Source organism: Triticum aestivum, chromosome 1B (assembly GCF_018294505.1).
Source record: "Triticum aestivum cultivar Chinese Spring chromosome 1B, IWGSC CS RefSeq v2.1, whole genome shotgun sequence".
Classification (NCBI taxonomy): Eukaryota; Viridiplantae; Streptophyta; class Magnoliopsida; order Poales; family Poaceae; genus Triticum; species Triticum aestivum.
Genome location: NC_057795.1, coordinates 525583024 through 525655112, shown reverse-complemented (window position 1 = coordinate 525655112; position 72089 = coordinate 525583024).

Sequence of the window (72089 nt, the reverse complement as noted above, 5' to 3'; positions counted from 1 at the left end):
AATAGGTAACCTTTTGATTTTCTTAACTCCTTTGTCGTTATTTTATTGACATTTTATCCTTTCAGGAGGATACAGGGAACAGTCAAGCAATTGACGAAGAGGTAACTATAATCTCCTCCGACTCAGAGCCTTTTCCAACACAAAAAATCTGAAGGGTGACCCGGAAAATAAGATTTTCACATCCTCTAGCTTACCAAGATCCTCAATTTCTTTTGAAGCAACAACAGCTTGAGAATCGGTGCCAGACTCGGGCCAATCAAGACGTAGAACTCTCCTCTGGCTTACCCGATGCAACCAGGAAGCGTCGGACCGAGGTTATCTCCGATTTACGTTCTGCTTTACCTTTGGCGGGTTTGATTCGCCAACCTCTCAATTCATCTGACTCCAATTATTAGGATACCTCTCCTTCTTCTGACGAGTCGATGCAATCAAACATGCCGGCTTTTAAAACGGCTCCCAGGTAATGTAACCTTTCTTTCTTTAAGTTTTTCCATACTTATACTTTTATACTCATCCTTCCACTTCGATTGACAGCCTGCAAGTGAAGCCCAGCAAGAGGGCAAAGAAGAATAAGCCGTCCCGAGACCCGGTGGTCACTGAACCGGCACGTGACTCATCCGTTCTTGACAGCTCCACTCATCAGCCACCGCCTGAACCGGCTTCTGATATTCCGGTACCAACATCTGACCCGCCTGCTGAAGACGTTATCCGCAACTCTGATAACCTGCTGAAGACGTTATCCGCAAGACGGTTGACCCAGAAGTTGAAATTCTGAAAAGTCAATATGTTGAACCGGGCCGGCCTACTGTTCTTGCCCAATGCATTGCCAAGGAGGAGTTTGCCCAATGTCGGACAGCCAAATAGGACATCACTGATTATACTCACCTAAGCATTGGTGATATAGTCTCGGGCTATCTGAACCAAGTGCACAATAGTCGTGACCTAGAGATTGACATGGTGAAACAAATACAGCACAAATCTGAGGTATAACATTATGCTATTTTCCTGAATCTTACTTACTGTACTAGCCCCCAAGTCTATTGCTTATGAATGAATATGATGTAGACTTAGAAATCTACTTACTGTTAGGTTGTCCGGTTTAAAGTGAATACATTTAACCCGGTGATAGCATGAGACTTTGAATTTGTGTTACACATTAGCCCCCAAGTGTCAAGTATCTTTACTTGTAAAGTGCTTGAGACTTAATATGTATGACTTCAATAGGATAGGTTAAAAAAATTCTTTAAGCATACATTAGCCCCCAAGTGCCAAGTATCTTTACTTGTAAAGTGTTTGGGACTTGAATGTTAGCTTACCATGATTCTTACCATAACCTGATGTCAATACAGGCCACCATAAGTCAATTTGAGTCAGAGATTGCTGACCTGAAGAGCCAGCTAAAACCCAAGAGCTTGAAACTCAGAAAGCCAACTCCAAGTTTGAATTCAGTGTCTCTGAACAAGAGAAGCTAAGGAAAAATTTTGAGTCAGAAAAGAAAATTTGGGCTGATGAGAGGGCTTCACTGGTGACGCAGGCCGAGGCGGCAGAAGCATCTCTTGTAGAGGTAACAACCGAACTGTCCGACTTAAAACGGCAGATATCCCAAATGGTCTCAGCCATCTTCGGTAAGTCACTCTGGAAAACCTTAAATATTGTAATCTTCAAGGATTATTGCAATAGTTATCTCCGGCTTATTGTTATGCCTGTGAACATACAGGCCCCAGGAGTACCAACCTAAAGCAAAATATGTTGATCAAGCTTAAGGAGGTTTACACCTTAGTGGAGTAGCTGTACTCTGGGTCACAACGTGCTTTGGCCGTTGTGGCCTTATCAAATACCACTCCTCGCCTTGTACAAGATGTGTTGAGGCATTTCTCAGTGCTACCTCAACGAATTCAGGATTTAAGGCGGGCATCTGCGAGAGCCAGAGCCGTGGCCGCATTAAGCCGGGCAAGGGCATGGGTGCCAGAACTTTACTTGGCTGCTCTCTCTCTTGGGTATCCAAGCCTAAAGGAGGACGGCACTACATTTGACGACCAAGACTTCACTGCCTGTGTCAAAGTCGTACGTCCCTTGGCGACTCTCATTGGGAACGATACTGATCTTACTAAGTATTTGCCGGGCTATGATAGCGAGAACCGGAGAATCCCAAACGTCCCATACGACCAAGTCAGCCTGATCCCTCCAACGCATAAGCATACCTTTGCCCCTGAAGTGGACCCGGCCGGTTTAATACATGATGAAGCTGAATTTGAAGCCTTGAGCGGCATTGACTGGGCCTCGTCCACCTTCGAGGACAAAGAAACCGACGGAGAGGCAGAGAAGGATAACCCGGAGTCGTCAAGCCCGCCGAAGGAATGAGCCGCCAGGCGTTTTATAACTTTACCAAAACAATGCTTCGCTCATTCAGACTCGGGGAGTCTTGTAATAGGATAGAAAAACTTCTTATTGCAGGCCATGCCCTTGCGCATGTTTATGGTGCTTATTACTTCTGTAAGTCGTCATCACTATATTTTGCTGGCTTATGTTAACCATGTATTTCCTTGATGTTTAACTTGCTTTGCCTTATCATGCACATAAAACAAGCAAAATTTTCTGGGCGGTTTACTGCACTAGGGGGTTATAGAGTATTGATAACCCGGAACATGACCAAAAGACATCATATATAGGCCGGTTCATGATTATTTAAAATATAACCACAACAGCATACCTGTGACCCTTTTGATAGTCTTCCCGGCTCATTTGACGCTTTATCTGGCACTTACGATCCTGGGGTGATCAATATTAAACCGGAAGAATCAAGGACCATCTCCTTAAAAAGGTTTCAAGACATTTGAAGTAATTATAGGTATAAGCAATGTTCACAGGCTCCTGATTCGAATACGATCAGAAAACCGTCCCAAAGGGGTTAAGCTAAGATTCGGATATGATCATATAGCCCCCAGTGGCTTTGGCGATGCCGATCAAGTGGGTATCGACAGCTATGTTCTCTTTGGTTTGAATACGACCTATGTTTGAATAGGAAGCCCCCAAGTGAACATAAGAGTTGTTTAATGACGCTGATTCGAATACGATCCACATTAGACCCAAAGGGGTTAAGCTATGATTCAAATATGATCAAGAAGCCCCCAAGTAGGTTTGGCAGTATGCTGATCAAGTGGGTATCGACAGCTATGTTCTCTTTGGTTCGAATATGACCTATGTTTGAATAGGAAGCCCCCAAGTAATCACGGCTAGATTCAGATATGATCATAAGCCAGTCCAAAGGGAAAGCTGGATTCAGATGTGATCCGCTCCCTGTTGGTTGTCTCCACTACCTGATAAAGAAGACACATAGAGTTTTGAGGGTAAAAAGGACGGAGGTCCTGCTTTATTTCTTCATATAATATATACATCGTCAAAAAATATATACATCTTGAAAGCCGGTGGATTAAGTATAATAAGGACGGAGATGAGCTGTATTCCACGGCCGGAGGGTCTCCTCTTCCGACTTAAGTGAGTCTTTGTGCTCTCGAATATCGATGAGGTAATATGACCGATTGTGCAGATTCTTGCGGACCACAAAGGGCCCTTCCCAAGGCGGGGATAGCTTGTGCATATTAGACTGATCCTGGATGAGCCGAAGCACCAAGTCACCTTCCTGAAAGGTTCTGCTCCTAACCCGGCGGCTGTGATAGCGATGCAGGTCTTGCTGATAAATCGCCGAGCAGGCTATTGCCAAGTCTCGCTCCTCATCCAGCAAGTCAAGTGCATTCTGACGAGCTTCTTCGTTGTCAGCCTCAACGTAAGCCGCCACGCGGGGTGAATCGTGCCGGATGTCACTTGGTAGGACCACCTCTGCACCATACACCATAAAGAAAGGTGTGTAGCCTATAGATCTGTTAGGCGTAGTGTTGATGCTCCATAACACGGAAGGTAACTCCTCCACCCAACAACCCGGAGTCCGCTGTAAGGGGACTAAGAGCCGGGGTTTGATACCTTTCAGGATCTCTTGATTAGCTCTTTCCGCTTGACCGTTGGATTGAGGATGAGCAACAGCCGAAACATCAAGCCGGATATGTTCTCTTTGACAGAAGTCTTCCATGGCACCCTTGGAGAGATTAGTGCCATTATCAGTTATGATGTTATGTGGGAAACCAAAACGAAAGATCACCTTTTTCATGAATTGAACCGCCGTGGCTGCAACACACTTACTGACTGGCTCTGCCTCAACCAACTTTGTAAACTTGTCCACTACCACCAGTAGATGTGTCTTTTTATCTTTAGACCTTTTGAAAGGTCCAAATATGTCAAGCCCCCAGACTGCAAACGGCCAAGTGATTGGGATCATCCTCAATTCTTGAGCCGGCACATGAGCTCGTCATGAGAACTTTTGACAACCGTCACATTTGCTAACCAGATCCTCCGCATCAGCATGAGCCGTCAGCCAATAGAAACCATGACGAAAAGCTTTGGCTACGAGAGATTTTGACCCGGCATGATGGCCACAATCCCCGTCATGGATCTCACGAAGTATTTCTTGACCTTCTGTAGGGGACACACAGTGTTGAAACGCCCCCGTGACACTTAGGTGATGTAACTCGCCATTAACAATCGTCATAGATTTGGAACGCCTGATGATTTGTCTCGCCAAGGTCTCATCCTCAGGCAACTCCCCCTGGGTTATATAAGCCAAATAGGGCACTGTCCAATCCGGGATAACATGAAGAGCTGCCACCAGCTGTGCCTCTAGGTCTGGCACTGCTAGCTCTTCCTCGGTAGGCACCTTGACAGAAGGGTTATGTAAGACATCGAGAAAGGTGTTGGGCGGCACCGGCTTACATTGGGATCCCAACCGGCTTAAAGCATCAGCCGCCTCATTCTTCGTTTGATCGATGTGCTCCACTTGATAACCCGTGAAGTGACCAGCCATAGCATCTACTTCTCGACGATAAGCCGCCATAAGGGGATCCTTGGAATCCCACTTGCCTGACACTTGTTGAGCCACGAGATCTGAGTCACCCAGGCATCTTACCCGGCTTAAGTTCATCTCCTTAGCCATCCGGAGACCATGGAGTAAGGCCTCGTACTCAGCTGCATTGTTAGTACATGGAAACATAAGCCGGAGTACGTAACAAAATTTGTCACCTCAAGGGGAAGCTAACACCTCTCCAGCCCCCGAGCCTTCTAGCTGCCTGGACCCATCAAAGTGAATCGTCCAATATGTGTTATCCGGCTTCTCCTCAGGGGCCTGTAACTCTGTCCAATCGTTGATAAAGTCCACCAAGGCCCGAGACTTAATAGCAGTACGTGGCATATACTTCAAATCATGAGGCCCAAGTTCAATGGCCCACTTGGCGACTCGTCCTATGGCCTCCCTATTCTGAATGATGTCTCCCAAAGGGGCAGAACTTACCACAGTTATAGGGTGGCTTTGAAAGTACTGCTTGAACTTCCGTTTGGCCATAAACACTCCATAAACAAGTTTCTGCCAATGTGGATACCTTTGCTTAGACTCAATGAGCACCTCACTGATGTAGTAAACCGGTCGTTGAACCGGATGCTCCTTGCCAGCTTCCTTACGCTCCACCACGATGGCAACGCTGACGGCTCGTGAATTGGCAGCCACATATAACAGCAAAGGCTCTTTATCAATTGGAGCCACAAGAACCGGCGGGTCAGACAATTGTCTCTTCAAGTGTTCAAAAGCAGCATCAGCGGCCTCGCTCCAGACAAAAGTGTCAGTTTTCTTCATCATCTGATACAATGGAAGGGCCTTCTCACCTAACCAGCTTATGAACCAGCTTAAGGCGGCAACACGACCCGCCAGTTGCTGAACATCATTGATGCACACCGGCTTAGCCAGAGATGTAGTCGCCTTAATCTTCTCCGGGTTAGCTTCGATGCCTCTGTTTGACACCAGAAAACCCAAGAGCTTGCCCGCAGGTATGCCAAATACACACTTGGCCGGGTTAAGCATCATCTTGTAAACCCGGAGATTATCAAAGGTCTCTTTCAAGTCAGATATCAAGGTTTCCTCTTCTCTGGACTTCACCACAATGTCATCCATGTAAGCATGAACTTACGCCCAATTTGATCATGCAAACGATTCTGCACACACCGCTGATAAGTCACCTAGGCACTTTTGAGTCCGAATGGCATAGATACATAGCAGAAGGCTCCAAACGGAGTGATGAAAGCCGTCTTCTCCTGGTCCTTAACTACCATTTTGATCTGATGATAACCAGAGTAAGCATCCAAAAAACTCAAACGTTCACAACCCGCCGTAGCATCAATGATTTGATCAATACGGGGGAGAGCAAAGGGATCAGCCGGACAAGCCTTGTTTAAGTCCGTGTAGTCCACACACATTCGCCAGGTGTCGTTCTTCTTGAGGACAAGCACCGGGTTAGCCAACCGCTCCGGGTGAAAGACTTCAATGATAAACCCGGCCGCAAAGAGCCGGGCGACTTCCTCTCCGATAGCCTTTCGTCTTTCTTTGTTAAAGCGCCGAAGAAACTGCCTGATCGGCTTATACTTCAGATCAATATTGAGAGGGTGCTCAGCGAGTTCCCTCGGTACACCCGGCATGTCAGAAGGTTTCCATGCAAATATGTCCCGGTTCTCACGGATGAACTCGATGAGCGCGCTTTCCTATTTGGGATCCAAATTGCTACTGATGTTGAACTGCTTAGAAGGGTCGCCCGATGTAAAGTCAACAAGCTTTGTCTCGGCAGCCGATTTAAACTTCAACGCCGTGTCGTGCTCTGTAGTTGGCTTCTTCAGGGATGTCATATCCGCCGGGTCAACATTATCTTGATAAAATTTGAGCTCTTCCGCCGCACAGGCTGACTCAGCATAAGCCGCGTCGCCTTCTTCACACTCCAACGCCACCTTCCGACTTCCATGCACAGTGATGGTGCCCTTGTGACCCGGCATCTTGAGCTGCAAGTAAACATAACATGGCCGGGCCATGAACATAGCATAAGCCGGCCGCCCGAACAGAGCATGATATGGGCTCCTGATTTTGACCACCTCAAACGTCAACTTCTCAGCTCTGGAGTCATATTCATCTCCGAAGGCCACCTCCAGCTCAATCTTGCCAACTGGATAAGCCGACTTACCAGGGACCACCCCATGGAAAACAGTGTTGGACGTCCTCATATTTTTATCAGTTAACCCCATGCGTCGAAAGGTCTCATAATAAAGGATATTGATGCTACTACCCCCGTCCATGAGTACCTTAGTGAATTTATATCCACCAACCTGAGGTGCCACCACCAAGGCCAACTGACCCGGATTATCGACTCGCAAAGGGTGATCTTCTCTGCTCCATATGATGGGTTGTTCCGACCACCTCAAATAACGAGGGATTGCCGGCTCGACAGAATTGACGGCCCTCTTATGAACCTTTTGGTCATGTTTGCATAAGCTAGTGGTAAACACATGATACTGCCCACCATTCAACTGCTTCGGGTTGCTTTGATAGCCCGACTGCTGCTGCTCTCCTTGACCAGATTGCTGTTGATTATAGCCTCCTTGACGTCCCTGAAAACTGGAACATAAGCCGCCACCCGGGCCATGGAAACCACCAGCTCCTGAACCACCACCAGACCCATTATGGCCATCATAGGTGTTGGAATTTTTAAATGCCTTCATGATTGCGCAATCTTTCTATAGGTGTGTGGTGGGCCGCTCCCTGGTGCCGTGTCTTGGGCAGGGCTCATTGAGTAGCTGTTCAAGGGATGGGCCTGACCCACCGAATCGAGGCGGTTTACCCTTACGTCTCTGATTGTTACCCTGCACATTGGCATTGTCCACAAACTCCGGGTTACCGTCCGCCTTACGCTTATTGCCACCTTGATTCCCCGGGTTATGCTGCTGACCCTATCCATTACCGTTCTTCTTTCCCTTCCCGGTCTTCTCATCGTCAGACGCGGGATCCTTGGTACTATCAAAATCGGAATACTTAACTAAAGCCGCCATCAGCGTACCCATATCCTTGTAGTCACGCTTAAGGCGCCCCAGTTTCTACCTCAGCGGCTCAAAGCTGCAATTCTTCTCCAACATAAGGACTGCAGAGCCGGCATCCATCTTGTCAGATGAGTGAATTATCTCCTTGACCCGGCGTACCCAATGGGTGGTGGATTCGCCCTCTCCCTGCTTACAATTCATCAAGTACACAATCGACATAGATTGCTTACAGGTGTCCTTGAAGTTCTGGATGAATCGGGCCTTTAATTCTTCCCATGAACCAATGGAATTGGGTGGCAAACCCTTTAAACAAGACCGGGCTATTCCATCTAACATCATGGTGAAATATTTAGCCATCGCCGCGTCACTGACTTCCAACAGCTCCATGGCCATCTCATAACTCTCGATCCATGCTCCGGGCTGTAAGTCGGCCATGTAATTCGGCACCTTTCGAGGTCCCTTGAAGTCCTTGGGCAACCGCACATTACGCGAAGCCGGAACCAGGCAAGGAACACCACTGGTTCTAGTGGCTACTCCCGCCTCAATCGAAGTTGTTGGATACTCTAGAAAATCTTGATGTGACGTCTGTTGAGCCGCTAGCTGAGCCGCCCGCTCGTTCTCCTGACGTATTCGATCTTGCACCGGATTATAGCCACCGGGTTGATTACGGTGTAGGGCATTGCTTGACAAAGCTTCCGACTCCATGTGCCTGCTGTAACTCGGGCTCCGGTTCTGGCGAGGTGGTGCTAACCAAGGCGGGGGAGTTGAGTGAATTTTGTTCCAGCTATAAGAATAGGTCTCCTGTTGAGCTAAGGCCGTCTGGAGGAGTTCTCTGACTCTCTGGGTCTCCACTGCTGCCGGGTCATCACCGTCCATAGGAAGAGCTGCCAAACATGTTGAAGCCGCAATTAAGTTCTCCATGGGGTTGGAAAAGTGACCCGGTGGGATCGGCACATAACGCGGCGGTGGCATGCTCACGTGAGGTGGTGCCATCTCCCGAGGCTGAGTCAGCCCTCCTGTTCCAGCTGTCATAAGCTGATTGGCCTCTGGCGGGTTACTTGGGTCGGCTTCGGGTGTAGCAAAAAGAACCCGAGGATCGTAATTCGGAGGTAAACAGGACTGAGTTTTCTGATGTCTCCTCCTCATTACCTCATTGGATGCGTTTAGGCTCATCGTGAGCTGGTAAGCTTCTGACTGCAAGTGCTATGCCCAGGCGTCGAGAGCCGCCCACTCTGTAGCTAGTCTGGTATCCTCAGCTGCCAAGGCCTCCTTGGCCTGAGCTATCTCCTCACGCACCTGTGCTACCGTTGCGTCATGCTCATCTTTGTGTGCAGGAATAACCGTGGCGGTTAACAGGGCCGTAAGCTTGTCCATAAGATCTATCAGCACCTGAGTTGGTGGGCGTACGGGGCCGCCTGCCCCGGCTGCTCCTAACCCGGACGTTACCGCTGCAGCAGCTGTAGAGTTTGAGCCGGGCTGAGTCCCAGCCATGAAGACTCCGGCCCATCTTGGCGGCTCACAGGGGTCCGGAATACTGATGCCATCGGAACAGCCCCCGAGCACGTCGTCTTGCACTTGCTACAATGAATCTGTTGAACCAGCGGACGAATCACCGTCTGAGAGGACGGTCGTCTCACCCCTATCTTCAGATCCTTCAGAAAGTTCCTCTCCGTGGATGCAGCCCACGAAGGCACGCCTCATGACCGCTTGAGTCCGGGTCTTCCTCGCACGCTGAGCCGTCTCGACGAGGTCGGTGCAGTTGTCCGGCTCAGGGCCCGGCTCACCGATCCGGCCGATGAAGACGTGGATTCCGCCGAAGGGGACCCGGTATCCGTACTAAATTGAGCCGGCGTCGGGACCCCAACCTTCGTTGTCGATGTAGATCTTGCCGCGACGACTCTTGGTCATCCGGCCCACTACGTATCCCTTGAGCCCTTCGAAGTTGCCCTTCAAGAACTCAAATCCACTGTGTGCTGGCCCCACAGTGGGCGCCAACTGCCGTGGAATAGTCACGTCAGATGTCCTCGTGAAAGGACTTAGTTGTGGCGCCATCGCAACTAGGAAGATTGAAGGGTTAAATCGGGACAAAGGACACGAGAGAGTTTATACTAGTTCGGCCCCTTACGGTGAAGGTAAGGCCTACGTCTAGTTGGGTTTGGTATTGATGTTCGATGACCAGGGAGCTAGATACGCTATGCCCGGCTCTCGATGAGTTGTTTCTTGCCCTAAGCCGCCAGTAGGTCGTCCCCTTATATACACGGGTTGACGCCCTATGGCCTACAGAGTCCCGGTCGGCTTATAAACAGTGTCCGGCTCGGTGACTAGTTAAGTCTACCTTTTGTTACAAGTCATGCTATCATGGCGGTTTACTACAACGGGCCTTAAGTCTCCTTTGGGCCTTAAGCCCTTTGTTGAATTGCCATCTTCATGCTTGGTCTTGGGCTTCTCTCTGATGAGTCTTCTTTGTGTAACCCGGCCCCTCCTGGGCGGCTTACACAAATAGTTATATCCCCAACAGGTAGTGTCGCCGGATGGCTTAGTACCGCATGTGTTTCGCTTGCTGGGCTTGTCAAGTGCAAAGGGGGATTCAAGTTTCTTGGGAATGGTCCATTGGCGCTTCCCGGATATAACATTGTCTTCTTTTGTAGTTGCTACAGACTTTTTCCCCTTGCTCTTACCCACCATCATGTCTATAGAACTTGCAGAAGTCAATGTCAGACGATTCTGCTCGAGGAGAATTACCTATGATCCAAGAGTTCTCCGGTGTTGTGCCGCACTCATTAGTAGGCTTCGTTGGCTTGCCGACATTTAACTTGGCAGGTGTTTTCTGGTTAACAAAGAAATAATGTGATAGGTTCAGTTTACGAAAATGAAGATGCATAATTGAGATAAATGAAGACAAATAAATGAAAACATACTCCCTCATCATCGTTATTCTAGTTTCCAACAACCTCGTCAGGCTGTGTCAAATCAATCACCGGCTCTAGACCGTCAGAGTCATCCTTGTACATGAATTCTTTTTTTTCTGATAGCCCATTCTGAAAGGAATCCACTTCTTTGTCTGCATCGTTGTTGCTGGAAGCCACAACAACCGTTGGCTTGTACATCACACCATTTTGGTTCAACTTCTCTAACAATCTCTGCATTACATAAAAAAGATTAATTAATGTGGGCATGGTTTTGCAACTTCATAGATGTTGTAAACATAAAATTAAGGGTGTGTCACCTCAGCTACTTGATCCGGTATTTCCTTCATTTGGTTGTGTATGTAATCCATACACCGCTTCATGATGAGCCTCATCATCTCGTCCGCATTTGAGGCTAACTTGGACTTCTTTGCCGCGGCAACAGCGGGCTTCGTTTTTGGCTTTTCTGGTTCGGGTACTTTGCGCTCCTGTGCCTTATACTCCTTGGTTATGTTGTCTTCAATCTGCATGTGAAATACAAGTACATGTGATCAATAAAAAATAATACAATTAATTATGTTATATAAAAGATTTCATAAGTACCCAACCTAATGAATTACCTAGACGTTACCACGGCCATAATCAAACTTGTCTCTCCTAGAGGTTGCAGCTTCAGTCCAATTCCTCATGAGAGGTTGCATGGACAAGCTAGGATTGAACGCGCATTCACCTTCCAAAGGCTGAACCTTCTCCCAGTACAAGTACTGCATGAATATGAAAAATTACAGTTAGTACTATACAATAGGTAAATTCGTAAGAATTTTTTTGCAATGGTACAAGTCTGAAAGGTGTACCTGCAGGAGAGCTAAGTTGCCTCTCGGCCATTGGCGGAGGTGTTTGCCTTTCCTCATGTTGCGAAGGCAGTCCAGTAGAACCCGGAGGGTGAACACATTCCAATTAATCTTGGATATACGTTTCACATCGTCCACCAATGCGTAATATTGCTTTGGGACAATCTTGCTCGACATGCGAGTAAGAACTGTTCCAAGCAACACAAGGACAACTTTATTTTTTGTGATGTCCACAATCAGATCATCGATGACTATATTACCTGTGGTCTTGCTCAGGAAATGAGGCGGCACTCGTTCTATAACATCCTCACCTTCCTCACTGAGAATATCTTCTGCCGACAGTCCGTGGTCCTCCAAGGACAAGATGCACCCAACATCCACGACACCGAGAGACACTTTGCCAACCAAGTCTTGTATAATGAATCTGCCCTTGCTAGGATAAAAAATCGCAACCATGTACCGGATCAACAGTGTACGCATCTTCAACGAAGGTATTTGAAGCATGCTATGAAGTGGTGTTTTGGTAAGTGCAGCTCGTTGACTGGAAGATAGACCGACAAGAAGTTTGCACCATTTTTCAATTACACAAACAATTTCTCCATTGAGTTCATCCATCCCGTTGAAAAAAATAGACTTGGTTACAGTAGCAAAAATTGTTTAATCAACTTTTTTCCTACCATACTATTGGAGAAAACATAATAATGGAATACACTATCCAACAGTAGATCAAAAAATATACAACATAATTCATTCATACTGAAACATTCAGTAGAGACACGTGTAACACATAAAATGGCAGTTTAAGAAGTACTTATTTCATCAATTAGTTTCAGAATCAAAAGTAACATAATTTATTTAATCATTTATTTTCATATGGTATTGTACAAATAGATATAAGAATCAGTGACACTGCCTAATTAATAGTGATTCGAAAAGAAATGTACAAAATTATGCATACTGGAACATGCATCAAAAAAACATGCAACACATACAATATTAGTGGGCGCCTGATAGTTGCAACATGCATGTCTTAGGGCATTGCTATAACTTAAAGTTTCTATGCTATAAGTAACACTGATTGAAAACTCTTGTTTACTCATCAGTCCAACCTAAAAGTGAAAGACATCAAACTACATGCAGGAACTAATTTCCAATCATAGGGCTATCTAATCTAATACACGCACAAACAAATCTACTATCATAGGCCTATCTAATCTAATACACGCACAAACAAAAAACATCTAATCCAACTGATGTAATGCGAACATTATGCGCTAATTACTCTTAGGCCTAACAAATCTAACACACGCACAAATAAAAGCATCATGAATGCGGTACGTGAAGGAAATATGCCCTAGAGGCAATAATAAAGTTGTTATTTATATTTTCTTATATCATGATAACTGTTTATTATTCGTGCTAGAATTGTATTAACCGGAAACTTAGTACATGTGTGAATACATAGACAAATAGAGTGTCCCTAGTATGCATCTACTTGACTAGCTCGTTAACAAAGATGGTTAAGTTTCCTAGCCATTGACATGTGTTGTCATTTGATGAACGGGATCACATCATTAGAGAATGATGTGATGGGCAAGAACCATCCGTTATCTTAACATTAATGATCATGTAATTTTATTGCTATTGCTTTCATCATGACTTATACATGTTCCTCTGACTATGAGATTATGCAACTCATGAATACCGGAAGAACACCTTGTGTGCTATCAAATGTCACAGCGTAACTGGGTGACTATAAAGATGCTCTACAGGTGTCTCCGATTGTGTTTCTTGAGTTGGCATAGACCGAGATTAGGATTTGTCACTTCGTGTATCGGAGAGGTATCTCTCGGCCCTCTCGGTAATGCACATCACTATGAGCCTTGCAAGCAATGTGACTAATGAGTTAGTTACGGGATGATGCATTACGGAACGAGTAAAGAGACTTGCCAGTAACGAGATTGAACTAGGTATGACGATACCGACGATCGAATCTCGGGCAAGTAACATATCGATGACAAAGGGAACAACATATGTTGTTATGTGGTTTGACTGATAAAGATCTTCATAGAATATGTAGGAGACCATATGAGCATCCAGGTTACGCTATTGGTTATTGACCAGAGATGTGTCTCGGTCATGTCTACATAGTTCTCGAACCCGTAGGGTCCGCACACTTAACGTTCGATGATGATTTGTATTATGAGTTATGTGATTTGATGACTGAAGTTTGTTCAGAGTCCTGGATGAGATCACACATAGGACGAGGAGTCTCGAAATGGTCGAGACATAAAGATTCATATATTGGATGGTTACATTTGGACACCGGAATGGTTCGGGTCATTGAGGGAGTCCTGGATTAGGGGGTCCTCGACCAGCCGGACTATGTACTGTTGCCGGACTGTTGGACTATGAAGACACAAGATAGAAGACTTCGTCCCGTGTCCAGATGGGACTCTCCTTTGCATGGAAGGCAAGCTTGGTGATTCGGATATGTAGATTCCTTTCTCTGTAACCGACTTTGTGTAACCCTGGCCCCCTCCTGTGTCTATATAAACCGGAGGGTTTAGTTCGTTGGACAATAATCATGTCCTCATAGGCTAGACTTCTAGGGTTTAGCCATTATGATCTCGTCGTAGATCAACTCTTGTAATACTCATATTCATCAAGATCAATCAAGCAGAAAGTAGGGTATTACCTCCATAGAGAGGGCCCAAACCTGGGTAAACATTGTGTCCCCCACCTCCTGTTACCATTAGCCTTAGACGCACAGTTCGGGACCCCCTACCCGAGATCCGCTGATTTTGACACCGACATTGATGCTTTCATTGAGAGGTCTGCTGTGACGTCGAAGATAGGCTTGATGGCTCCCCTTGTAATCAAGGACAACATCACCTCCATGGGAGCCCTGGCCTCAGGCCAAACCCTCCGGCTGGGCGGCTTTACCATGGTCGCCCGTTCGGCCATCGGGCCGATGATGACCTCTCTTGTCATCGAAAATCACCTCCACATCAGCTCAGAATACTCCGAACTGATGGATCCGACAGAGTTGTCGTCTTTAAATGAACTCCTGGATCGCATCGCCACCTTGGGAGTTTCTATGGACTATGATCGGATTGGGCTTAAACACAATCAAAGAGAAATTAAATCTCCACTGATCACCCATCAGATAGCGGTATTGGAGGAGCAATGCAACGACTCTTCCCCTATGTTGAGGATGAACTATGTTCAGATCTCTGAGCTCACAGAGCCGGATACTCACCCGCGGGAATATTTACAAGGAAACTCTCAACCAAATGGAAATAGACAGGAGCCGCATTGAGCAAAGCAGCACGACCTTCCGAGGAATTATTCCCAGTCGGGAAGCACGGTGTGCAGGAAAAATCACTATCGATGTGGTATTCGGCACGCCGGAGAACTATCGGTCCGAAGAGATAACCTTTCAAGTGGCCCCTTTTAACAGTGGATATCACGCCCTTTTAGGACGAGATGCATTTGCGAGCTTCCAAACTGTACCCCATTACGGGTACATGAAGCTCAATATGCCCGGGCCCAATGGAATCATCACTCTCATCAGTGATCCGGACATAGCACTCCGTGTCGAAAACAAAACCGCCGCCTTGGCCCTCGAGGCATTGTTTGAAGCCCTCACGGCCGAAGAATTAACCGCACTGCGCTCCACGGTGGATAGGGACAACGTTATACTTTATAAGTGATCCAAATCCACCTTCAAACCAGCAGACGAAATAGTCAAATTCCAGGTCCACCCAACGGACTCCACGAAGACAGCATCCATCGGGGCAGAGCTGGACCCCACGTTCGACGATGCACTACGGGCGTTCCTATGTGAAAACTGGGACATATTTGCCTGGCACCCTTCTGATATGCCAAGAATCCCACGCAGGCTGGCCGAACATAGCCTAAACATACTGAAGGGATACAAGCCGGTCAAGAAAACATTACAGTGCTTTTCTGAACCCAAATGACAAGCCATGGGAGAGGAGCTAGCCAAGTTACTCGAGGCCCGATTCATCAGAGAGATAAAACACCCGGACTGGCTAGCAAACCTAGTGATGGTACCAAAAAAAGGACAAATCCTGGTGCCTATGCGTCGATTTCAAAGACCTCAACAAGGCTTGCCCTAAGGATCCCTTACCCCTTCCCCGCATTGATCAGATCATCGATGCTACCGCAGGACACGACTCACTATGTTTCCTCGACACATACTCCGGATACCATCAAATCAAGATAAAGGAGTCCGATCAAGCTGCAATGGCATTTATCACCCCATACGGGCCTTTCTGCTTCAACACTATGCCTTTCGGGCTCAAAAACACCGGTGCACCTATCAACGCATGATTCAAACATGCCTGGAGAAATAAATCGGCAAGACATTTGAAGCATACGTGGATGGCGTAGTCATCAAAACCAGGCACGTCGAGTCCTTAATAGATGATCTGCGTCTCACATTTGACAACCTCCGAACATATGACATCAAGCTCAATCCAAAAAAGTGTGTTCTTGGTGTTCCCGTTTCCAATAGAGGAATTGAGGCAAACCCAACTAAAATCCGAGCTTTGTCACAGTTGGCCCCCTGTAAGGGAGTTTTGGTGATTGATGACAATGCCTTTGTGGGCTAATCGTGTGCATTGAGCTTTTCAGATATATCACGACTAAACACAAGACAATTTGATGCCCCTCGAAGATTATTGAAGACGGCGTTTCTCTACGGATTGGTTCGGTGGAGTTGAGTCGTAGGAAAGCCGTACTATTAAGAGGGGGTCCACTTTGGAAAGGTTTGGGTGGAATCTCACGTACACGTCACCTTTTGCATCGCCTTTCCTCTAGCTCTTTGGAGTGTTCCTCCGTCTCACCTTGTCTCTGCGAAATGAAGATATCCGTGTTGCTCTTCTCAGGCTAGCGGTAGTACTGCTCCTCAGAGCGGTACTACCGCAGGAGCCAGCGGTAGTACCAGGCTCCGGCACGGTAGTACCATGGGCTCCCACGGTAGTACCGCTCCTCATAAGCGGTAGTACCGTGAGTTCTGGACTGGCGCCGCTGCTCAAGCGGTAGTAGGTACGGATGTAATTTTTTACATCCGCGCTCTACGCGGTAGTACCGTGCTGCGGCACGGTAGTACCGTGGCGCCTGGCCAGGTACAGCAGCAGGAGCGGAGGTAGGGGCGGATGTAATTTTTTACATCCGCACCCTTCACGGTAGTACCGCACCCCTGGTCGCTGTAGTTCCGTGTCGGATTTTCGCTCGACAATTTCTTAACGGAGGTAGTCACGGATGTAATTTTTTACATCTGTGCCTATCGGGCCTGGCCTGTGGCTGACTTGCGGTAGTACCGCATGGGGCCGCGGTAGTACCGCGCCTGCGGATCTACCGCGCCCTGTCCATGCTTTTTTATTCAGGTACAGGCTCTGCCGCGCCACGGTAGTACCGCGGTCCGCCGCAGTAGTCCCGCAGGCCCGTGCGGTAGTACCGCTCCTGTGGTGCGGTAGTTCCACGGGTCACGGGCTGAGTGGTGGGTAACGGTTGGAATTGTCCCCCCACTATATAAGGGGGTCTTCTTCTCCAAGAAGACTCACCTCTTCCAACCCTAAGATCCATTGTTGCTCCAAGCTCCATTTTCGGCCGATCTCTCTCCCTAGCCAATCAAACTTGTTGATTTGCTCGGGATTGGGTGACAAGGCCCCGATCTACACTTCCACCAAGAGATATTCGATTCCCCCACTAATCCCTAGCGGATCTTGTTACTCTTGGGTGTTTGAGCACCCTAGACGTTTGAGGTCACCTCGGAGCCAAAGTCCATTGTGGTGAAGATTCGTGGTGTCGTTGGGAGCTTCCAATTAGGTTCTGGAGATTGCCCCAACCTTGTTTGTAAAGGTTCGGTCGCCGCCTTCAAGGGAACCAATAGTGGAATCACGGCATCTCGCATTGTGTGAGGGCGTGAGGAGATTATGGTGGCCCTAGTGGCTTCTTGGGGAGCATTGTGCTTCCACACCGCTCTAACGGAGACGTACTTCCCCTCAAAAGGAAGGAACTTCGGTAACACATCCTCGTCTCCACCGGCTCCACTCTTGGTTATCTCGTGCCTTTACTTGTGCAAGCTTATATGTGTTGTTTACCTTGCTTGCTTATGTGCTACTTGTTATTGCATCATATAGGTTGCTCACATAGTTGCATATCTAGGCAACCTACTTTGATGCAATGTTTAAATTGGTAAAGAAAAGATTAAAAAGTGTTAGTTGCCTATTCACCCCCTCTAGTCAACTATATCGATCCTTTCAATTGGTATCAGAGCCTCGTCTCTTTATTAAGGACTTTTCCGTCCGAAGAGTATGGTTGACACCACAGACGGTGTGGAGGAGCACTCCGGTGTGAATCCTATCTCGTCTACGGCTGATGGGGGAACCACGGTGTCTCGTGAGGAATTCAATGTGGCTTTGGACACATTGAAAACCTCCATGACGACCGAGGTTGAAAGCATGTTTACTAAATTCCTAGAAGGTCTTAAATTGTCTACCGCGTCGATGAAAGTGGGTGATCCCACTAACAATGTGAAGGATGCTACCTCCGACAAGGGGGAAGCTAATAGTGAAAAGGGTCCTTCTACTAGTGGTAGAAATGGCACCGGCATCTATGCCCATGTGGAACCTCCTACTTATGGAGGACCGATTCCCTCTACTCATTTAAATCATGCCGGTCCTCCTCCTAAGATTGTGAAAAATGAGGACTTTGATTCTTGGGTGTATCGCTTTAAGCGTCATTTAAATCATGTGAATACTAATCTTTGGAGAATCATTGAAGAAGGTTTCTATCCACATGACGGAAGCAACTTCACCCCTAGAGAAGCCGTGGATAATCAATTCAATGAGAATGCTCTCTTCATCATCCAAGATGCTATTCCTCCTGAAGATCTTCCTTATCTTCGACCCTATGCCATGGCCAAAGACGTGTGGCATTGCATTGTGTCTCTCTATCGTGGAAGCGCAAGCATTCAATGCTCCAACTATGAAGTGGTGCAAGATGAAGCCGATGAATTTGCAATGAAGGAAGATGAAGAACCTCGTGAGCTCTTTCGGAGATTAACCAAATTCGCGGTCTCACTCCGAGATCATGGGAGCAAGGACACGGATGACAATTGGATCAAACGCAAGTTCCTCAAGGCCATGATGCCCTACAACAAGGCCATGTCCTCCGTCATCTGTCAAAGACCGGACTTCCACTCCATGACCTCGAGTGAAGTGTTGGATGAGTTCATTGCTATGAGCATCTTGGACAAGACCGCTGACAACGCGATGCTCCGTTCTCAAAGAACAAAGAAGTCCAATCTTGCTTTGAAGACCAAGGTCATTGTGGAAGAAGAGGAAGAAGAGGAATATGAGGAGGGCAATCCCGAGGATACAAAATATGATTATCATGAACATGGCTCTTGCTTCGAGGAAATTTTGGAGCAAGAAGAACACAAGGCCTAATTTCAACAAGAACAATTCAAGTGGGTTCAAGGGCAAGCAACGAGTGAGAACTTGTTCCAATTGTGGCAATGTGAGTCACTTTGTTGTGGATTGTCCATACGAGAAGCGGTAAGACAATGGTGGCAAGCTCATTCGAAAAGACAAAGCCAAGTCCTTCCCCAACAAGAACAACTTCACCAAGAAGACTCCTACTCGAGGGTTAGTGGTTCAAGAAGAATACCATGAGGATGACGATGATGATGAAGATGGAGACGCAATGGTCATGGCCTCCGTTGCCATTGCTACTACTCCCCAGGTGTCTCTCTTTGATTCACCCAATGAGAACATCACCGCCAAGTGCCTCATGGCTAAAGCCACTAACAAGGTAACCCCCAACATCAAAACCACCATCATTACTAATCCTTCCATGACGGATTCCATTGATGAAAATGAGGGGTCTAATGAAGAGTTGAATGAGTTTGAGTCTTTTATGAGTAAACTCAAGGGTAAATCCAAGAAGCACTTTGTTTCTCTCTTGGAACAACTTGGTGAAGCCAATGACATGATCGAGGCTCATGAAGAAACCATCTCTAAGATGGAAGGTCATAGTCGTGACTATGCCATTGAGATATCGGATCTCTCTAATGCCCTTGAGGAAGAGCGTGGGCATCGTTCGACTCTTGAGGAGTCACACAACGATGACCATGCTAAATTAAAGAAAGATCTTGATCATGCTATTGTTGTCTCTCGTGTGGCAAACTCCGAGAAGAATAAACTTGGGGTTGATCTTGCTAGACTCAAAGAGGAGTTTGATGTACTTGACAAGGCTCACAAGGCCTTGAAGGGTGCTCATGCTAGTCTCAAGGAGTCTCATGCTCAACTCCAAGTGAAGTTAACCAAGGAGAAAGCCACTTTTCCTCATATGGTCTTAATTGATAACGCAAATGCTACTAACCCGTGTTGTGAGCATGTGCATCTTGTGGAGGAGAATGGCTAGTTAAAAGAGCAATTGAAGAAAGGTCTTGTGACATGCATTCAAGGTGAGAAAAACCTCAATGACCTTTTGAGCAATCAAAAGGAAGTTGTGGCCAAGGAGGGAGTTGGGTTTACCCCCAAGTCCAAGAACAAGAAGAAGAATGACAAGACCAAACGACCTCCCCCTCTCAAGCAAACATTTGTGGAGGGAGAAGGTGCTCCTATGGGGAAGAAGAACAATGTGAAGGGTGGTGATGTCAAGAAGGGCAATGCCACCCCTTCCAACAAAGCCGGCGACTTTAACCCCTCTTATGTGTTATGCCGTGCTAGTGATGGACATGTTTATGCAAAATTTGTTGGTTCTCCTTATGAGTATATTGAATGGTCTATTTGGGTTCCCAAGACCCTTGTTGCTAACATCAAAGGACCCGTTACTCAATGGGTACCTAAAACCAAGCATTGATTCCATGTAGGGGTTTGCTTCCGGTGGAGGATCATGGTTGCTCGATAATGGAGCAACAAATCATATGACCGGAAGCAAGGAGTTGGTGGTGGACATACACAAGATCCCATCTATGCCCACCAACGTCGAGTGGGGTCATGCCTTGTCACGCCCAATATGTGATACTATCCTAAAGAGACTCGAAGATCCCGCCAAGGATAGAACCGCATATTGATACGCTTTTGCCAGGTGGATATCATTACATCAACATTACATAATAGATGGGGATACATACAAAAGACATACAATGCCACATGAATACAACATCATCTTACATAAGAGCACCATCCGGCTACGGATGAAACACAAACAAAAACTCAAACGACATCCACCCTGCTAGCCCAGGTTGCCGACCTGGAACCTATCCCCTGATCAGAGAAGAAGCAGAAGAAGAACTCCAAAACAAGCAAACATCGCTCTCGCATCACGATCATCGCATAACCTGTACCTGCAACTATTGTTGTAGTAATCTGTGAGCCAAGATGACTCAGCAATCCCATTACCATGGGTATCAAGACTAGCAAAGCTTAAAGGGTAAAGGAATGGATAAGTGGTGAGGTTGCAGCAGCGACTAAGCAAATATGGTGGCTAACTTACGCAAACAAGAGCGAGAAGAGAAGCAACAGAACGGTCGTGAAGCTAGCAATGATCAAGAAGTGATCCTGAAACTACTTACGTCAATCATAACCCAAAACTGTGTTCACTTCCCGGACTTCGCCGAAAAGAGACCATCACGGCTACACACACGGTTGATGCGTTATAATTAAGTCAAGTGTCAAGTTATCTACATCTGGACATTAACAAATTCCCATCTGCCACATAACCGCAGGCACGGCTCTCAAAAGTTTATACCCTGTAGGGGTGTCCCAACTTAGACCATCACAAGATCTCACGTTCAATGAAGGATATTCCTTCTCCCAGGAAGACCCGATTAGTATTGGAATCCCAGTTTACAAGACATTTCGACAATGGTAAAACAAGACCAGCAAAGCCGCCCGATGTGCCGACAAATCCCGATAGGTGCTGCACATATCTCGTTCTCAGGGCACACCGGATAAGTGAAGCGTATAGGTACAAACGTAACCCAAGTTGCCAAGGGACGGTCCCGCGCGATGCTCTAGTTTGGACCAACACTCGGAGGAGCACTGGCCCGAGGGGGGGGGGTAAATAAAGATGACCCTCGGGCTCCAGAAACCCAAGGGAAAAAGGCTTAGGTGAGGCAAATGGTAAAACCAAGGTTGGGCCTTGCTGGAGGAGTTTTATTCAAAGCGAACTGTCAAGGGGGTCCCATAAATCACCCAACCGCGTAAGGAACGCAAAATCAAGGAACATAACACCGGTATGACGGAAACTAGGGCAGCAAGAGTGGAACAAAACACCAGGCATAAGGCTGAGCCTTCCACCCTTTACCAAGTATATAGATGTATTAATTAAATAAGAGATATTGTGATATCCCAACATAATCCTGTCCATCATGGAGCAAACTTCAACTTCACGTGCAACTAACAACGCTATAAGAGGGGCTGAGCAAAGCGGTAACATAGCCAAGCAATGGTTTGCTAGGAAGGGTGAAAAGGTTAGAGGCTGACATGGCATTTTGGGAGGCTTGGAGAACAAGTGATAGGTAGCCCAGCATAGCGATAGAATGAAGCAACTAGCATAGCAATGATAGTAGTGAGATCCAGGGTTGTCGTCATCTTGCCTGAAATCCCGCTAGGAAGAAGAACGAGTCCATGAAGAAGACAAGCGGACGTGGTCGAACGAATCCTCACAACTCTGGAATGAATCCGAAGCTAACGAGAGAAGCAACCCAGAAATAAGCAAACAACATGGTAAAAAACCATCACATAAATATGGCATGATGCACAATCAAGTATGATGCATGTCCGGTTTAATGAGGCATGGCATGGCAAAGTGCACAAACAACACTACAAGTTAAGTGGAGCTCAATATGTAACAAGTTGCATATTGACGAAACACCACAACAATTATTTAGTTCTCTCTCGGTTTTTTACCCAACAATATCAAATGTTTTTAATCATGGCAAGAGGTGAAGAATAAGTAAACTAACTATTTAGGCAAGTTTAAATGAGGCCGGAACAACAAACAACAATTCCAGAAAATCCCCATATGCATATTTCGAATTTGGTACTGTTCTGCCCTAAAACATATTTTATTGTTGTTAAACAATAAAACAAAGTGCACCATGTTAATCTATGCATTTTTCCACCCCATTTAGATATAAAGTTTATTAAATTTGGAGCTACGGTTATTTAGATATGAAATAAATCATTTTAGCATGGCATTTGAGCAAATTTAAACAAACAACATTTTAAACATGGATGAAAGTGGCATATTATTAATCTACACAAATTTCTAAGCATTTTACATGTTTAAATAATTTTAATATGATGCATGGTTTGTGAGTTATTAAATGCATGAAGAACAGGGGTTTTTCTGTAAAACAGTAATCCTGGGATAATGCTAAAATCGCAGACAGGGAAAAAAACTACATCGGGCAGAATCTAGCTTGGCTAACAGGAGCAGAGGCGCTGGAGGCTCACCATGGGCCTTGGCCCGTTCGGTGGATAGGGGAGGTAGGGCGTGAAGTGGGGGGCTGGAGACGCGCTGGGCCTTGGCGCCCTTGCAACCCACGCACGCGACGAGGAGGCACGAGGTAGCAGGCGTCGCCCTTCTCTGCTTGATGCAGAGACTGGAACTGGGCGCTGGAGCTTCAGGTGAGACAGGAGACGACGACTACGTGGGGAATGCAAGGAGGCGGCGGAGACGAGCGGATCCAGGCGCGTGACGGCGTTCTCCGGCGAGGTAGCACGCGGGCGGAGCTGAAGGAGGTGGCGCATGTTCTCTGTTCAAAACACAGAGAAAGACAGAGTTTCGACAGGAGAGACAGCGAGAAGAAACAGAAGGAAAAGTCAAGGGCCAGGGGACGGCCTGATGGTTCGGTCGCCGGCGACGGCAGGCGCAGGTCTGCTCCGGGGGTGCGGGGTCCTGGAGGCAGGGACGAGACCGGCGACGCAGGGCCTCATCGGATCGGTCGAAGGCAACGACGAACAGAACAGGACGACAACGGGAGCTGGGGCTTCGTGGCCACGACGGGGCTCCTGCAGCTGCTATACCAGTAGAGAAAAATAGGTCAGAGAGGGAGAGAAAGAAGGGGGTGAATCAAGGAGGCAGAGGAGGGCCGGCGGGGCTCATCTGTTGGGGACTTGGGGTCCGGTCGTCGGAGCTGCGGCCGTGAGATGGTCTTGTAGGTTCGGGCGGCGGATGGAGCAGCTCCGGCGGTGGCGCTCGAGATGAGCAGGGATCGACCCCTGGCTCTTTCTTGCGGGTGTTCCTGGTAGGAGGGGATGGATCAATGGAATTGGTAGGTTGTGGTTGGCCCGATTTGGAAAACGAGGAGGAAGGTGGCGGCTTCGGTTGGTGGTTTGGATTGGGAGGGTATCCCAGGAAGGAGGAGACAGTGGGCTGGCAGCGGCGGAGGATAGGACAAGCCCCTAGAAGTTAGGGTTAGGCAGTTTATATAGGTAGGTGATTAGGGTTGGGATTAAGTCGGTCCGTCCGATCTTAATCGGGCGGTCAAGAATAAATAGGTAGGGAGAGTCCAATAAAGAGCCTAAGATACTTTCGGGATGCTTGGGGATGATCCGAATCCAACAGTCATGATAGCCCAGTCCGGGTCCGGGAGAAGTTTTCGGACTAGGTTGCGGAGGTGGTCGGTGGCTGTGCAGAGAGGCTCAAATGATCAGACAACAAATGAACGGTTGCTCTCGAAAGGGACAACAAAGGCAAGGGGGGAACGCGGCAACTATGAACGGATGCAAGCTTTATGAAAACATGTAATTGCAATGCGCATGATGCTATGAGATGAAATGCATGACATGAACAAAATGCAAAACAAAAGACAAAAACCCAACCACGGAGGAAAAACATAACACATAGCCGGAAAAGGCAAGAGTTAGAAATTACGAATATGGAAAGTTGTATCCGGGGCGTTACATGCCTCGTCTTCTAAGGTATTGAGTCTTGGCAAGGTTGTCATTTCTCATGATCTAACAATCAAGAAAGTCATGCTTGTCGAGTCCCTTGCATTCAATCATATTTCCGTTCGTCAACTTGCACTCATGGGTTTTGCCACCTTCTTTGATATTGATATCGTGGCCCTCTTGTGGAGCAAGACTCTTAAAGTAGCCTTTGTTGGGCATGTCGAGAACGGTCTCTATGTGATTAACTTTTCGGAGCGACCCACTAAGACCGCGACATGCCTAATGGCTAAAGTTGATGTGGGATGGCTTTGGCATCGCCGTTTAGCCCACGTCAATATGAGATCTTTGCAAGGTCTTCTCAAGGGGGACCATGTCTGTGGACTAACAAATGTTAGTTTTGCCAAAGATCGTGCTTGCAGTGCTTGTATCGAAGGGAAGCTTCATGAGAAGGCTCACCCTCCCACGACTATCATCTACTCGAAGAGACCCTTGTAGCTCCTTCACATGGACCTCTTTGGGCCTCCATCCTTTGATAGTCTTGGGGGTAGAAAGTATTTCTTGGTGATTGTGTATGATTACTCAAGATATACTTGGGTATATTTCTTCAAGAGGAAGAGTGAAACTCAACAAACCGTCATCGACTTTGCAAATGAAGCTCAACACCAACATGATGCAAAGATCTTGACAATAAGAAGTGACAACGGCACCGAGTTCAAGAACTACACCTTGGATGAGTTTCTTAGTGATGAGGGGATCAAACATCAATATGCTGCACCATATACCCCTCAACAAAATGGTGTCGCGGAGAGGAAGAACCGGACGTTGATGGATGCGGCAACAACCATGATGGCAGAGTTCAAGTCTCCATACAACTTTTGGGCCGAATCCATCAACACAGCATGTCATGCATCCAATCGGCTCTATCTCCGCAAAGTCTTGAACAAGACTCCTTATGAAATACTCACCGGTAACAAGCCCAACCTCAAGTACTTCCGGGTGTTCGGGTGTAAGTGTTTCATTCTCAACAAAGGTGTTCGTTTGTCTAAATTTTAGGCTAGAGCTTATGAGGGCATATTTGTTGGTTATGCTTCAAACTCTCATGCTTACCGTGTCTTCAACAAGTCCACCGGACTCACTGAGGAGACGTGTAACGTAGAGTTTGATGAGAATAACGGCTCCCAAGTGGAGCAAAGTGGTACTTGTGATGTAGGTGATGAAATTCCTCCCAAAGCCATAAGAAGAATGGGTATTGGTCATATCCTACCCACTGAGGAACCCCTTGTGGCCGAAGGAGAAGGACAATGCTCCACTCAAGTGGAACCATCACCAACCCAAGACCCACACGCTTCCGAAGAACATAGTGAAGGCCCTCAACCTCGTGAACAAGACCAAGGGCAAGATCAACCTCAAGATGGTGATGATTCACCAAATGATGCCCAAGGTCAAGTTCTCCCCCTCGAGCAAGTTCAAGATCAAGAGAAATCTCAAGATCTTGAACAAGCTCAAGATAGCGCTCAAGATAATCAAGTTAATCCTCCTCCCTCAGATCCTAGGAGGAATTAGAGTGTTGTGCCGCAAAGATCGCTTCCAAGCTCACCACCAAAGGTCATCTCATGGAGAATGTGGTTGGAAGCCTAAGAAAGGGGGTAAGCACTCGTAGACAATTAGCAAACTATTGTGAACATCACGCGTTTTTCTCTTGTGTTGAACCCCAAAAGGTCTATGAGGCGCTCGAAGATTCGGATTGGCTCAATGTCATGCATGAAGAACTCAACAACTTCGAGTACAACAAGGTGTGGAGATTGGTGCCAAGGCTGTCGGGGAACCACAACGTCATTGGAACCAAGTGGATTTTCAAGAACAAGCAAGATGCTCATGGGAACATCATTCACAACAAGGCAAGTTGGTAGCACAAGGCTACTCCCAAGTTGAGGGTATCGACTACGGTGAAACCTTTGCTCCCGTTGCCCGCCTTGAATCCATTCGTTTGTTGATTGCTTATGCCTCCCATCACAACTTTAAGTTACAACAAATGGATGTGAAAAGTGTTTTTCTTAATGGTCCTATTAATGAGTTGGTTTATGTCAAGCAACCCCCCGGGTTCGAGGATCCCTACTTCCCGGATCATGTGTATCAACTCGATAAGGCACTCTATGGCCTTAAACAAGCCCCACGTGCATGGTATGACCACCTTACCGAGTTGTTACAAGATCGTGGATTTGAGGTTGGGCAAATCGATCCCACTCTTTTTACTAAGAAGGTCAAAGGGGAGTTGTTTGTATGCCAACTATATGTTGATGACATTATCTTTGGTTCCCCTAACAAATTTTTCAATGAGGAATTTGCCGCTCTCATGACCTCTAAGTTCAAGATGTCTTCGATGGGAGAGTTGAAGTTCTTCCTTGGTTTTGATATCAAACAAAGAAGAGAAGGTACCTGCATCAACCAAGCCAAATACATTCAAGACATGCTAAAAAGATTCAAGCTAAGTGATGTCAAGCCGGCTTCTAGTCCAATGCCTACCAAGCGCCAACTTGACATTGATCCCAATGGTAAAGCAGTGGATCAAAAGGTATATCGCTCCATGATTGGATCCTTGCTTTACCTTTGTGCATCTAGACCGGATATAATGTTGAGTGTGGGAATTTGTGCACGGTTTCAAGCCGCACCGAAGGAAAGCCACTATGTGGCGGTCAAGCAAATCTTTCGATAGTTGGCTCATACCCCAAACTTTGGCTTATGGTACCCAAGAGGAGCAAACTTCAAGCTTGAAGGTTATACGGATTCAGATTGGGCGGGAGACAAAGTGGATAGGAAGTCCACTTCCGGAGGGTGCCAATTTCTTGGTTGCTCTTTGGTCAGTTGGTCTTCCAAGAAGCAAAGTTGTGTGTCTCTCTCGTCCACCGAAGCGGAATATGTGGCGGCCGGTAGTTGTTGTGCACAACTCCTATGGAAGAGGCAAACTTTAAAGGAATACAGTGTCATTTGTGCCAAAGTGCCTCTTTGGTGTGACAATGAAAGTGCCATCAAGATTTCTCTCAACCTGGTGCAACACTACAAGACAAAGCATATTGAGATTCGGTATCACTTCATCCAGGATCATATTAGGCGAGGTGAGATCAAGCTCAAGTATGTTAACACTCATGACAACCTTGCAGATATTTTCACGAAGCCCTTGGATGAAGCAAGATTTCGTGAGTTAAGGCATGAGATAAATATCATTGATTCGAGCAATGTGACTTGAGCCCTTGCACACCCTACCTCACTCAACTTGTTGTCTAGTTTAGGTGTAGGCATGGACAAAGGGGGAGTGTTGTTCTCAAAATGAACTCTTCCTCCCCCCATTATTCATAAATCGATCAACTCTTTCACATTAGCCATTTTTGATGGTACTTGTGCTTCAAAGATGAGTTTTGGTCATGGACCCAAGGATAATTCTTCGCGGTGCCATACCAATTGACTCAAACATAGGTGGCTCCGGCCACCGCCCTCCCTTTGGAGAAGTTGTGTCTCGTTGTTGGTCTTCATTGCAGTGTGGCTTCCTCTTCTCCTTGTCGTGTTTGGGTTGTCGTTTGTGTTTGCCTCTTAGTTGGTCGGTGCTTTTCCGGAGGTTGTTTTGCTTTTTCTCCCTTTTCTCTTGTGTGTTCTTGCACTTTCTTGGTTTACGATACTACCGTGGTGAGCCACGGTACTACCGCAGGAGTTGGTGGCTCTACGTTTAGTGCGTGGCCCTCCAGGGGCATGGTACTACCGCTACCTCCGCGGCAGTAATTTTTTACTGCCACTGAAAGAGCGGTACTACTGCCCAGCGTGCGGTACTTCCGCCCGAGCGGTACTACCGCGATGACCCGTGCTACTTCCATGCCCACGCGAACGGGTGGGGGTTAAGAGCGGGACAGGGGGAGTTCTAACTCCCCCATACCCATTCATCTCTACTCCCCACCCCGTCTCTCTCTCTCTCCTGAGCAAGAACGGCGCCAGAAGCCTTCGCCGGATCTCCGTCTCCGGCCGCTCTCCTCGGATTCCGACCGGTGGGATCGTTGCCCACCTCGCCCTCTTGCCATGGACCAAGGTTTTTCCCCAAGTTCCTCTCCTTTTTGTCCTTCCTTGTGCTTTTAGGTTTTGGGGAGATGCTTGTGGTGTTCTTGACATTTTTGGCTAAATCTTTGCAAGTGGGATTCGTAGGAGAGTGGTAGTGTAGTTTGCATGCTCATTGGATAGTCAAAATAGTTCCGGTTGATCAACGGTACCGAAGTTGTCGTGCTGAGGTTCTAGATCTAGATCCGCGACCTGTGTCATGGTTTTTGATCCGTGCGGTACTACTGCTCCTCCTGGAGCGGTACTACCGCAGCCTCACCTGGTGCTGACGTCTTGCGGTACTTTCGCACCTTGGTGCGGTACTACCGCTTGGCATCCGGAAGTAAAAAATTACTTACGCCCCAAGCGCGGTACTACCGTGCCACCCCGGCACGGTACTACCGCGGCTGGAGAGGATGTAATTTTTTACATCCGTAACCCTGCCCGGTACTACCATAGATTCATCCAGCGCCCTTTTGTGTTGTCCAGATCTCATGCTTTGTGTTTCTTTTGGTTTGGTTTTGATCCGTCTTGTTCCTGTGCATGTTTTTGTATCTTTGTGTCTAGGTGGTGGCTCCGGTTCCTTTGCTCGTCGCTCGAATCCCGGCGGTGACACAGGGTCAAAGCGGCTGCGCAACCCAGATGAAGCTCCAGAGGGGTCCTCTGCTCCCCTACGCAGGACCAAGCACACCGCCAGCAAGCAGAAGGAGCCCGTCATGGGCATGGATGAGATGCCCCATGCCGAGTTTGTCATTCGAAGGAAGATCAATCCCTATGTGACTCCCCGGGCTAGCTCGCGGGGCAATGATCTCTTCTGGAACAAGCAGCAGAATCTGATCTATATGGATGTGATCAAGGCCAAGCAGAATCACTACGTCAAAGTTCACAGGATTGACATGCCTCACATGAGGCAGGAGAAGCACCGTGGGTACTTTGGAGAGGCTTTGGATCTGGTGGAGCAGTTCGGCATTGAAAACATGCTCACCTCCCACAAGGATTTTGATCCGGAGACCATAGCATAGTTCTTTGCTTCGGTCCACTTCGGTGTTGATGAAGCAAGGACCATGACTTGGATGACCAATGGTCGACGGATGTCTGCTACCTGGAAGGAGTTCATGGAGTTGCTTCAAGTTCCCGATGATGGGCTCGACTCGCCAGTTGGAGTTCTCCCTCATGCCAACTCAGAGTCTGCCAACAAGAACAAGCTCATGCCATTCCTTGTTCAGAAGACTCTTCCTAGCGCGAAGAAGGTGTGGGTGCTTAACCCCTACCTTGACATCATGCACAGGCTCTTCCGGAACACACTCTTCCCACGCATTGGTGACATGGGACAGGTGCATGCTTATCTCGTTGACATGATGCTCCTTTGTGAGGAGGCCCGTCAGGCTTAGACTCAGCCACTTGATGTCTCACATATCATGTGGTGTGAGCTTCAGTTCGTCGTGTTCAACCGTAACGTCCCCATCTATGGGCCTTACCTGTTTCACCTGATCTCCAAGACTTGGGAGCAGCTCTTTCCCAATGATGAGTTTGAAGCTCCAGGCTGGATTCGTCATGAGCCCATCAAGCTCCGCATCAAGCCCCAATGGGATAACACCACCACTGCTGCTGAGGCTGCCAGGATGGTTGTGGATGAGGAGGAGATTGAGGAGGAAGAGGCTGCTGAGGACCGTTCTACTTTCCCTCCTCCCTCTACTGATCCCTCTTGGGCGAAGAAGCTGAAGAACAAGATGAAGAGGTTGTTTTGCATGCAGGTTCAGGGTCAGTACAAGGCCCATGTTGCTCAGAAGGAGAGTCACCATCGCGACATCAGGATCTTGAGGGCGTGCAAGGAGGACGTGGCCAGCGGCTCTGAGAAGCACATCACCCCCGAGGCTGCCAGTGGACCGATTCAGAGGAGGAGTATGTTCTTGCTGCGGAGTCTGGCAACGACGAGTCGTTTTCTGCCTGAGCTACCACCTTTGTTGTAGGTGCCCTCTCTGCCCTTTTGGTGTCTGGATGCCAAAGGGGGAGAGAGTGTAGGATTTGCTTGTCGTGTGTCCTGTGTTTCGTCGTTTGCTTTGCTTTCCATCGTTGAACTTGGTTGCTTTGGTTTGGTTGTGCTCGTGAGACTAAGTTTATCATATGGTGTAAGACATATGCACTCTATCGTACCTTATTACCTTATTGAGCTTATGCTAAATCGTGCTATTTATGTTGTTCTCATATCTACTATCTTGTTTAGTGTTAGCCTTACCATTGCAAGATATGCTTTGTTTCTAAAATATAGGGGGAGTGGTGATCCTAATATTCGTGTCGTGCGGTCCAAAGCACTTTACTCTCTAGCACAAATCTAGGGGGGGCTCGTCTATATTTTAGAGATCTGGGGGTTTGCTTGTGCTATATTCATTCCCTTTGTGCAAATCCCGTATTGTCATCAATCCACCAAAAAGGGGGAGATTGTAAGGGCATTCTTGTCCCTCAGTAGTTTTGGTGATTGATGACAATGCCTTTGTGAACTAATCGTGTGTATTGAGCTTTTCAGATATATCACGACTAAACACAACATGATTTGATGCCCCTCGAAGATTATTGAAGACAGCGTTTCTCTACGGATCGGTTCGGTGGAGTTGAGTCGTAGGAAAGCCGTACTATTAAGAGGGGGTCCGCTTTGGAATGGTTTGGGTGGAATCTCACGTACACGTCCCCTTTTGCACCGCCTTTCCTCTAGCTCTTTGGAGTGTTCCTCCGTCTCACCTTGTCTCTGCAAAATGAAGGTCTCCATGTTGCTCTTCTCAGGCTAGCGGTAGTACTGCTCCTCAGAGCGGTACTACCGCAGGAGCCAGCGGTAGTACCAGGCTCCGGCATGGTAGTACCATGGGCTCCCACGGTAGTACCGCTCCTCATAAGCGGTAGTACCGTGAGTTCTGGACTGGCGCCGCTGCTCAAGCGGTAGTAGGCATGGATGTAATTTTTTACATCCACGCTCTAGCGGTAGTACCGTGCTGCAGCGCGGTAGTACCGTGGCGCTTGGCCAGGTACAGCAGCAGGAGCAAAGGTAGGGGCGGATGTAATTGTTTACATTTGCACCCTTCACGGTAGTACCGCACCCCTGGTCGCGGTAGTTCCATGTCGGATTTTCGCTCGACAATTTCTCAGCGGAGGTAGTCACAGATGTAATTTTTTACATCTGTGCCTACCGGGCCTGGCCTGTGGCTGACCTGCGGTAGTACTGCATGGGGCCGCGGTAATACCGTGCCTGCGGATCTACCGCGCCCTGTCCGTGCTCTTTTATCCAGGTCCGGGCTCTGCCGCGCCCACGGTAGTACCGCGGTCCGCCGCGGTAGTACCGCAGGCCCGTGCGGTAGTACTGCTCCTGTGGTGCGGTAGTTCCGCGGGTCGCGGGCTGAGTGGTGGGTAACGGTTGGAATTGTCCCCCCACTATATAAGGGGGTCTTCTTCTCCAAGAAGACTCACCTCTTCCAACCCGAAGCTCCATTGTTGCTCCAAGCTCCATTTTCGGCCGATCTCTCTCCCTAGCCAATCAAACTTGTTGATTTGCTCGGGATTGGGTGACAATGCCTCGATCTACACTTCCACCAAGAGATATTCGAGTCCCCCCACTAATCCCTAGGGGATCTTGTTACTCTTGGGTGTTTGAGAACCCTAGATGGTTGAGGTCACCTCGGAGCCAAAGTCCATTGTGGTGAAGCTTCGTGGTGTCGTTGGGAGCCTCCAATTAAGTTGTGGAGATTGCCCCAACCTTGTTTGTAAAGGTTCGGTCGCCGCCTTCAAGGGCATCAATAGTGGAATCACAACATCTCGCATTGTGTGAGGGCGTGAGGAGATTACGATGGCCCTAGTGGCTTCTTGGGGAGCATTTTTCCTCCACACCGCTCTAACGGAGACGTACTTCCCCTCAAAAGGAAGGAACTTCGGTAACACATCCTCGTCTCCACCGTCTCCACTCTTGGTTATCTCATGCCTTTACTTGTGCAAGCTTATTTGTGTTGTTTACCTTGCTTGCTTGTATGCTAGTTGTTATTGCATCATATAGGTTGCTCACATAGTTGCATATCTAGCCAACCTACTTTGATGCAAAGTTTAAATTGGTAAAGAAAAGATTAAAAAGTGTTAGTTGCCTATTCACCCCCCCCCCCCTCTAGTCAACTATATCGATCCTTTCACCCCCCCCCCAACATACCTTAAACAGGTCCAAAAATTATCCAGATGTGTGACAGCTTTAAGCCGCTTTATCTCCAGACTAGGAGAAAAGGCATTGCCGCTGTATCGCCTTCTCCGTTGCACCGAACACTTCGAGTGGACGGATGCAGCAACGACCGGATTGGAAGAAATAAAGGCTCTTCTAGCAAGCAACCCAATCCTGGCCGCGCAAAACGTCAGCGAACCCAAGTTATTATACATATCAGCAACACACCAAGTCGTGAGCGCAGTGCTCATCGTCGAATGAGAGGAGGACTGTCGTGGTCGGCACACGGCAGATGCCAAGGGATGGCTAAAGAGAGGAGGAGGCTCGAGGGCGCTGGTGGGCTCCAGAGGTGAGGTTGATATGCGTGGGCGTGGGACGCCGGACATACCCAGGTTCGGTGCTCTCCAGAGAGATAACACCCCTAGTCCTGCCGAGTTTAGTTGGATGATTGATAGTACAATGTCGTTCCTGGAGCTGTATGGAGGAGGAAGGAAGTTGGCCAAGGCTTGGGCTGCTCCTTCTCCCCGGTGTCGCTGTTGGGTGGCTAGTCCTATGCTTGCCTGTGTTTCTCTTACATATGTCTCGTATCTCTCTCGTATCGCATGGCCTGCCCCTGTAGGCGTGGGCTCCTGGGGGGTTTTATAGATCAACCCACCTAGGGTTACAATGGTAATATGCCGAGTCGGTGGGTCCGTATTGTTGGTGTCCGGGGTACCAGGCTGGGTCCCGCTTGTGGGCTTGTGGTTCACCGGGTTCCCCTAGGTGCGGGCCCTGTGTGCCTAGGGGGACTGTGCGCCATCCTGTCGATCGTCAGGGTGTGGCCGAGTTGAGTCGTGTACAGTGCTCTCCGTCAGGCTGCCGCTTGATGTCGTCAGCGGTGAGGGCGGGAGCACTGTTGCCACACCAGCCCTGGTCAGCGGGTAGGTAAGGGGTACTGTTGCCACACTCCAGCTGACCATAGGCATGGGCGAGAACATTGTTGTCTTGGTCATCAGTGGTTGAGGTCTCGTCCCATCGTATGGCGTAGATGGGACGGGAGCTGACCCGTGGCTGGGTTGCCGTGGATGCCACGGGTGGATTGGCTTGCTAGGGAAGCCATGGTTGCGCCGGGTTGAGTTGCCTTGCGCCAGCTGCTGCGGCCGGGTCGACGTACCTTGCCGAGTCGAGGGGCTTGGCCAGGTTGCGGGCCTTGCTGGGTCAAGCGACCTGGCCAGGCGCGTGCCGGTTCACGTGGCGATGCGGGCCCCGCTGTTTTTGAAAAGGATCCGGGTTCCGTTGCCTGCCCGGGCTTCATCCCCCCAACAGTAGTCCCCGTAGCTATGAAGGTCCGCCGTCTTTGGATGAGTGGGCCTTCGCAGTTTCCCCCTTGACCAAGGCAGAATCTGCGAGCGCCGGGTCCGGCAACACCCACTGTGTGCCAGTTTTCTCAGAAACCGGATCGCGGCATCCCGGCCGTGGCGGGAACCGAGAAGTCTGTCGAATCTTGAGGCGATCCCTCGGGCTTCGTGTAGGCGCCACGTGGCACCCGGAAGTCGGAGGGGCCTGACAGGCCACGCGCGTGACGGGACCGGGCGACGGGCCGGGGCCCGCCGCCGCGTGCCCTTGGCCCATGCACGCGGATTTATTGTGGCGTCTGGGGGCCGGTTGCACTTCCCCGAGCAGTTAGTCCGCGTGTACGTGCGCACTTATTGCGGGGCAGTGGAACGGGCGTGTGTAGACGATCCCACTCCCCCACGTTTGAACTGGGGGTTATAAGTTGAGGGGGGCAAGGGGGCGGCGTACATTATTCTCGCTCGCGCCCTCCTGTCCCCCTGCTCCTGCTCTGCTCTTTGCCACCGACGCACAGCTGCACCCGCGGCCCCGAGCAGAGATCTCTCCGTCGTCCATCTTCTCTCTTTCTCTTCCGGTGATGTCGCTACCATCGGGCTCCTGGATGGGCTCGACCGTCACCACCGACGACATCACCTATCTTCGGTCTTCGCGGCGCCTGCCGCGGGAGACGGACGTTGGTGTACGTCTGCTGCGCGGCGAGCAGAGGCCCCGGCCCGAGGGGCAGGAGCACGCCGTCTTCCTCACGCATTTCGAGCGTGGTTTCGGGCTGCCGGCGAGCACCTTCTTCTGCGTGTTCTTGGAGTTCTTCGGGCTCCAACCGCACCATCTTGGTGCCGGCGCCATCGTCCAGCTCTCTGGCTTCATGACCCTGTGTGAGGGGTACCTAGGGGTCGAGCCGATGATCGACCTCTGGGCGCGCTTCTTCTCCTTGAAGTAGCAGGGCCCGTCGGCCAGGGAGTTCGCCAACTGCGCCGCCGCCGTCATCTCGAAGCGGTCGGGGGCGGACTTCCCCAAGATCCCGCTCGAGGATTCTGCCAAGAAGTGGTAGAACTCCTTCTTCTACGTCCGCAACCATGGTGCGGACTACATTAATCTTCCTCCCTTCGCCGTCGCGCCGTCGTGGGCGAAAATGAACTAGGGCTACTCGCTCCAGCGCCCGTCGCAGGAAATCGTCAATCTCTGTGAGTGGGTGACGGTGATCAGGATGCAGGAGGGGCTCTCCGGCACCGACCTCCTTGCCGCGTTCATCACCCGCTGGTTCCTTCCGCTTCAGAGGCGCTCCTGCCTCATTGGCGAAATGATCGGGCTTCAGGACGCCAACCGGATGGGGTCGACGCGGCTGTCTGCGGTGCAGGTCGCGCACGGCGTGAACTAGATCTCCAAGGCCAATCTTGGGGAGGACTATTGATTCGGCAAGGCGCCGTACAGCGAGTCGAACCCGGCGCCGCAGGTGAGCGTCTGGTCTTCTTATTTTGCCGCCGTGCATCTTCTTATTCGTCCCGTAGCGACACGGGAGTTACTTATGGACGTGAGCCGGCATCCTTACGCCCGGGCTCCGTCGCAGGTGGCGCCGGTGGCACCAAAGGAGCCCGGGGCTCATGGCGGCGAGGAGGTGGCCGAGCCGACGTCGGCGCTGGGCGTTGCGCGGGTAAGTTTTGAATCTTTTCTTCTTCACTTGTCTTGAGTTGTTGATCATGTCGCGGCACTGGCGATGCTGACACATGTTGTTGGTGTAGCGGCGTTGGGCGAGGGAGGCGGTGAGGCGGGCTGAGCCGGGTCCTCACATGGGGCGGCGCCGAGCCGCCCACATGGGAAAGACAGCATCGCCCGCGACCCCGGGCCCCGAAGCGCACGGCGGACCTGGCCGAGCCTGGGAGGCCGGCCAAGAAGAAGCACGGGAAGCCGACCCCGGGCCCGGTCTTGATGGGGTAAGCTTTATCTCCTCCTTGCGTCTGGATTTCTCGAGCCAGTCTTGTCTCTTGTTTGCTTATTCTGCCTTCTTCTTCAAATCGCCAATCGTGCCGGCGAGGGCGGCGGCGGAGGCCGCGACGGTCGAGGGGGCCGCATTCCGCAGGAGCCGGTCCGACCTTGCCGGCTTGGCCTAGTAGGAGGGACGGGGCGACTCGGACCTCGGCCTGGACCCGAACAATGCCGAAGCCTTGGCCTGGCGGGACAGGAACCGGGCCGAGGCGGAGCGGGAGGCGGCGTCGGTCCATGCTTGGACCAACGCGGTGGCGGCGTGAGCGCGAGCCAGCGCAGAGCCGGCCTGGCGCGAGATGCCGGAGGGCACGGTGGTGGCGGTGACGGTCTTTGAGCCGTCGTTAGTGAGGGAGCGCGGCCGTGGAGGCCGGGCTGAGGTGGTGGTCCTTGACCAGGAGGTCGTGAAGGTGGGGGGCGATACCCCACCGCGAGCCGACATGGTCGAGCGCGCGGGGGGCGGTGGTGGCGGAGGCGGCATCGACTCAGAGGAGGCGCTGCGTGCGGTGGTGCTGGAAGCACTGCCGGCTATGGAGGAGGCACCGCGGGCGGCGGTGCCTGAGGTGGTGACGCAGGGCGTCCCGGCGTCCGGGTTGCTGACGACGCTGGTAGGTGCGTCAAAGGAGGTAATGGCCGCGTTGCAAGCGGCCAGCGAGGGGCACGGCCTGATGCCCCGGCAGGGAGGGCGCCGAGCTGCCGTGCCACGCGGGGGCGCGGCCGTCGTCGGGCCTCAAACCCAGGAGGAGGCAGCGCTGGACGCTGTCAGCCGCCGCCTGCAAGGCCGGACGAAGCGGCTTGAGGCATGTGCCCAGGCCGAGGTGGAGCGGACGGGCGACCTGGAGCGCGCCGTTTTGGTAAGCCTTCTTTCTTTTGTTTCCTTGTAATTTCTTCTTTGTGGGGGCGCGCCAGTGCACCCACTGGGTGTAGCCCCTGAGATTTGGGCCAACTACGTAGTAGTTGGGTCGAATCTTAAGAGCGTTGGCCCTGTTCTGACTTCTGTCTTTTTTCAACATCTTGATGCCTTCCGGGTTGCCGCCTTCAACCAGCTCCTGGGCAAGCATCGGGAGCTCAAGGAGCAACTCGCTGCCAAGGAGGAGGAGCTTCGCGTTGCCACAGGTACTCTTGTGCTCTTTTCTAGTGGGGGCACACTAGCGCACCCACTGGGTGTGGCCCCCGAGATTCAGGCCAACTCTATAACAATTGGGCCAAATCTTAAGTCTTGTCTTTTTTTTCTTTTGCTGAATTCTTCTTCTTTGCAGCCGAGATGTTGTCTTGGCGGACCCGGCTGCTCCGGGCTAGTCATCATTACGACCGGCTTGTTGCCGATACCGGCCGTCTTGGCGTTGAGATGGCACAGGCAAGGGCGGAGGCTGCCGCGGCCCGACGGTCTCTTGACGAGGCCAACCGGCTGCATGAGCAGCTGGCGGGTCACAAGAGCCGCCTCTAGACCGAGGTGGAGCTCCTTAAGGCGGAGGCCGCCAAGGTGGTGGAGATGCAGCAGACCCTGGTCGAGGTGGACCAGCAGCGCGGCCAGCTGGCCGACGACAAGGGACGGCTCCAGGCCGAGGTGGATCGCCTGCGGGAGCAGGCCACCGCGGCTGAGGAGGCCCGCCAGGGCGAGGCGCGCTGCCGCGAGGCGGCCGAGAAGGCGGCCGAAGACAAGGACGCCGAACTGAAGGCGGCCCTTGCTAAGGCGGCCAACCTGGAGAAGGCACTCGGGGAGCACGACCGCGTCATGGAGCGGGAGCGGCGTGGTACGTTGCTCGAGGCGCAACACCTGGAAGAATCCTTCTCCAGTAAGTGCTGCTTCTTGTAGTTTGCCGGGTCGGGACCTGGTCCTTTCTTCCTTGTTGTTCTTCCATCTTTCTTCTTCTTTTGCGACAGGGGCCTTCCCGGAGACGCAGCGGCTGGCGGAGGAAGCCGTCCGTTATCAGCGCGACACGACCGGCGTTGCCGGGTCTAGGACGGATCCGCTGACGGCCTGCACCTTCCCGGAGATCATCGCCACTGCTGAGGCCCGCCTGCGGGTCCTAGGGACGCAGATGGAGCAGCTGTCCCGGGCCGGCACCGTGATGAACGCGGCCCTATGGCCGGACTCCGTCCATCCGCGCAGCTTCTCGCGCCTGGCGTGCTGGTGGGAGATGGGCCCGGACCGCCTTGGCGAATGGCGCATTTCTGCCGCCCGGGCCGGTGCTGAGATGGCGCTCCGGATCGCGTTGTCTTGGCATCCAGATCTTCAGCTAGACACGCTCATGGGCCAGCGCGCTAGTTTGGAGTAGTTGCTGCAGGAGCAAGCCTTCCGGATCGCCTCCCGGGCCAGCTACATTGCCGAGTTCGCCTTCCACGACGAGTTCCATCCGGAACGGACGGAAGATGACGAGGTCGTGGATGGCGACGATTACGGCTTGCTTCTTCGCGATCCGGAGGGGAGCTCGGAGGAGACGGGTGTCTACGGCGACGCGGATGCCGAAGAGGACACTGGTGCCTCGCTGGACCCGGAGGCTGTCAGGGGAGAGCCGTCGACATCACGACGCAGTGCTGGGGATGCCTGAGAAACTTTGTATAAAAAACTGTTAAGTAGTAGGTCCACCCACCCACTGGGTTTTTTTAGGGTGTAATGAACTCGGGCCATGGGCCTTTGCTTTAAATATTTGTGTGTAAATGTCGTGAGCGTTTGTTTGCTCTTTGCCTTCCACTTTTTCGAACTGATTTCATACGCTTTTCCTCTCTCAAACCTCCCCCCCCCCCGCGAATCAGACGGCCGAGGCTCCAGCCCGTGACAAGGAGTTCGATTCGTTGAGAGGGGCGCGCAGGACTTGGGTCCTTAGAAGCGTTGAGCGCAAGCGAAACACCCACTGGGCCGGCTCGCAGCAATCCGGCTTGGCCGGTTGGTGAGCAGCCGGTCGTGCGGCTAACTTAGTTGATGAGCGACGGGCCGGGTTGATTGACCCGGCGGCCTTTGACTTAGTGTATGAATCATAGAGGAGCTTTGGCCCGTTGTGCTTGCCCACCGACAGCCAGAGCTGGATCTGCGGTTTTAGGGCGAAGTGGGGGACCATGGCATCCTAACTTTATCAGGAATCACCAAGTAAAGCGGCGGGGTGGCGATCGAGCCGGCCTGCCCTTGAGCCCCCGGGTCGAGCTAGTCGAGCCGGCGGCCGTGTTCAGTTGTAAAGTGATAAAGATAGGGACGCAATAAATTGGTCGGCAAAAGGCACCCCCCGAGTCTTGTTTGGGGACCCCATAGTTTCATGCGTTTACAAAAGGCAACGATACATACACTCGTGCGGCTAACTGTAAAACGGGCGGAGGAGTTCCGCGTTCCACGGCCGGGTCGTTTCTTCGTCGGTGTTGTCCTTCTTGCGCTTCTTCGACTTGCGCGCGTTGATGAGGTAGTAGGTGTTGCGGTCACGCAAAGCCCTGCTCACGATGAATGGGCCCTCCCATGGAGAGGATAGCTTGTGTTGTCCTGCTTGGTCTTGGACGAGTCGGAGGACGAGGTCGCCTTCACGGAATGCGAGAGGCTTGATCTTCTTGCTGCGGTAACGCCTCAGGCCTTGCTGGTAGATAGCTGAACGGCTAAGTGCCAGAAGGCGCGCTTCTTCGAGCAGGTCGACGCCATCTTCGCGTGCCTCTCTGGCTTCGGCTTCGGTGTACATCGTGACGCGTGGCGAGTCGAACTCGACGTCGGTCGGGATGACGGCTTCGGCTTCATAAACAAGGAAGAACGGGGTGACCCCGGTCGACTGGTTTGGTGTGGTGCGTAGACTCCAGAGAACTGCTGGCAACTCGTCAGGCCAACTGCCGGGTGAGCGGATGAGTGGCTCGACGAGTCGCGGCTTGATGCCGGACAGGATGAGTCCGTTGGCCCGCTCAACCTTCCAGTTGTACTATGGATGTGCCACGGATGCTAGGTCGAGGCAGATGCCGGAGACGGAGTAGTATTGCTCGAGCGCGCCCATGGCGAAGTTGGTGCCGTTGTCGGTGATGATGTTGTTCGGCATGCTGTAGCGCACCGCTATGTCCTTGATGAACCGGACGGCTGTTGACCGTCCAGTTTCTTGATTGGTCTTGCCTTGATCCACTTGGTGAATTTGTCCACTGCCATCAGCAAGTGCGTCATGCCGCCTCGAGCGGTTTTGAAGGGTCCTACCATGTCGAGTCCCCAGACCGCAAAGGGCCAAGCGATCGGTATGGTGCGGAGTGCTGACGCCGGCTGGTGGCTACGTTTGCTGAAGCATTGGCACCCCTCGCACTTGAGGACGAGTGACTCGGCGTCTTTGAGGGCCGTTGGCCAGCAGAAGGCATGGCGGAATGCCTTGGGCACCAGGGATCGTGATGCGGCGTGGTGTCCGCACTCGCCCTAGTGAATGTAGAGGAGGATGTCGATGCCGCGATCCTGCTTGACGCAGCGCTGGAACATGCCGGTAGAGCTGCGCTTGACGAGCTCATTGTTGATGATGCTGTAGGCGGACGCACGGCGCTGAACTTGCCGAGCTTCGGTCTCGTCCATGGGGAGAACCCCGTTCTCTAGAAATTCTGATATCGGCAGGGCCCAAGATGGGGCCGCGACCACGGTGAAGACGGCCACCAGGGTGGGTTCCGAGTCAGCAGCCCCTGGGCCGGGTTGAGCAGCCCCCGGGTTGGGGACGGCGATGGCCGGGTCTGGGGTGATGGTGGCCGGGTTGAGCTGAGCAGCCCCCGGGCAGGGTTCTGCAGCCCCCGGGCCGGCTTGCGGTGCGGCCGGGTCTTCTGGAACGTGGATGGACTCGGAGTCCGGCGATGGCTTGATGGACGGCTTGCGCAGGTGCTCGAGGGAGACGCCAGATGGGATGGCTTGACATGACGAGGCGATCTTGGCGAGCGTGTCGGCTGCCTCGTTCTCCGCGCGCGGGACGTGGAGGAACTCGCAGCCCTCGAAGGATCCGGACAGCTTCTGAACGAGGAAGCGGTAGCTTGCCATGTTGGAGTCGCGGGCGTCCCACTCGCCGGAGCACTGCTGCACCACCAGGTCCGAGTCGCCGTAGCACAAGGGCTTCATATTCGGCGAAGTTGTTGGAGGCGGCAAAGTGGATCTGGAGCGCGTAGCAGAGCCGGTCGCCCTTTGGAGATGACAGTATGATACCAGCCCCTAAGCCGAGTCGCATCTTTGACCCGTCAAAGTGCATGCGCCAATGCGAGTCGGGAGGCGGCAGCAAGTACTGGGTCTCGGTCCAGTCAACGAGGAAATCGGCCAGGACCTGAGACTTGATCGTGGTGCGGGGCTCGTAGAGGATGGTGTGGCCGGCTAGCTAGATCGCCCATTTGGCGACGGGGCCAGAGGCATCCCGGCACCCGATGATTTCTCCGATAGGCGCCGTGCTGACAATGGTGACGACGTGCTCTTGAAAGTACTGCTTCAGCTTCTTGGCGATGAGGTACACGCCGTAACATATCTTCTGGTAGTGTGGGTAGTTCTGCTTGGAGGTGGAGAGCACCTCGCTCAGGTAGTAGACCGGGCGCTGGACGGCCTGGATCTTGCCCTTCTCTGGTCGCTCGACCACCAGCACCGTGCTAACCGCCCGCGAGGTCGCCGCTATGTAGAGAAACAACGGCTCCTTGTCGGTCGGCGCGGCCAGGACTGGTGCGGTGGAGAGCATGCACTTGAGGTCTTGGAAGGCTTCGTCCGCCTTGCCGTTCCACCCGAACGGGCTTGTCTTCTTCATCAACTGGTACAGGGGTAGCGCCCTCTCGCCTAGCCGGCTTAGAAACCGGCTGACCGAGGCCAAGCATCCGGTGAACTTCTGGACATCGCGCAGCCGAGCTGGCTTGCGCATGCGCTCAATGGCCTTGATCTTCTCCGGGTTCGCCTCAATGCCGCGTTTCAAGACGAGGAAGCCGAGCAGCTTTCCGGCTGTGACACCGAAGATGCACTTTTCCGAGTTGAGCTTGACCTTGTATTCGCGGAGGTTGGCGAATGTTTCCTTCAAATCGTCGAGGAGCATGAGGTGCTGCTTGGTCTTCACCATGATATCCTCTACGTACACGTGGATGTTGCGGCCGAGTTGCGGTAGCAGGCATTTCTGCATGCAGTGTTGGAAGGTGGCGCCGGCGTTCTTCAAGCCGAACGACATGGTAATGTAGCAATACGCCCCAAAGGGCGTGATGAAGGACGTCTTCAGGGCATCGGTCGGGTCCAGCTTGATCTGGTGGTACCCGGAGTAAGCATCCAGGAAGGACAGGAGCTCGCACCCGGCGGTCGAGTCGATGACTTGGTCGATCCGCGGGACAGCGAACGGATCCTTGGGACAGGCCTTGTTGAGGCTGGTGTAGTCGATACACATGCGCCAGGTCTTGTTCTTCTTCAGGACTAGGACTGGGTTGGCCAGCCACTCGGGGTGAAACACTTCCATTACGAAGCCGGCCGCCAAAAGCTTGGCGACCTCTTCACCAATGGTTCTTCTCGTCTCTTCGGAAAACCGACGGAGGGGTTGACGGATAGGCTTGGCGTCCTTGCGGACATGGAGTTTGTGCTCGACGTACTTCCTCGGGATACCCGACATGTCCTTGGGGGTCCATGCGAAGATATCCCGATTCTCACGGAGGAAGTCGACGAGCTCGCCTTCCTATTTGCTGTCGAGGCGGGCGCCTACGACAACGTACTTGCTACAGCTGGGGTCTTCCGGGTTGAGCTTCACCTTCTTGGTCTCCTTGGAGGTCTTGAAGGCGGCCTCGTCGGCAGGGTCCAGGGTCGGGATCAACACAGCAGAGGCCTCACTGGACAGGGCGACGATCCGGTCAAGCTGGCGCCGCTCCTCGGCAATGACCAGTGACTTGGCCAACTTGGCGCCATCTCGGGCGCACTCCAGAGACTTGCGGTAGTCGCTGGTGACGATAATGAGGCCCTTGGGACCCGACATCTTCATCTTTACGTACGCGTAGTGGGGAACCGCCATGAACTTGGCGAGCGCGGGTCGGCCCAGCAATGCATGATATGCGCTGGACAGGTCCACCACCTCGAACCAGACCGGTTCGCGTCGGAAGTGGTTGTTGTCGCCGAGCAGGACATTGAGCCGGACCCGGCCAATGGGCGAGCAGGAGAGGCCGGGTACGATGTCGTGGAAGACTCTCCGGGTTGGCTCCAGGTCTTCGGCCTTGAGGCCAAGCTTGGTCATCGTGTCGCGGTAGAGGATGTTGATGCTGCTGCCGCCATCAATGAGGACTCCGGAGAACTTGCATGTACGTCGCGCGACGATGGTGGGGTTGAGGACGAGGCGTATCCACCCGGACTCGGCATGACTGCCGGGTGATCCTCCCGGGTACAGGTGATCGGGCGATCCGACCAGTGCATGAAATCCGGCTTGGCCGGGACGACGTTGTTCACCTCCTTCCGAAGGAGGCGCTCGATTCGCTTGTCGTCACCGAGGCTGGTGAAGATGACATAGGCCGCGTTCTGGTCCGGGTAGGAGTTGTTCCGCTCGCTCCTCTGGTGGGAGGCGGTGGTGGAGGCGGAGGCGGCTGTCCTGCGCCTAGAGCTGGAGCCAGAGCCGGAGGAGGCGGAACGTCTCCCCTCATGATGCACTTGGTGATGGCGCACTGCCGAAGCGTGTGCGTGGAGGGTCTTGCGCCACTGTGGTGCTTGCATGGGGTGTCGAGCATCTCTTCGAAACTCATGGCGGGTTGCCACGCCATCTTGCCGGTCTGCCGGCGCTTCGCTGCCGGGTCCACTGCAGGCGCGGCGGCCGCGACGAGCTGGTTGTCGTGACGTTGCGCCGGCTGGTCGGCCTTGCGCTTGTTGTTCTGGTGATGCTGCTGTCGGCTGCTCTCGCCGGACGGCTTCGAGGGAGGAACCGGCTTTGCTTTGCCAGCTTCATCTAGTGCCACCTGGATCTTCATGGCAGAGTTGCGTTGGCGTACTTGTCCGCCGTCACCATGAGCGCGGCCATGGTGGCCGGCTCGGAGCGTAGGAGCTTGTGCTTGAGGAGGGTGCCGTCTCGGCACCCGCTGATGAAGTATTGGATCGCCTGGACTTCATGGACGCCCTCGCAGCTGTTCCGGAGCTCGGTCCAGCGTGCGAGGTACTCGCGGTCGGTCTCCGTCGGCCCCTGCACGCACATGGCGAGCTGGCCGGGGCGTCCGGGTCGCTTGTACGTCCCCGTGAAGTTGCGGACAAAGGCTTCCTCGAAGTCGACCCACGCGTTGATGCTGCCCATCGGGAGGATGTTCAACCATGTGCTGGCCGACCCCTGGAGAATGAGCGGTGCGTAGCGCATGGCGAGACGACGATTGGCACCGGCGATGCCAATGGCCGTGGTGTAGTCGGTGAGCCAGTCTTCTGGCTTCACGGTCCCATTGTACTTGGGGGTGTCGCTGGGGAGCACGAACCCCTTGGGAAAGGGCTCCTCCCGAATGCGTGGGCCAAAACACGCCGGCCTGATAGCGCCTCTCTCCTCCACCTCCAGGGAGCGAGCGAGCTGATCGAGGCGGTGGCATGCGTCGGCGTGGTCGATGGCGCGCGGGCTGAGTCGACTGGCGGCCAGGCCCCAAGGGGCCGGGTCGGTTGGAGCCAGACGCCGGCCATGCTGGCCGGGTCCACGCTGGGTCTCCGGGGCGGGCTTGGCCTGAGTGCGCCTCGTCGGGCGGCGAGGAAGCCGTGTGCAGAAGTTCGCCGGGTCCGCCAAGGTGGGCGGAGCCGGACCCCGCCGACTTGGTGAGCTGGTTGAGGCGATCCTGCTGGGTGTTAGCAGCGTGGAGGAGCTCGTGCATCCGCCCGATGCGTTCCTTGAGCTCCTCGCCCGCGAGTTGGTCGAAGCCGACCGCGGCTGCCTCCGCAGCGCGCATGTTCTTGACTGGAGTCTCGTAGACGGTCCGGACGGCGCCGAAGGCCCGGCTGATCGCTCCTTCCCGGGCGCGAGTATCGACGACCTGGCTTGGCTCGGCTGTGGCGGGCATGAATCCGTGGGTGGCGGCGTGCTCCATATAAGTGGCCTCCAGGCGACGCCTGGTGGCGGCCAGCGTCTCAGACAGGTCCAGCATCTGCTGGCGCCTTTCCTCGAGCTGGGTTCGGGCTTCAGCGATGTTGGTGGCATCGATGTCGGTGCCGATGGGGATGCAGAGGCTCTGCATCAAGGCACGCAGCAAGTCGGACGGCTCGGTCCGTGCCATGGCGGCCCCAGCTTCTGCGACCCTCCTCGCCTTGCTCGACGAGGAAGAGGCGCCGTCGCCAGTGACGAAGACCTCCACATGGGCGTCCATCGCCCCGGCAGTGAATTCGCCGCTGAGGGAGAGCGGAGAGTCGGAGTAGCTGAGCACCTCGCTGGGGTACTCGTCGACCGCGAACGCGTCGGAGATGCGCAGCGCAGTGAAGGAGGCGGCGAGCGCGCCGATGACATTGTCCGCCAGAGCGACGGACTCGTCGGAGTAGGAGAAGGGTCCCGTCTGAAGCATGCTCCCGGCCAGGTCCTCAAGCTGCCCCACGGTGGGCGCCAACTATCGTGGTGGGCGCACGGCAGATGCCAAGGGATGGCTAAAGAGAGGAGGAGGCTCGTGGGCGCTGGTGGGCTCCAGAGGTGAGGTTGATATGCATGGGCGCAGGACGCCAGACATACCCAGGTTTGGGGATCTCCGGAGAGATAACATCCCTAGTCCTGCCGAGTTTAGTTGCATGATCGATAGTACAATGTCGCTCCTGGAGCTGTATGGAGGAGGAAGGAAGATGGCCAAGGCTTGGGCTGATCCTTCTCCCCGGTGTCGCTGTTGGGTGGCTAGTCCTATGCTTGCCTGTGTTTCTGTTACATATGTCTCGTATCTCTCTCGTATCGCATGGCCTGCCCTTGTAGGCGTGGGTTCCTGGGGGTTTTATAGATCAACCCACCCAGGGTTACAATGGTAATATGCCGAGTCGGTGGGTCAGTATTGTCGGTGTCCGGGGTACCGGGCTGGGTCCCGCTTGTGGGCTTGTGGTTCGCCGGGTTCCCCTAGGTGCGGGCCCCGCGTGCCTAGGGGGACTGTGCGTCGTCTTATCGATCGTCAGGGTGTGGCCGAGTCGAGCCGTGTACAGTTCTCTCCGTCAGGCTGCCGCTTGCCGTCGTCAGCGGTGAGGGCGGGAGCACTATTGCCACGCCAGCCCTGGTCAGCGGGTAGGTAAGGGGTACTGTTGCCACGCTCCAGCTGACCATAGGCATGGGCGAGAACACTGTTGTCTTGGTCATCAGTGGTTGAGGTCTCGTGTAACGCCCCGGATTCGATGCGCCAGGTGTCTTCCATTTATTCACCGTCGTTGCAATGTCATTTGCTTGTGTGTTGCATTTTGCCATGTCATCATATGCATTTCATCTGCATGTTTTTCAAAACTTGCATCCGTTCGGGTTTCCCCAGTTCTCTCCGTTGTCCATTCCGAGTCTGGACACACTCGCACGCGCCCGCTGCACCTCCGAAATATTATTTTATAAGTGGCGTATAAATGTTCTCGGAATGGGATGAAAGCTGGTGTGCGGTGTTGTTTTGTTGTAGGTAGACCGCCTACCAAGTTTCGTCGCATTCGGAGTCCGTTTGACTGCCCACCGTTAAACATATAGCGGTGCCGCTGCCGGTACCTTCGTCGGACGTTTTTGGTCTCCGAAAACCCTTGCCGGGCTGCCATCTTCCCTTCTCTCCCCTCAGCTCAAGCCCACTCTAGACAGCCCACTACCCCTCCTGCAACCCACCTAGAACCCCCTCCGTCCGGATCCATCGGATCGCCATCGAAGGGCTCCGAATCGCCCCAAAACCCCTAACCCTAGAACCCATACTCTATATAAACACCACCCATACCAATTTTGGCATCCCCTACCCCTTCCCCTACCTCCCAGCCGCAGCCACCCCCCTCCTCCTCAGAATCCACGCGCATCCACCTCCATTTCCGTGCCCCTCCAGCCCCTGCTCGCCACTTGGCAAGTCGCCAATGGGTGCGCCGCCGCCAGTCGCCGCCTCGTCCAACCCCGCGTCGCCACCTGGCTCCATGTCGCCCCTGGCCTCCTCCCTCCGCCACCAGCCCCCCAGGCCCGCGCCAGACCCGCCCCGGGCCGGATCTGGGCCCGAAGCGCCCGCGCGCACCCGCGCCCCTGCTCCTCGCTCCCTATCTGGGATCAGCAGGGGTCAGACCCCTCTGCTCCAGCGCCGCCCCAACCCACCATCGGGAGCCGTCCCCGCCGCCTTGACGGGAGCTCCTCCGCTCCTCCGCCGTCCTCCGGTGACCAGGTCCGCCGCCTCCTCCTCTCCCCGGTGCGCCCCTCGCTAGCCCCGTCGTGGCCTCGCTAGCTGCTACTGCGCCGCCGTGCTTCGTCCTCGACTGGAGGTGACCAACGCCCCGCGTCGCCCGCGTGGGCCCCAATCCAGCCCATCGCGCCGGCCTAGAGGCCCAGCCGCCAAGGCCCGTCTGACCTGCCTCCTTCCTGTGCCGAGCCCACTCGGTGAAACCCCCTATCCCTCGCCCTGAGCACTTTTTAGCTTGTTTCGCTCACCCCGTGTTTTTTATATAAAAATTGCCCAAGTCCTTGTTTATCAGCATCATATAGGCTTTTTCATCATAATGTTACCATGTGCATGTGTGTCCGTTTGGAGTGTATTATATATCAAAATGTTTATCATGAGTTGCTATTCATTTCATTCCATTGTGCCATGTTCACTTGAGTTCATCTTGATGCCCAAATCATCGTTGTAAGAGTGCTATATGATGTTAACCTGCTGAAACTGTTCTAACTTGTTGTTTTGTCTTTTTCGTTGCATTTTGTGTGTTCACCCTATGAGCTTGATGTCTACATGAGTTTTGAACTACATCATACCATCTTCACACAGGTGCAATTCATGTATTTTTTTTAGTCTTGCAGTGAGTGCATCGTGCTCGTGAAGTAGGGCACTTGTTGTTACTGTTTTGCTATGCTGAATCTGCTATATCATGATGCTATGTAAACCTGCTTCTACAAGTCATTCTATGCACAATCTGGAGATGTTCACTAAGGATGTTTTGTTACACATGTCATGCTTTATCCATTAATCCCCCTGGTTGCATTTATAGCCTGATGTAACTTGTTGTTATCTTGCTCCAAACTTGCTAAATAATGTTGTTGTCAGCCTGTTAACATTAAGTTCAGTTTTGCCATGAGCTTTGCTAGTGATCCATGCACTCTATGAACTTGCTATTGCCATTCTTAGCTTCATAAACATGTATTATTACTGTTTAGTGCCTTCACATGCCATGTATTGCTCTGTGGTGAGTGGTACAAGCTCACAAACATGCCTACTTATTGTTGTTCCTGCCATGTATGAATATGTCATATCACTTGGTATGTTTACATGGGTGCCATCATATTTTCTGTGCCCTTTTGGCTCATGGTCAGTAAGGGACTTTTGTTATATGAAATTAGTAAATTCATGCCATGTCTTTGTTTGCCATGTTAAGTTCCTGTAACATGTTGTTTGATAGCTCTAAACATTGCAACCTGATGTTATTTCTGCCAAGTCTGTAAACTATTGTTATTTGCAATCTTCCGATGTCCTTTTGAGTATGTTCTAGTGATTTCTGGAGATAGCTCAGTGTTCATGTTTTGTCATGCTTTACCTGTAATTCATGCCCATGCCTTTTGTTCTTATGTTGAGGTGTTGTAGCCTATTGTTTTGATGCTTCCTAGATGCCTAGTTTTACCATTGGCAACTTGGGTTACGTTTGTACCATTGTCGGCTCCTATCGGGATTGTCGGTGCATCGGGCGGCTTTGCTGGTCTTGTTTTACCATTGTCGAAATGTCTTGTAAACCGGGATTCCAAGACTGACCGAGTCTTCCTGGGAGAAGGAATATCCTTCGTTGATCGCGAGAGCTTATCATGGGCTAAGTTGGGACACCCCTGCAGGGTATAAACTTTCGAAAGCCGTGCCCGCGGTTATGTGGCAGATGGGAATTTGTTAATATCCGGTTGTAGATAACTTGACACCAGATCCGAATTAAAATGCATCAACCGCGTGTGTAGCCGTGATGGTCTCTTCTCGGCGGAGTCCAGGAAGTGAACACGGTTTTGGGTTATGTTTGACGTAAGTAGGAGTTCAGGATCACCTCTTGATCATTGCTAGCTTCACGACCATTCCGTTTGCTCTCTTCTCGCTCTTATTTGCGTATGTTAGCACCCATATATGCTTAGTCGCTGCTGCAACCTCACTACTTTACCCCTTCCTTTCCCATTAAGCTTTGCTAGTCTTGATACCCATGGTAATGGGATTGCTGAGTCCTCGTGGCTCACAGATTACTACAACAATAGTTGTAGGTACAGGTTATGCGATGATCCTGGCGCGAGAGCGATGTTTGCTTGTTTTGGAGTTCTTCTTTGGCTTCTTCTTTGATCAGGGGATAGGTTCTAGGTCGGCGGCCTGGGCTAGCAGGGTGGATGTCATTTGAGTTTCTGTTTGTGTTTCATCCGTAGTCGGATGGTGATCTTATGTATGATGTTGTATTGTGTGTCATTGTATGCCTTTTGTATGTATCCCCATCTATTATGTAATGTTGATGTAATGATATCCACCTTGCAAAAGCGTCTCCAATATGCGCTTCTATCCTTAGTGGGACCTTCGAGTTCCTTTAGGATAGGGTCGCATATTGGGCGTGACATCTCGTCCCATCGTACGGCCTAGATGGGACGGGAGCTGACCCGTGGCTGGGTTGCCGTGGACGCCACGGGTGGGTTGGCTTGCTGCGGAAGCCATGGCTGCACCAGGTTGAGTTGCCTTGCGCCAGCTGCTGCGGCCGGGTCGACGTACCTTGCTGAGTCGAGGGGCTTGGCGGGGTTGCGGGCCTTGCCGGGTCGAGCGACCCGGCCAGGCGCGTGCCAGTTCGCGGGTCGATGCGGGCCTCGTTGTTTTTGAAAAGGATCCGGGTTCCGTTGCCTGCCCGGGGTTCATCCCCCTGACAAGGACGAACACAAATTCCCGCTCCAGAAGCCAGTATACTACGTATCAACCGTCCTCACACCATGCAAATCCCAGTACCCTCATTATCAAGAAATAGCATATGCGGTTTTCATGGCATCCCGGAAGCTACGACACTACTTTCAAGAGTGTTCAATTGCGATGGCCTCCGAGGTACCTCTCAATGACATAATAAACAACCGCGATGCTACGGGCCGGATTGCCAAGTGGGCCATTGAGCTCCTTCCATTTGACATATCATACAAACCGCATAGGGCCATTAAATCTCAAGTATTGGCTGACTTCGTCGCCGAATGGACAGAAGTCGAACTCCCTAAAGAGTACGGCACATACTCCAACTGGATCATGCACTTCGACGGCTCAAAAATGCTGGCAGGCCTAGGGGTAGGCGTTGTCCTAACATCCCCTACCAGAGATACTATTCAGTACGTCCTACAAATATTGTTCACGGACTCAAACAATGCAGCCGAATACGAAGCCTTATTGCATGATCTTCGGATGGACGTCTCCATGGGCATACAATGCCAGGAAGTGCACGGGGATTCATACCTCGCAATATCTCAAATAAATGGAGATTTTGATGCCAAAGATCCGAAGATGGCGGCTTACCATAACACCATTCTCAAAATGTCGACTCAGTTCGAGGGGCTCGAGTTTCACCATGTGGCTCGAGAAAGTAATCAAGCAGCGGATATCCTTGCTTGCATCAGTGCCAAGTGTGACCCTGTCCCACCTAACATCTTTTTGGAAAGGCTTTTCAAGCCATCCGTGGTGTGGCAAGGGGAGAGCGGCACTACAAATCCAGACCCGAATACAACCCTAGAATCCGAACACACCGACATCATCGGGGGCTTAGCCACCGAAATTACACCGTCGGCCCATCTCATCATGGCAGTCATCGCCCCATGGACCGAACCCTTCTTGGCCTACCTTAATAGGCGAGAGCTTCCTGAGGACAAGAATGAGGCACGCTGTATTGTGCGGCGCTCTAATGCCTACAAGGTTCACGAGGGATAACTCTATAAGAAAAGCGCTACCGGAGTACTTCAAAGATTTATCTCAGAGGAGGAAGGGCGGCAACTCTTGGCTGAAATTCATGCCGGTCTCGACGGTCACCATGCCACGGCTCGGGCCCTCGTAAGCAAGGCCTTCCGTACAGGTTTCTATTGGCCAACGGACTGAGCAGACGCGCAGGACCTTGTCCAGCATTGCGTCAGATGCCAGCTTTTCGCCAACCAAAGCCATATGCCACCCACTCCTCTACAAACAATCCCCATCACATGGCCTTTTGCGGTCTAGGGGCTTGATATGGTCGGACCCCTTAAAGGCGAAAGCCACAAGAAAAAATACCCATTGGTCATGGTGGATAAATTCACTAAGTGGATAGAGGCCAAACCAGTCAAAATGGCTGAAGCCGGGCCAGTGATAGATTTTATATCCGGCATTGTGCACCATTATGGTGTTCCACACAACATTATCACTGACAACGGCTCCAATTTCACAGCCGATGAGGTGAAAGCCTAGTGTGCTAATCTCGGCATCAAGCTCGATTACGCCTCGTATTCCAGATGGCAATGGGTACCCGCTACCCGCGAACCAGGCGGGTAAAAACCCTATTAGGGTAAGGGTTTGGGAAGAAAAATTACCCATGGGTTTATAAATGGGACAAAAACTATACCCATCGGGTAAGCCGGGTACGGGTATGGGACGGCAATACCCATACCCGCATACCCGCGTACCTGTATGCTTATTCATTATGACAGGTAGGCCCTAAATGTCAGTCTCTGAAAACATCAAAACCCTAACTGAACCCAGCCGAGGCGGCAGCCAGCGGCCCGACACCCAGGCCCATCAGTCCACTCCCCCTCGATCCCAATTCCCAAATCCCTCCCCGAGACCCCAACCCACCCCCGCGCCGTCACTCCAGAACCCCCTCCCCTCTGTCTCTCTTGCTACAAACCTTAGAGAGGAGGAACCACAGGTCGCCGCCGCCGGCCGCCGCCGCTGCCTGCAGCGACGCGACCAGCCACCTCCCTCCTCTGCTCCTCTCCTCCTTCAACCTCCTGTCCTCGACGCGACCTCCACGCGAGACCTACAGCTCCTCTTGTCGCCATCTCCCTCCATGTCCTGGCACCTCCAGCCGCCATAGCACTCGACCAGGAGGACGCCGAGGAGGCGCTTCACTCCAGCGCGGATCCAACTCCGATGGACGTGGATGGATTTGAAGAAGGCACCGGCAGTGGGTCTCGTGCGCCGACGCCTTCTCCTACCTCCAAGCCCGTGCGTCTTTAGCCACCATCAACGGGGTAGGTTCCTGGGCGCAGCTCCACTATTCCCGGTTGCAAGGTGGGGCGTGGCCGTGGTCATGGCCGTGGTGGTGCTACACCTGCAACGGTGGCGAGAAGGGCAGCAAATCCAGCAGCAAAGCATCCAATTTGGTGAAGAGTTTCACCTTTTTTTAATGTGTTGATTAGATCTATTGTTGAATGATTGAATGTGTTCATTAGATTTAGCCAATCTGTTAATGCATGCTTGAGTATGTTGAATAGTTAATTGATCTATTGTTGAATGATTGAATGTGTTCATTACATTAACTGATCCGTTAATGAATACAAGAAGAAAGAATATTAATGAATGCTTGCCATATTTTTTGGATGTTGCTGTTAATGCTTGTCATCTAGTGAATACAAACAAGAAGAAATAAGAAAGTTGTTAATGATCTGCCATCTAGTGAATGCTTGCTGTTATACACTTCTGATTTTTAAATTAACTAATGTGTATCATACTTGTGTTTGGATGCCTATTCTTGTTGTGCAGTGATACAAACAATGGCCAAGTAGATGAGTCCATGCATGACACGAGTCGCACAACAACACCAGTGGATGAAGATGGAGATCATGTTATTGTTTCAGATGATGAAGAAGAAGAGGATGTCGAAGAGGTGGAGGTGCTACCTTCTAAGCGCAAGCTCACATCTAAGGTTTGGTTGGAAATGAAGAAGATGAGGATCAATGGTGAATGGAGGGCCAAGTGTAATTGGTGTCACAAGGTACTTACCGCAGGATCGAGGAACGAAACTAAGCATCTTCGTTTGCATCTTGATATTTGCACTCTTAAGAAGTTGAAGACCAAGGGAGGTAAAACTTTGAGTCAATCCTCATTGAAGGTGTGTGCGGAAGAGGATGGGAAAGTGAGCATGGAGAGCTATATTTTTGATCAAGATTATGCTAGAGTTGAGCTTGGCAACATGTTGGTGTGGCATGATTATCCCTTGTTTATGGTAGACCATGTTGGTTTTAGGAGATTTCTTGCTGCCCTTCAGCCGTTATTCAAGCTTCATACAAGAAATACTATCCGGTAAATATGCTATGTATTTATTTCCTGCTTTTTTACTTCTTCATGTTTCTTCTTTGCCATTACTAAATAACATGAATCTGTCTATTTTCTTTTGTTTTGTAGAGGTTATATTGTGGGAACATACAAAATGGAAAGGAAGAAGGCCATCGAGTACATGAGTATGATCCAATCAAGGGTTGATGTCACCACTGATATGTTAACCTCTGACAGCCAAAAGAAGGGATATATGGCTATCATAGACCATTTCATTGATGAGTCCTGGAGGCTAAGGAATATTCTCATGAGGTATATTGTAGTGAAAGCATTAAATATTGTGGGTTGCCTATTTTCAGCTTTTGCCAACTCTCAAACTGCTGTGTATGTGTGCATATTGTAGGTTTATTTATGTTCCTGCACCACATAATGCGGCTGCTATAGCTCGGATGCTTCATGAGTCGTTCGTGGAACGGAATCTTGATGAGAAGCTCTTGACTGTGGCAGTTGATAATTGCAATGTCAACGACAAGGCAGTTGAGGAGATTGTGGGCAAGATAGGGAAAAATAAGCTTCTTTGTGAAGGTACTCTACTTCACATGTGCTGTTCTACACATATTCTGAATTTGATAGTGAAGGATAAGAAATATGAGTGGCTTCCTAGTGCTGAAGATTGGGCTTTTGCTAAAGAAGTTGTAGGGAGACTCAGATTGTTCTATGAAATAACCGAGCTATTTTCTGGAACTGATTATGTGACTGCCAATGTTTACTTCCCTAAGATATGTGAAATTAAAATGAAAATGAGGCAGTGGGAAACTTCTAGCAATGAGATTATCCAAAAAATGACAAAAAGCATGACTAAAAAATTTGATAAGTATTGGAGTGACATTCAAGCTCTAATGGCTATAGCTACCCTTCTTAACCCTCGATACAAGAAGCAAATGTTGGTAGCTTGCTTTGCCATGCTCCATGGAATTGATCCATCTTCTTATGAATGCATTGAAAAAGTTGATGACATAGTTGCTAGTTTGCATTCATTATTGGAGGAGTATGAAGTGGAAAATGAGGCATGTACACCAGATGATGAATCTATGATGACCACAATGAAAGCTCCTGCAATCATGAGTGTATTTCAGAACTTTGTAGCTCAGCAAATGCCTGCAACAGCTAGACTTCAAGGTGAAATAGAGCAGTACTTGACTGATGGTTTAGTGCCTTACGTTGAAAAGTCCAATGTGCTGGATTGGTGGAAGGTGGCTGGAACAAGGTATCCGACCTTAAGGAAAGTAGCAAGAGACATATTTGCTATTCCCGTAACAACAGTTGCTTCAGAGTCAGCCTTTAGTATAAGTGGCAGAAAGCTCAATGATCATAGAAGCCGACTTACACCTTATATGGTGGAGGTTTTAATGTGCTCGCAAGATTGGCTTCGAAACAAGTACAAAGGTGACAAAATAGTGCACTTCATTAATATTTTCTCTTGCTGAAATGTTGTTGACGTTTGTCTACTTTTGTAGATGCTCACACAACAGAAACTAGCTTCTGGACTTGTCTTCAAGATATTCAAGAAGGGATGCAGGTTAGAACTTGGTAGTACTTAAGAATTCAAATCAAACATATCTTGTATTCTTGTTATGATGTATCTTATTACTACTACAGAATTGCACATCAAAGATATCTTGTATTCATGTTATCTTGTTATCTTAGTAGTTCATAAGAATTGCAAACAAAACATAGCTTGTACTCATTACTCTCAAGTTCTCATGTCTTGCAGTTTATGTCCCGTACTAGGCATTGATGCTTTGAGATGTCAAGGCTAGTCAAAGCTCATGAAGTGGAGAGAAGATGAAAGCAAGTCAAGTTGGTCTGGACCGTTCGGTTTCATGTTGGAGATGTCACATGTTGAACCTATTTGTGTGTTGAGATGTTGAACTTATTTGTGTGTTGAACCTATTTACTATTTGTGTGTTGAACCTATTTGCGGTCTACGAACTTATTTGTGTGTCGAACTTTGTGGTTGAAATGACTATGCGTGTGCTGAAATATTTCCAAGTGCTGAAACTTGACATATGTGCTGAAATTCTGAAACTATTGTTCAAGTGCTGAAACTTGACATGTTTATGTGCTGAAATGCTGGAATACATGTGCTGATATATATATATATATATATATGTGTGTGTGTGTGTGTGTGTGTGTTCAGATGCTGTAATATACATGCTGAAATGTGGTATATACTAATATAAATGCTGAAATGTGGTATGTACATGCTGATTGCTGAAAGTACATGGAAAAATTTTATTTGAAAGGTGACCCAGACGGGTATGGGTTACCCGCGGGTATTACCCGCACCCGGCCGGGTACGGGTATGGGAAAGATATGATACCCGGGGTGCGGGTACGGGTACGGGTTTGGGCAGAAAAAAATGGGACGGGTGAGGGTTTGGGCAAGCATTACCCACACCCGAACCCTGCGGGTGCCATGAGGACTCCATATACCACCCACAAACCAACGGCCAAGTCGAACGAGCTAACGGTCTTATTATGAGCGGCATCAAACCCAGATTAGCGCGGTATTTGAAAGAATTGGACAAGCACTGGGTGGAGGAGCTCAACTCCATACTCTGGGGGCTGCTGACCACGCCCAATCGTTCTACCAGATATACACCTTTTTCCATGGTGTACGGCACCGAGGCTGTGTTACCCTGCAACATTATTCATGACTCACCTCGAGTGCGCATGTATGAAGAGAGAGAGGCCGAGCTGGATCAGCAGGACAGCTTAGATGCCCTGGAGGAGGAGCGCGACGTCGCTAAGGCCCGTTCCACATTCTATCAACAACAGGCTCGCAGATATCAAAGCAGAGAAGTACGGGCCAAGACTTATAACATTGGTGAACTCGTTCTACGCTTGCCGGAGAAGAGAAAGGACAAACTCAAGCCCAAGTGGGAGGGTCCCTTCATCATCGACAAAGTTCTCACCGGAGGAGGGTACCGCCTGCGTGATGCATTAGACAACCGCCTGGAGCCGAACCCATGGAATGCGGCCAGATTCCGAAGATTCTATGCCTAGCGTCCGACTCTTCGTTCATCTCCTTTTTCCCTTTTTCCTCCCTTTATTTATTTTTCCTCTCTTTTCACTTTTATTCCTTACGCTGCAAAGCTCTTGTACGGTTAAACCGTACACCTATAATGCATACAATTCTTAATATGTATTTAAATTATAACTGGGGGCTTCTTGTACACAGGCTTATTACTATTGTTTTCCGAGCATCAAGCTCACCACATTTGTGTCTTGTCCATGTATGTACCTTTTCTTCGCCATTATATGCATCGATATGACTTAAATTTTGGCCAAGCTAGGTTGCCTGGCTCCTGTGCTTATGCCCTACGTTCCCATTAGTTCGGCTAGGGCATAAAGGGAGCACCTCTGCGATTGTTACTGCCGGGTCATTCGGATGTGTACCTCAGACTAGGTGAAGCCGAAAGCTAGCGTTCTTAAGGGAATATTGGGTCAGTGGACTAAAGATGTTTTTTACTGGTCACTTTATGACCCCCAGATGTTATGTATGTTGTGGTTTTTCAAACACAGTTCAGACATGCAAAATAATGCATGCCTACCCAGGGAAAGGAACTGTCGGTGTCAAAACTGGCGGATCTCGGGTAGGGGGTCCCGAACTGTGCGTCTAGGCGGATGGTAACAGGAGACAAGGGACACGATGTTTTTACCCAGGTTCGGGCCCTCTCGATGGAGGTAAAACCCTACTCCTGCTTGATTTATATTGATGATATGGGTAGTACAAGAGTGGATCTAGCACGAGATCAAGGAGGCTAAACCCTAGAAGCTAGCCTATGGTATGATTGTTGTAATGGTTTTTCGTCCTACAGACTAAAACCCTCCGGTTTATATAGACATCGGGGAGGGCTAGGGTTACACAGAGTCGGTTACAATGGTAGGAGATCTACATATCCATATCGCCAAGCTTGCCTTCCACGCCAAGGAAAGTCCCATCCGGACACGGGACGAAGTCTTCAATCTTGTATCTTCATAGTCTTGGAGTCCGGCCGATGATGATAGTCCGGCTGTCCGGACACCCCCTAGTCCAGGACTCCCTCAGTAGCCCCCGAACCAGGCTTCAATGACGATAAGTCCAGCGCATTTTATAGTCTTCGGCGTTGCAAGGCGGGTTCTCCCTTAAGTTCCATGTACCTGCCGAACAGTGTCCGGCTTCCTTATCAATGTTGCGCTTCTTGGCTTCCACGCCCAATAATGGCCATCTTCCATGCGTCGCATGAATGCGAAAAGCCAGGTTATCTTTTATGTTTTACCCCCTAGCTGTGCAAATAATCTGCCTATAAGAGAGGCAAGAATCCAGATCCAAATCACACCATCTTCCTTCCGCGAGTACTCATCGGAGCGCTTCCGACCAAAAATCCGTTCCATCATGGACCGTCGACGCGGCTCCTCCTCTCGCGCTCCCAGCCCTCTGCCAAGAGACTGGCGGAGATGCTCTGTCCCGCACAGTGAGCTGGTGACGCTCCAAGCGGAGGGATATCTCCCTCCGGCCTTCATGGTCCCGGTTCGAGCCGGGCTGGCCACCTACCAAGGTGGGAAGCAAGCGGAGGCTACCCCAAATCCCAACAAAGGGGAGCGGGTATGCTTCGTCCCCTATCTGATAAGAGGGCTCGGATTTCCTATACATCCGTTCCTCCGCGGGCTCCTGGAGTTCTACGGACTCCAGCTCCATCACCTTACGCCCGCCTCTATCCTGCATATCGCGGGTTACGTAGCCCTTTGCGAGCTATTTCTGGGCGTCGAGCCCCATTTTGCGATGTGCAAGAGGTTGTTCTGCCTTGTACCCCGCTCTCATGAGGGGTCCATATATCAAGTGGGCGGTGCCGAAATATGGCGCATCGCCGGGACCGGATGTCCATCCAGAACCCCTAAGAAGGCGTCCGAAGACTGGCCTTCAGAGTGGTTTTACATAGAAGACGCTCCGCTGCCGGACCCTGTTCGGATTGGCCTCCCGGAGTTCAGTAATGCTCCTTTGAAGAAACGCCTTAGCTGGCGCCCACGGAGCCCCCAGCTGGAGGAAGACAAGAGCGTCCATTATTTGATGGGCCGAATAAGGTTACTGGCCCATTTCGGGTTGACCATGATTGGAGTCATGGCAACGTGCATTATGCGAGGGGTGCAGCCGCTGCAATACAGGGGCCACCCTATGTGGGATTTCAACGGGGAGGACGATGCCACCCGTCACGGCCGCAAAGGGCCGGGTTCGGCCGAAGACCTGGCGAAGATCCTGTCCGGCATGTACAAGGGGGGGAAGGAGGATTTCCTCCAGACGAACCCGTTGAATGGGTTCTCCATGAATAATCCCCGGCGTTGGGCAAGAGAACACTCCGTGTGCCCGACCCATGCTTTCGAAGTTTAAGTTTCTTATATTATGTTTTCGACGCAGGAGCTGCGTCGGGTCGTGGAGGGAATGCTCAGTCCAGCTCCGCAACCCGAGGATCCAGAGAGATCCCACGATCCGGCCTCCGAAGAGGACCCGGACATAAAGGTGGAGCTAATCGATGGGGTGTTCCACCAGCTCAGCATGGATAATGCTTTAGTCGACATTACGGCTGACTATCCCGGACTATATCCGGCTTCCCAGGTGATTGTGACCAAAGTGCCGACACCATTATTTCTCCCTTGCTCATTTCTGACCCCTGTATATGATGGTGTTTTGCAGGAAGCACCTTCAAGGCAGGAAGCCGAGGCCGCGGCGGCTGACCAACAAGGGTCAGTCCGGCCCAGTAGGCGGAAGAGGTGCGCGGCGCGGATTGAGACGTCGCCGCAAAGGTATAGCTCACGGTTTGTCATTTAGAGCAACATTCCTAAGAAGCGTTTGAGTGCTCATGACTTTTGTAGGAGAAAAAGTGCCCGCCGGACTGCGGGCGTAGAGGTTGCCAACCCAGCCTCTAGCAGCCAAGCTCCAGCACCTGGTCTGGAGGGGGAGGCGAGCGCAAGGCGCGAGCCGGATACTCCTCCAACGGAGGATGCCGACAGACTGTCCGCCACCAAGTCTGAGGTGGAGAGCGCCATGAACCACAGGCGCCGCCGGACAGTTTTTCGTGACGCGTGCTTCTCTTGGCCATGGACCTGTTACAACATGGTGCTAGGCTCACATTAGGGTTGGAAAGCTCCGTTGACCAAGACAACACATGGTGCTCGGCTCACATTATTTTCATAGGTGTTGTCTTGGTCAACGCATTAGGCTTACAATAATCCCCGTGCTTCTCTTGGTCAACGGAACTTTTTTGGGCCAACTAATCTGAATGGTCTGCAGAAACATGCTCCTTGGCCATGGACCTGTTACAACATGGTGCTAGGCTCACATTAGGGTTGAATCGGTGAACAGTGAAAAGACAAAACTCACCCTATTGATGGTATTGACCGAGACTATAAACGTGAGTCAGAAAAAGCTCCGTTTGAGAAATTTTCATAGGTGTTAGAAAGGTATCGAAGAATTGAGATGGTAGGACTTCTAACTTTCTGATCTGGAAGAATTTACACATCTACATACACACGTGCATGCACACTGAAAATATCTAGCCCAAAAAAGGCGATTCGTGCCCTCAAAAACGGATCGCAAGATTGAAAAAACAAACTATTTCGCACTTATAGCTCGAAATTTTGTGGGCCAACTGATCCGAATGGTCTGTAGAAACATGGTCCTTGGCCATGGACCTATTACAACATGGTGCTAGGCTCACATTAGGGTAGAATCGATGAACAGTGAAAAGACAAAACTCACCCTATTGATGTTTTTGACTAAGACTATAAACGTGAGTCAGAAAAAGTTCTGTTTGAGTAATTTTCATAGGTGTGGGAAAGGTATCAGAGAATTGAGATGGTAGGACTTCTAACATTCTGATCTGGAAGAATTTACACATCCACATACACACGTGCATGCGCACTGAAAATATCTAGCCCAAAAAAGGCGGTTCATGCCCTAAAAACGGATCGCAAGATTGAAAAAACAAACTATTTCGCACTTATTGCTCGAACTTTTCTGCGCCAACTGATCCGAATGGTCTGCAGAAACATGCTCCCTGGCCATGGACCTGTTACAACATGGTGCTAGGCTCACATTAGGGTAGAATCGGTGAGCAGTGAAAAGACAAAAGTCAACCTATTGATGGTATTGACCGAGACTATAAACGTGAGTCAGAAAAAGCTCTGTTTGATTAATTTTCATAGGTGTTGGAAAGGTATCGGAGAATTGAGATGGTAGGACTTCTAACATTCCGATCTGGAAGAACTTACACATTGACATACACACGTGCATGCGCACTGAAAATATCTAGCCCAAAAAAGGTGGTTCGTGCCGTAAAAAACTGATCGCATGATTGAAAAAACAAACTATCACTACTAGGGAAAAGGCTAGCAGCAGCGCGGGTTTTCAGGCTAGCAGCAGCGCGGGTGGCCGCGCTACTAATAAGGCGCTACAGCTAACTCATAGTAGTAGCGCGGCCCCAACCAGCGCTACTACTGTTGAACGATATCAGCAGCGCTTTTTAGGAACGCGCTACTATTAACTAGCTGTAGCGATTTCTTCATCCCACGCTACTGCTATATCTTTCATCATTTTCCCAGTTCTCCTTTCAGATGCTAGAAACTAGGTACTACTAGTACATATCAAATTCATAAACCATTACTAGGTACGGTAGTACTCCCTTCGTTCCAAATTACTCGTCGTGGTTTTAGCTCAAACCACGACGAGTAATTTGGAACGAAGGGAGTACTAAGATAACAATTTCATGCATAGCCAACATGCATCCTCAAGCAGTACATGGTCATATCAACGGCCATCATCATATGTAGTTCTAGATGATATCGACGACGATCATCATATGTAGTTCTAGATGATATAGCCACACACACATATGTAGTTCTAGCTAGATGATATAGCCACACACACATATGTAGTTCTAGATGATATAGCCACACACACATATGTAGTTCTAGATGATATCGAAGACAATCATCATCCTCAAGCCTGGGCGGTTGGTGTTCCTGATAGTAATTAGGATGGCCTATCCAACACGAAGATTCTTGCCATCGAGGAATTTCTTCCACCCAACCGAGCTTAAGTGTGTGCGACTGTCCGTGTCCACGCGGTAAGTACAGGTTGTGACGGAGCCCCTTGCAGTAAGGCGTAGTCCAACTGAGCCTTCTTCATCAGGCTCGATACCATAACTCACAGATATGCTCTTTGCCAATTTCTGAATAAGAAAAACATATCAATTAATAAGCATGTGATCGAACTCTACACTAAAACATATATATCATCGTCTAGATTCCACACAACATACCATATCATTGGACTGTACACTAAGTAATTCACACTATTAATTTGCATTTGTAAGTATAACATACCATATCATGTCGATCAACCATGGTATTTGTCAAGCGGGTCACGAATGGCACCCCGACAAACTCAGCACGTGGCAGAATTATGTCCCACAGGTTGGACACCTCCTCCTCACTCAGCCTTGTTCTTTGAGCTACGATGGCTTCATGAAGTGGGTCCTCATCATCTTCATCGAGTGGGTCCTCATTATCTTCATCATCTTCATCATCTTCGTCATCTTCATCATCTTCCACCAGGTTGAGATAAATGACAGCTAGCTTGGGTCTTTCTGCTCGGAAGTTGAAGCTGATCAACTCACCACCAGTAAGATGCATGCGAGTGACGAAACGGGCCCATCCATTTCCTCCAATCTGCGACATATTGCGTCCTTTCTCGACCTCCATAGTGTACGACCCCCCCAGGAGCCTCAAATGTCACAGTGTCTCCTATCAGCTTGTTGAATTTCAACCTCACATTGCATGGGACGATCTGTGTAAACTAAGCAAAATGACACAATGCAGTAATGCCAACACTAAAAATAAAATAGTTATTACATTTCATCTAATTTCTTACCGCCGCATGACGAAAACTCGGCTGGAAGTAGATGACGAACAGCTTGCCAGTTGCAAGGCTGCTGGCGCATCTTGACTTGCATAGTTGACATAGTGGTGGTGGTGGTGGCGCCATTCTTCCTAAAGCAATATGAGCAAAGGATTACTAAATCAACTAAATCAAAATGTTCCTAAGTCAACTAAATCAACTAGCCTACTAAATCAACTAAATCAAAATGTTCTAAGTCAACTAAATCAACTAACCTACTAAGTCAACTAAATCAAAATATTCTAAGGCAACTAAATCAACTAGCCTACTAAATCAACTAAATCAAAATGTTCTAAGTCAACTAAATTAACTAAATGAATTAGCCTACTAAATCAACTAAATCAAAATGTTCTAAGTCAACTAAATCAACTAACCTACTAAGTCAACTAAATCAAAATATTCTAAGGCAACTAAATCAACTAGCCTACTAAATCAACTAAATCAAAATGTTCTAAGTCAACTAAATCAACTAGCCTACTAAGTCAACTAAATTATATCAACTAAATCAAAATGTTGCATATGAGCAGGAGGGAGAAGGAGGGCGACTCGAGGAGGGAGAAGAGAGTAGGATGGAGGAGGAAGGCGGAGCGCGGAGGGGCCGGCCGGCGCGGCCAGTTGAAGGAGAACGGAGGAGGAAGGCGGAGCGAGGAGGGGCCGGCCAGCGGCGAGTGGAGAGGGAGGATGGACGAGGAGGCCGGTACCGAGTCCAGCAAGGAGGAGGAGGTGACGGCGCGCGGCCCAGATGGAGGAGCGGCGACGGGGGCGCGCGGCGCAGACGCGCGGAGGAGAGGGGCGACGGGGGCGCGCGGCGCAGAATTTGTGGCTGTGTGTGAGTGGATCCGAAGGGAGGAGATCAGGGAGATGGATGGCTTAGCAGTAGCGCTCTTCAGCAAAACGCGCTAGTGCTAAGCTATCTAGCAGCAGTGCTTTTCACGATAAAGCGCTACTGCTATATGTCAGCATGCAAAAATACACATTGATCATCAACGATCTTTTTGTGTACAATCTGATTCGACAATATGAGTCCTCACCGGTTTAGGAACAGGTGAAGACTCACATTGCAGCCACAAATTCTACACATAGAGTTCAATGAAGATCAAGTGCTTGTCAAAGTGTGAGAAGTAACATATTTAAGGTGGTAGAAACTCTCTTCACGGAGCGAGGTGGGACTAAATTTTTGTAGGAAACTTAGCAGTAGCGCTTGTCGGGAAAATGCGCTGCTACTATGCTACGTAGCAGTAGCGCGCGTCGTATTAACGCGCTGCTGCTATAACTAGCCTCGCGGCGGCCTCATAGGAATTATAGCAGCAGCGCGTCTTTGGCTGGACGCGCTACTGCTATATTTGTCTCAGCAGCGAGTTTCAGTGGTCCGCGCTACTGCTAGTTAGCAGCAGCGAGTTATTTTGAGGCGCGCTGCTGATAAGATTCTATGTATATGCTTTTCCCTAGTAGTGCAAGCTCCAGCACCTGGTCTGGAGGGGGTGGCGAGCGCAAGGCGCGAGCCGGATACTCCTCCAACGGAGGATGCCGACAGACTGTCCGCCACCAAGTCCGAGGTGGAGAGCGCCATGAACCACAGGCGCCGCCGGATAGTTTTTCGTGACGCGTGCTTCTCTCCTGAGGCGTTGAATGCCTTTAACGCGGGGGATGCGCACCTTCGTGCTGCACAAGATGGTTTGACCAGAGCCACGGAGCAGTATGTAAAAGACATACGGGTAAGAGAATTTAATAGTTGTATATGCCAGTAGCCCCCTAGACTTAAAGTAGTTATATGAACTGATTTAAGGATTATTCAAAACGCAGGATCTTACGGAGAAGAATACCCAGCTTTCTCAGGAGCTGCAAGAGTGTAAGGCAAGAACTATTGCGCCAGCTGAAGGCCGGCGAGAGAGTGCTGAATAAGGTGCAGCAGGAAAGCAACAAGCTCCAGGATGCCCACGCCCAGCTTGGAGAAGAGCTGAAAGGTGTTCGGGCCGAGCTGTCTGGCTCCATTAAGGAGAATCAGCGGCTTCGTCGCGGCATCTATAGTAAGTGCTTGAGCGAACTCCTTTGAAAAGAAGAGTTCGGCGAGGAAGTCAATTGACAAAATATGTCTGTAGGTATGCTCACAGGTCGCCCTGCGGAGGAGATGCCCGTATCAACAGGTGATCAACTTCCCGAGCTGTTGCAACTGGTCGAACGAGTTCGGCAGGCAATGAGCAGCGTCGTCCAGGCTTTATGGCCAGCCCTCCCCCTACCCGAGGGCCTTGGGGAGCATGCGGAGAAGCTTCAGGGAGTGCGGCAGCGCTTCCGTTTATGGAAGATTTCGGCCTGCCGTCAAGGTGCCAGGGAGGCCTGGGCCATCATGAAGACGCGGTACAAGAAGGCGGATCCCAACCACATGGCCGAGGTCGGACCTGTGGGGCCCGATGGGAAGGAGATCCCTGTGAGTTTAGTATACGGCCAAGTAGAGTTGGCCGCTAAATTTTCCCAACGGGACTGTAAATTAGACAGCCTGTTAGACAGGATTGAGGAGGAATACAGTCAGTCGATTTGACAATGTATTTTAAAATGACATGTAAAATGCCTTCTAGCCGGATTGTAGATCTTTTGTCTTTGCCGACCTTTTCGCTTCAACCTCGGGACCCTAGAGTCCGGAGTGTGTCCGGATACCTTCTCGGTTAAGAAACAACCGGGGCATGCATGGAGACCAGGCGTAGGGGTCATTAGTGCTTTATCAGACAAGTGCCCAACTAGTTATGTTATATTACATGGTTAGTAAGAAACATCTTCCAGGGAGAATAGTTCAGTTAAGGGTTCCTTTCCCTGGGAGGCATGCCCTAAAGTGCATGTCCGGTCTGCGAGAAGAGCAGAAAAACATCTGGGGGCAGATAAATAAGTAGGTAAAAAATCATCTTTCAAGTCACCGACCGAATATTCCCTTAAGAACGCTAGCTTTCGGCTTCACCCAGTCTGAGGTACACATCCAGCTGACCCGGCAGTAACAATCGCAGAGGTGCTCCCTTTACCTCCTAGCCGAACAATCGGGAACGTAGGGGTAAGCATAGGAGCCAGGCAACCCAGCTTGGCCAAATCTTAAGTCATATTGATGCATATAATGGTGAATAAAAGGTACATGTGGAAGCTTGACACATGTGCTGGGCATGAAGCCCTTATAATTAAGCTTCTGGTAAAGAAGCCCCCAGGTATAATGAGTGTGGATGGCACATCAAGTGTGTGCGAACAATGTGCAAGTAGGCCTTTAAGGGCTTTTTAGAAAAAGGGTTGAGAGAAGAAAGAGAAACAAAAGACAGCCGAAGTGTAAAGATTTGGACGGGGGAAGGGGACGAACTCTTAGTCCGGCGCTAGGCATAGAATCTTCGGAGGCGGGCTGCGTTCCATGGGTTCAACTCGAGTCGGTTATCCGACGCATTTCGTAGACGGTACGCTCCGCCGGTCAGGACTTGGTGGATAATGAAGGGGCCCTCCCATTTGGGCTTGAGCTTGTCCTTTTTCTTGTCCGGCAGGCGTAGAACTAGTTCGCCAACGTTGTAAGTCTTGGCCCGTACTTCTCTGCTTTGATATCTTCGAGCCTGCTGCTGATAGAATGCGGAACGAGCCTTGGCGATGTCGCGTTCTTCCTCCAATGCGTCCAAGCTATCCTGCCGATCCAGCTCGGCTTCTCTTTCTTCGTCCATGTGCACTCGAGGTGAGTCATGAATGATGTCGCAGGGAAGAATTGCCTCTGCGCTGTATACCATAAAAACTGGTGTGAATCCAGTTGTACGGTTGGGCGTTGTCCGCAGCCCCCAGAGTACGGAGTCGAGCTCCTCTACCCAGTGCGTGTCAGATTTCGTAAGTGACCGCACTAGTCTGGGTTTGATGCCGCTCATTATCAGACCGTTCGCTCGTTCCACTTGACCGTTGGTTTGAGGATGATAGACTGAAGCGTAATCGAGCTTAATGCCCATATTTTTGCACCATGATTTAACCTTGTCGGCCGTGAAGTTCGTGCCGTTATCGATGATGATGTTGTGGGGGACACCATAACGGTGTACGACCCCGGATATGAAGTCTATCACTCGTCCGGACTCTGCCGTTTTAACTGGCTTGGCCTCTATCCATTTGGTGAATTTATCCACCATGACCAATAGGTACCTTTGCTTGTGGGTTCCCCCTTTAAGGGGTCCAACCATGTCAAGCCCCCAGACCGCGAACGGCCAGGTAATGGGCATAGTTTTGAGCGCGGTGGGTGGCATATGGCTCTGATTAGCAAAGAGCTGACAACCGACGCATCTTTGGACTAAGTCCTGAGCATCTACCCGGGCCGTCGGCCATTAAAATCCTGTACGGAATGCCTTTCCTACAAGGGCCCGAGCTACGGCGTGGTGTCCGCCTAGTCCGGCATGAATTTCAGCCAGAAGGTTTCGCCCTTCCTCTTCGGAGATACACCTTTGAAGGACTCCGTTTGTGCTTTTCTTATAGAGTTCTCCCTCATGGACCTTGTAGGCTTTAGATTTCCGGACTATGCAGCGGGCCTCATTTTGGTCTTCGGGGAGTTCCTGCCTAAGCAAGTAGGCTAGGAATGGCTCTATCCATGGGGCGATTACTGCCATTATACCGTGGGCTAAAAGTGTTGTTTCATTGGCTGAATCGCCAATTATGTCAGATTGTTTTGTGTCGGTTAGTACGGCTGCTTCCGGTTTGTTATTTCCGGACTCCTCTTCCCATAGTACGGATGGCTTAGAGAGCCGTTCCAGGAAGATGTTTGGAGGGACAGCATCACATTTTGCACCAATGTGTGCCAATACGTCGGTTGCTTGGTTATTATCCCGGGCTACATGGTGGAATTCAAGTACTTCGAACCGAGCTAACATTTTGAGGACAGCGTTACGATAGGCTGCCATTTTCGGATCCTTGGCGTCAAAGTCTCCGTTTACTTGGGATATTGCGAGGTTTGAGTCCCCACGCACCTCTAGGCGTTGAATGCCCATGGAGATTGCCATCCGGAGGCCATGTAAAAGGGCCTCGTATTCGGCTGCGTTGTTGGAGTCCGTGTACATTATCTCAAGTACGTATTGGACTGTGTCCCCGGCTGGGGACGTCAGTACGATGCCAGCCCCCAATCCGGCCAACATTTTGGAACCGTTGAAGTGCATAATCCAATTGGAGTATGCGCCGTACTCTTTAGGGAGTTCGGCTTCCGTCCACTCTGCGACAAAGTCAGCCAAAACTTGCGACTTTATAGCTCGCCGAGGTTTGTAAGTTATATCGAATGGTAAGAGCTCAATGGCCCATTTTGCAATCCTGCCCATCGCGTCGCGGTTGTTTATAATGTCGTTGAGGGGTACTTCGGAAGCCACTGTTATCGAACACTCTTGAAAGTAGTGTCGGAGCTTCCGGGATGCCATGAACACCGCATACGCTATCTTTTGGTAATGCAGGTAACGGGACTTGCACGGGGTTAACACAGTGGACATGTAGTACACTGGTTTTTGAAGAGGGAATTTATGCCCTTCTGTCTCTTGTTCTACGACGAGTACCGCGCTTAAAACTTGATGTGTTGCCGCGATGTATAACAACATAGGTTCGCCCAGGTTAGGCGCAGCCAGGACCGGATTTGTTGCCAATATGGCTTTTATTTCTTCGAGTCCGGCGGTGGCAGCGTCCGTCCACTTGAAGTGTTCGGTGCGCCTGAGGAGGCGATAGAGGGGCAATGCCTTTTCTCCCAAACGGGAGATAAAGCGGCTTAGAGCCGCCACGCATCCAGTCAATTTTTATATTTGTTTGAGGTCTTTTGGAATATCTAGCTGTGACAGAGCTCGGATCTTGGCTGGGTTTGCTTCAATTCCTCTACCGGATACAATGAAGCCTAGGAGTTTTCCGGCTGGTACGCCGAAAACGCATTTTTCCGGATTCAGCTTGATGTCATATGCTCGGAGGTTGTCGAATGTGAGCCTCAAACCGTCTACTAGGGTTTCGACGTGTTTGGTTTTGACGACTATGTCGTCTACATATGCCTCTACTATTTTGCCGATTTGGGTAGCCAGACATGTCTGAATCATGCGCTGATATGTTGCGGCGGCATTTTTAAGTCCGAAGGGCATCGTGTTGAAGCAGAATGGTCCATATGGAGTAATGAATGCCGTTGCGGCTTGGTCCGCTTCCGCCATCTTGATTTGATGGTAGCCGGAGTATGCGTCCAGGAAGCACAATGAATCGTGCCCTGCGGTAGCATCGATTATTTGGTCAATGCGGGGGAGGGGGAGGGGATCCTTTGGGCAGGCCTTGTTAAGGTCTTTAAAATCGACACATAGGCGCCAGGATTTTTCCTTCTTCGGTACCATTACCAGGTTTGCTAGCCAATCCGGATGTTTGATGTCTCTGATGAATCCGGCTTCCAATAGCTTGGCTAGTTCTTCTCCCATTGCCTGTCTTTTGGGTTCGGAAAATCATCGAAGAGCCTGTTTGACTGGCTTGAACCCTTTTAGGATATTTAGGCTATGCTCTGCCAATCTGCGTGGGATTCCCGGCATATCTGAAGGGTGCCAGGCGAAAATGTCCCAATTTTCCCGAAGGAATTCTTGCAGTGCGGCGTCTACATCAGGGTTCAACTATGCCCCGATGGAGGCTGTCTTTGTTGGGTCCGTTGGATGGACCTGGAATTTTACTATTTCGTCCGCTGGTTTAAAGGAGGTGGACTTGGATCTCTTATCGAGTATCACATCGTCCCTATTCACCGTAGAGCGCAGCGCGGTGAGTTCTTCTGCCGCTAGGGCTTCGGATAGTGCCTCCAGGGCTAATGCGGCTGTCTTGTTTTCGGTGCGGAGTGCTATGTCTGGATCACTAACGAGAGTGATTATTCCGCCGGGCCCAGGCATTTTGAGCTTCATGTACCCGTAATGGGGTACAGCTTGAAAAATTGTGAATGCCTCTCGTCCTAATATAGCGTGATATCAGCTGTTGAACGGGGCCACTTGGAACGTGACCTCTTCGGACCTGTAATTGTCTGGCGAGCCGAACACCACATCGAGTGTGATTTTTCCGGTGCAGCACGCTTCCCGGCTAGGGATTATTCCTCTGAAGGTTGTGCTGCTTAGCTCAATGTGGCTCCAGTCTATTTCCATTTTTTGAAGAGTTTCCTCGTAGATGAGGTTTAATCTGTTGCCGCCATCCATGAGTACCTTGGTAAGTCGAAAGCCATCCACTATTGGACTAAGTACCAGTACGGCTGGTGCTCGGACTGTTCGGAATTTAGGTTCGTCACTGGCGTTGAAGGTGATGGCCATGTCGCTCCAAGGATTTGTTGTTGCTACTTGGTAGACTTTGGCGAGGCTGCGGATTGTTCGTTTCCGCATATTTTTTGATGCGAAAGTTTCAAAGACTGTTGGTACCATACTGGTATTGTTGGGGTGGTTTTCCGGGGCTAAAAGCTCCTCGCCACTTTTGGCCACCTGCCGTAATATCCAACATGCTCGAAGGCTATGTGTTGGGGTGGCGCCCTCTGTACTGTGAATTCTACAGGGTCCGCTAAGCCATCCCTCCAGTACGGTTCCGTGCCCTTTATGGGGTTTTTGCTTTTTGGTTTTTGTACCTGGTGCCTGAGTGCAATGCACCCTTTTGTTGCGGACTAGGGTTGTATTCAGGGCCGGATTGTCCCAAAACTTATTTTCGGTTTTCCGGAAACTCTCGATCGCACAGTACTTTCGTACTATGGACGCTAGGTCAGTGAAGCGTGTGATTTCACGACGGCTGACGGCGTTCAAGATTCCCTCGTCCGTGCAATTATTGCAAAAAATTGAGATTGTGTTTTCCTCTCGACAGTCCTTCATCCTATCCATAACTAGGAGGAATCTGGCCCAGTAATGATGTACTGTTTCAGCGGGCTCTTGCCGGATTAGACATAGATCGCATATGTCTGGGCGGGTGGGTGGAATTGAGTCCGGAACCCTACCCATCTCAAGGCTCAAGGGCCGGGAAGTTTCCGAATTTGGAAGCTTGGAAAGTGGAACGTTGTCCAACGAGTCCGGTCCGATGCCTGACTTTAGGTTCAGCGCTTGATCGAAGTCCCTCCCTCCGCGGGAATCCGGCATGGAGGGTTCGGCCACCCGGACATGACTAGTTTTCAGTATAGGAGAAGAGTCGCCGCGTTGTTCCTCTACCACTGCAATGTGGTGGGTAACCTGGGGAGAGTTAATCTCTCTTAGATTGGTTTTAGGCCCAATATGATTGTAGTCTGTAGCGACTCCCAGGGCGGCGATGCGATCCAAGAGCTCGTTTATGGACGAGAGCTCTATTGGATCCAGTCGCTCGGCGAATTCCGAGCTGACATGAAGATTGCTTTTGACGACCTGAGAGGTCATTGTCGAAGCGGTGGCCGGACAGGCGGTCATAAGAAAACCACCCAGCCGGACAGTTTGGCCGGCGGCCAAGGCTCCTTTGGCGAAGATACCGTCCTTGAAGACAGGAAGAGGCATCCTTCCTATCGGTGACGGCACAGAGGAACTCTCAATGAAAGCACCAATGTCAGTGTCAAAACCGGCGGATCTCGGGTAGGGAGTCCCGAACTGTGCGTCTAGGTGGATGGTAACAGGAGACAAGGGACATGATGTTTTTACCAAGGTTCGGGCCCTCTCGATGGAGGTAAAACCCTACTCCTGCTTGATTGATATTGATGATATGGGTAGTACAAGAGTGGATCTACCACGAGATCAAGGAGGCTAAACCCTAGAAGCTAGCCTATGGTATGATTGTTGTAATGGTTGTTCGTCCTACGGACTAAAACCCTCTGGTTTATATAGACACCGGGGAGGGCTAGGGTTACACAGAGTCGGTTACAATGGTAGGAGATCTACATATCCGTATCGCCAAGCTTGCCTTCCACGCCAAGGAAAGTCCCATCCGGACATGGGACGAAGTCTTCAATCTTGCATCTTTATAGTCTTGGAGTCCGGCCGATGATGATAGTCCGGCTGTTCGGACACCCCCTAGTCCAGGACTCCCTCAAGAACCCTTAACGGAACTATTCTCTCTGGAAGATGTTTCTTATGATCAAAATGTAATATAACATAACTAGCCGGATACTTGTCTGTTCAAGCAACTATGACCCCTATGTCTGGCTTCCACGCGTACCCCGGTTTACATTACCGAGTGGGTATCGGAAGCACTCTGCACCTTCGGGTACAGAGGTTGAAGCGAAAAGGTCTGCCATGACAAGCGTTTTACATTCAGCTAGAGACATTAATTTGTCAAATGAAGTACATAGTCAGTTAGACTCAAACAGTTCTTCTTCTATGCCATCTAACAAGCTATCTAGCCTACAATCCTACTGGGAATACTTGGCAGCTACTTGAACCTGGTCATATACCAAACTAACGGGAATTTCTTCTCCATTTCACCCTACAGGTCCGACCCGGGCCATGTGATTTGGGTCGAGCTTGGTATATCCAGCTCTTGAGTTAAGGATTGTTATACCAAACCTTCGGCGGTAGCTTTAGTCAGCTGGGCCTGACACTTTTCCAGCTCTTGAGACAACAGATTGTTCTTCTCTGTGAGCATCTGGTCATATAACAATCCTTAAATCAGTTGTACCAACTATTTCAAGTCTCGGGGGCTACTGGTA